This window comes from Mirounga leonina, unplaced genomic scaffold, assembly GCF_011800145.1.
Source record: "Mirounga leonina isolate KUSES-001 unplaced genomic scaffold, KU_Mleo_1.0 Mir_154, whole genome shotgun sequence".
In the NCBI taxonomy this organism is placed as follows: Eukaryota; Metazoa; Chordata; class Mammalia; order Carnivora; family Phocidae; genus Mirounga; species Mirounga leonina.
In genome coordinates, this window is record NW_023270389.1 from 28,329,762 (window position 1) to 28,400,173 (window position 70,412).

Sequence of the window (70,412 nt, forward strand, 5' to 3'; positions counted from 1 at the left end):
TGTAATGTATAGATTCAACAGGCTTAGCACACCCCAAGCATGATATAGTCAAAGAAAACCATGCTTAGGCACATTATAGTTAAATCACCCAAAGCCAAAGGTAAGAGAAAATCTGGATAGCAAGGCTGAGAAAAATGATATGATACATACAGGGAACAGTAATATGCGTGATGCTAGATTCTCGTCAGACATGATGGAGGCCAGAAAATAGTGGAACAGCATCTTTAAAGTGATGAGAGAAAAAAAGATACCATCAACCAGAATCCTATATCCAGAGAAATAATCCTTCAAGAATAAAGGTAATATAAAGACATTTAAAGATAAATGTAAAATAAGAGACTTCATCAGCAGGGCGCCTGGGTGGCTCAGTCATTAAGTATCTGCCTTCGGCTCAGGTCATGATCCCGGGGTCCTGGGATCGAGCCCCACTTCGGGCTCCCTGCTCAGCGGGAAGCCTGCTTCTCCCTCTTCCACTCCCCCTGCTTGTGTTCCCTCTCTCGCTGTCTCTCTCTCTCTCTGTCAAATAAATAAATAAAATCTTAAAAAAAAAAAAAAGAGAGAGACTCCATCGCCATCAGCCCTGCACAATAAATGCTAAAAGAAGTTCTTCAGACTGAAGGGAAATAATACCAGACGGAAACAGACATGAAAAGCATCAGAAATGATAAATATTAAAGACGATTTTTCTTTTAATTTCTTTCAAATACATGAGATGTTTTAGAGCAAAAATTATTACTTTTTTGTGGGATTTATAGTATATGGAGGTTTAACACATAGAACAAATATAGCATAAAGGAAGGATGTGGCAAATGGGCCTATGTGGTTGCAAGATTCTGACATTTTACTTGAAATGGCACAATATTAACTTGAAGCAGGTAAAGTTTAAGGATAAATACTGTCATCTCTAGAGCAGTCACAAAAAAATGCGAAAGGTATAGCCAAAAAGCCAATTGATAAAATGGAATTCTTAAACTATTTAATTAGCCAATAGAAGGAAAGAAAGGAAAAATAGAGGACCCAAAAGAGATTTGACAATCAGAAAACAAATAATAAAATGGTAGATTTAAATTCAACCGTATAAACAATGACGTTAAATGTAAATTGATTGAACACTCCATTTAAAATTCAGATTGTCAGAATGAATAAAAGTAAGAGTGAGTCCTAACTATTTGCTATTTACAATAGTTGCATATTAAAATAAAGACACAGAAGGGCGCCTGGCTGGCTCAGTCAGTAGAGTGTGGGACTCTTGATCTCAGGGTCTTGAGTTTAAGTCCCATATTGGGCATAGAGTTTACTTAAAAATAAAATAAAGTTAAATTAAAAATTAAGAAAGACACAGATAAAGTGAAAGTTAAAAAATGGAAAAAGGTATAGAATGCAAACAGTAACCATAGGAAGACTGTAGAGGCTATGTTGATATCAAATATAGTAGGTATAGAAACAAAAATTATTAACAAAAACAGAGAAGGACATGTCATAATGACAAAAGGGTCCATTTGTCAGGAAGATGTAATAAGCAAATATTATACCCAACAACTGCAGAATACACATCTTTCAAGTGCACATGGTACAGTCACTAAAACTATATGCTGGGCCATGAAACAAATCACAACAAATTTAAAAGGACTGAAATTATGCAGAATGTGTTCTCTGTGTATAATGGAATTAAATTAGAAATAAAAAGAAAATATGTAGCAACTTTCAAATATTTGAAATTAAATAACACATGGGTCAAAAAATTCACAAGAGAATTTAGAAAATATTTTTAACTAATGGATAATGAAACTACAGTATGTTAAAATTTGCAGCTGACACAGTTTTTAGAGGGAACTTTAAGTGCTTGAAAGGCATAAAATCAATGACCTAAATTTCCGCTTTATGAATCTAGAAAAGCAAAGCAAAATAAATTCCAAGGAAGTGGAAGAAAGGAAACAACAAAAGAGCAGAAACTAATGAAATAGAAAACAAACATTAAAGAAAGGTCAGAAAGTCCTGATCTCTGGGTTGTGAAGTCAGGGCTCTCTCTAAATAAATAAATTAATAAATCTTAAAAAAAAAAAAAAAAAGACCTGAGGTGAGATCAAGAGTCGGACGCTTAACCGATTGAGCCACCAGGTGCCCCACCTCTTCTCTTTTCTATCTACACTCATTCCCTTGGTCATCTCATCCAGTCTTTTTTAAATTTTTAAATTTTTTTAAAATATTTTATTTATTTATTTATTAGAGAGTGAGCAAGAGAGAAACAGCATGAGAGGGGAGAGGGTCAGAGGGAGAAGCAGGCTCCCCGCGGAGCTGGGAGCCCGACATGGGGCTCGACGTGGGGCTCGATCCCAGGACTCCGGGATCATGACCTGAGCCGAAGGCAGTCGCTTAACCAACTGAGCCACCCAGGCGCCCCATCTCATCTAGTCTTAATGGTTTAAAAGCTCTCACATCTTTGCTCAGAGATGTCTGGTGTCTGGCTCCAATTATTCTAGACCCTCTTTAGGATGTGGGGCTCTTGGCATCAATTTGTCCCCTGCTGCATCCTGGTCACCAATGCTGGGACTCTAAGAAAGGTCCTACTTAATCATACAGCGGCACTAACACCAAAGACTCTGCTCTATGCCAACATAGTGCCAGGTGCTCTGTGTGTGTGTGTGCGCGTGCCTGTGGGGGGGTGCTCTCTAGCCTCTTCTCTGTGCCAGGTACTGCGGGGATCACCGCCCTCAGGGAGCTCACAGTCACGTGAAGGTAGAGATGATGGGCTACAACAATTAGCCAGGGTGGTGAGTGTTATGCTGGGCTCCAGCAGAGCACCAGGGGGTGGGGGTGGGGAGCACCAGAACGTACGCCTGGTCCAGTGCAGGAGGCGAGGGCGGTGTAGGAGAAGGGATCTGGCCTGCCATTCAAGAAACCCGAGCTCTAGACCCTAGAGCTGCTGTGTGGCCCCGCCTGGGTCTCCGTTTCCTCACCTGCAAAACAAGGGGGCTGGACTAGACCGGAGATTTTCCAACTCCTTGGAACCTGGGGTTCTGAGGATCGCCCTCCTGGGAAGAAGGGGGTTGGGCAGTTGGAGCTCCTGCCCCTAAACTCTTTCAGCAAGGCTGCTTTGATCTTACCTATTGGTTTCAGGCTTCCATGTTAGATGCCATTCACCTAAAGGATTCTGTGGCTGAAAAAGTGTGAAAATCACCCGACAAGGGGAATCCTGAAGACCCTTCCAACTCTACAGCCTGAGACTGACACGGGCCAGTTCCAAAGGGTGGGTCCCGGCTGCTGGATGGTGAGGCCAGGGTGCCCCCTCAGTCCCGCTTCCTGCCAGCCCGCCTTCCGGCCCCTGGCTCGGGGTGGGGAGGCTACAGGTCCCCCTCTACAGCCTGCCGAACTGTCCAGCCATCCGGGAGCTCTGGTTTGTTGAGGCCAAGAGTAAAGGCTCTGCCCGCAGCGGGGACCCAAACTCAGGCAGGCACAGGGGCCAGGTGGGGCCAGCTCTGGGCTGGCAAAAGGAAAACGGAGAGGTTGGGCAAGAAGCGCTTCTTTCAGAGTCAGAACTGGCCCCTTGTCTGCGAAATGGCTTTTATCAGCTTGGAGAAGCCAGTGAGGTCGCAGGGCGGGGGAGGCGGGGTTTGACTCCTAGTTTTGTCTCAAGAGCCTTTTTGGAGGACAAGAATTTTTTACCCAGATGTTTCTTGAATTACAAAAAAACACCACAAAACCCAAAAAAACAACACCAAGCGAACAGTATGTGTCCAGGGCACCGGGTCTTGCTCTAGTCTCTGACCCAGGTTACAGGGGCTCCCAGGGGGCTCTACAGTCAAAGGGAGGTCCCGAGAGGGCAGCTGAGATGTCAGCCTAACTGTTGGCAGGGGCTGTCTAAAGGCAGTTCCAGCCAAACGGAGAGAAGAGCAGCCTTGGCTTCAGACTTGGTTCAGATTCTGAGTCCATCACTTACTAGCTGTGTGACCCTGCATAAATAATGAGGCCTCTCTGAACCAAAGTTTCATTATCTGTGAAATGGGAATGGTCAAACCTGCTTTGTGGCATCGATATGAAGACTAAACATAGGGCGCCTGGGTGGCTCAGTTGGTTAAGCGACTGCCTTCGACTCAGGTCATGATCCTGGAGTCCCGGGATCGAGTCCCACATCGGGCTCCCTGCTCAGCAGGGAGTCTGCCTCTCTCTCTGACCTTCCCCCCTCTCATGCTCTCTATCTCATTCCCTCTCTCAAATAAATAAATAAAATCTTTAAAAAAAAAAAAGAAAAAAAAAGACTAAACATAATTACATAATTAATACGTGGTTACTCCTCTCCAGGTCTACACCTGTGCCCACGGCCCAGCTGTCCTCCAGGAAAACTTTGGGCCCCAGAACGCAGGACTGTGAGCTTGGGAAGATCCAGAATGACACACCTGGGCCCCACTGGCCTTGGAGGCCTGGTTGAAGCTTCCTTTCTGAGTGAGGTGTAGAGAACAGGATTTTAATGGCTTTGTGTAGAGAGGGTTGGATTACGGCCTCGAGATTTGAACCACTTGATTAATATGGAAATGTTTTTTAATTTAATTCACCAGTCATGAAACTTCTTAATGGTCGACTGATGGGTCTGGAACATTGGGAGCATGCAGCCCTTTCTTATATGGAATATGTCTGCTGATCTGCCATCAGTGGGGCTCATCAGCTTTGACATACTCCCCTGAGCAGGCTGACACACTACTCAGTGACATTTGTACTCTGCCGACTCGTGGCAGGTGTCTGAAGGATGACCAGTTAGGGTGGGGCATGCCTGCTGGAGTCATTGGGGCTCTTGGGGGGTTCATTAGCCCCATATTCTGACCCACCAAACCAGGTGGCCCCGGACTAGATGATCTTCACGGTGGTTTCTGATATCCGATATTCCACAAATCATGACTTTCTACTCATCAGCATGTCTGCACAGCAACCCACGCTCATAAGATGTGCAATGTTAGCATGCCTCAAGGTAGTGTGAGCTTCTAAACCACTGGGTTGAATTGTGTACCTTACTGCCTTTGTATCAGGGCTGTCTTACCATGTTCTAGGGCCCCAACAGCTGGGAAGGCTCCTGTGAGTCGATCAGAGTATACTTGGGCTGGGACACAGCATGCTTGGGTCTCAGCCTTGGTTCTGCCACACACTTGCAATGTGAGTCTGGGAAAGGCAATTTCTCTTTTAATCTGTACACTGGAATGTAATACTCTGAGCTCTGCTTGTCTCACTAGAATGAGGTAAAGCTCAAAACAGAAAATGAATACCTTAAGGCTTTGAAAGGTAAAGGGGTTATTTTTTGGTCCCTCAAGTAAAAAGACTATTGTTTGTATTAACAACTTCTGTTCACTCTTTCTCTGACCGTGTTGGGCAACAGAATGCACTGCATTTTAAGAAGTGATGCACAAAGACTGCTTTGTCTCTAGAGTAGCTTGGACTACCGGCGGGATCCGGGTCCTGGGCCAGGCCAGCTGCAAAGGGGCAGGAGGAAATGGCTTCCAGGCTCAGGGACAGATAGACTTGAGCAGCCTGGCCGTGGGGGTCTGGGAGACTCTGCTTTGTGGGACCCTGGGACCTTTCCTTTGGTACCATCTAGGCTTCCAGCTGCTCCTGGTGCCTCCCACTTTGGTCCTGTCCTCTGCTCCTAGACCCCAAGGTCCTCCCATGCTCATACGCTAGTCGTCTGAGGGGCCAGAAAGGCCCACCACCCTCTTGGCCAGGGATGGCTGATTGAGGACCTTTGTAGCCCTTTGCCACTCCTACACATTAGATGCACCCACACTCACATCAAGTGACATTTCTTTGCTGTTAGTTTTAATTTCCCAGTGATCACACCACACGTGGGAACTCTGGGGGAAGTGAGACGGCTAATCCACCCATTGTTGCCGAATACTTAGAAATTCTAGCTGTAACCACGATGGTGGTGTCAGACCGCATTTTGCTTTGCAGCATTGTCCCACGTTGGACTACCACGTTCACGGCCGTGAAAGTGATATACACCGGTAACAAATGGATGTCACGCCCATGAGCTGGGGAAGCCAGACACAGCAAGCGACATCCTGACTCCATTTATATAAAGTGCCGAACAGGCAAAATTACTGTGTGGTGTTACCAGTTCGGATCGTGGTGACCCTTGGGGAGTGGGGCTATTTACAGGCACAGCCCTTCGGGCACTGGTAACATTTAGTTCTTGATCTGGGTGCTGGTTGCGTGGGGTGTTCGGTTAGCAAAGATTTATAGAGCAATACACATGTAAGTTGTGTGTTTGTCTGTCTGTCTGCGCTATTGTAAGGAAAGCTTAACCATCCGACATTTCTTGATTTTGAATTTGTAATCTGAGCTCGCATTTCAGAGCCAATACATGTTTTCAGGTCTCAAGACATTTTCAGGGGCCCCAGACGCAGTATATTAACAATCTGGGTCACAGACAGGCCACCTTCCTCCCCCTGGGCTGAGAGCCAGCCTGTCCTCCCTAGACACTCTGACCATTACCCAATCGAGAGATGACCCAGAAAGTCAGGGCCACGGCTCTGTAGAGAGGCCGTGCCAGGCACCACCCTCCCGAGCTGGGAAAAGTTCATCTTTAGGCTTTCCCTCAGCTTTCTCAACCTTCTCCACCCAGATGGCCCTGACATGCAGTGATGGCCTGTCCAGGCCACCACTTGGAATTTACCACCTGTGTCTTAGGAAGTTCCCCGTGTGCGTCTTGTCCTGTATGTCCCTCTTGTGGCTGGGGCCCATCACCTCCTCTGCTTTTGTGATGCTCTAAGTACCTCATACAGGACGCAGGTAAGATACACTTTCAGTAAACATGGGATCCCCTTATGTCCTTGACGTTTCTTTCCCTACAAGTGCTCTGCCTGGTGCATTCACACGTGGGGTGCCTTTTCCCTCTCCAAGCTCGGTGACATCGGGCACATTCGCTCTCTCCTTAAGTCTCACTTATTTGTCAGATGAGGGCATCAATGCTGGCGTCATCTAGTCACTGTGGGGCTCAGATGTGCGGACACGGAGCAGGTGCTTATGCGTGGTGGTGCCCGTCTCCCTCAGGTGGTGCTCAGTCCTAGCCTGGCGCAGGCTCAGTAAGAGGAGAGCCTGGAAGGGAGTGCGCAGCTCTGCTTTCCTCAGTGGTACCCCCAAATAATCCACTGCTCAAAAAAGTTCACAGAAATGCCAGCAATTTATTGATTTCCTATATTTCCACAAAAGCAAATACATAGTGCATCACACAGGGAAACTGGGCCTGGCCAGCACAAGGTTCTTATACAAACATGGGGCAAATGGAAGGCTGGGCTCCAGAGGGGCTCCAGGGTACCTCCAGCATCATCTCCCGGGCTTCCCTCGGCTCATCTCCCCCTGCCCATCCCATCCTCCAGCCTTCCTCATCCTGGCCATCCCACCTTTCAGCCAGGCTCTGGGGTGGACAAGAGAGAACATCACTGTCCCCACGTGTCTGGAGAAAACCCTTCACTGCATCACTAGGGGAAGCGTGGGGTCTGCGATGCTGATCTGGCCCCCACTGGACAGGCTGCTGGTGGCCAATGACCAGATCTGTCTGAAGCACAAGAGATCCTGGGGTCAGGGCAGGGAAAGGCAGAGACTGAGTGGTCTTTGTCCTTCCCCATTGGCCCCAAATTGGAATGTCTTGTTTGGGGTGTCAGCCCTGGTAGCATGAGGCCAGTGTGGGCCTCAGCAAACCCCTTCCTCCCTGTCTTTGGGAAATGCCTCCTCAGGACTCTCTCAGCGTTGCCTCTTCCAAAGGCCACGGGTCCGAGGCCCGGGTGACGGGCCCAGCTGGCGGGCTGAAGAAAGCACAAAAGAGGTTACAAAATCAGGCCTGGCCTAACTGTCCATCCAGCCCACCGTTCCCCAAGGCAGAGGGCTGGGCCCACCTGGCTCTTCACCCCGGCTGGTGACAGAAATCCAGCAGAGAAGTGGCAGGAAGTGAGGGCAGGGCTAAGGGAAGGGGCACCTCCCTGGGGGTGAGGGGCTGAAAGCCACAGCCTCACTGGTAGTGGGCTATTTCTCTCTTGTCCTGACTGGATTGGACAATCCTCTCACACTGGGGGGACCCCCAAAGCCAAGCATCCCGTGTCTCCTCCTTCTTCTCTGAGGATGTAAGCTGCATGAGGACGGGGCAGTGGTCTGTTTGGTTCACGGATGTATCCTTGTGCTTATAACACTGCCTGGCACATCCTGGTGCTCCATATGTATTTTTTTTAAGAAATGAATTCCTCTGAGCCCTGGTGATCGGCAGAGGAGTCATCCTGGAACCTACACCCAGGACAGCCTGGTGGGACCACGCTCCCACGTGGCCCCTGAGAGAGAGGGAGTCAGGAAGAGACCTTCCATCATGAGCAACAAGGGGGGAGGGCATCACGGACCCACAGCAGTGGGGGACACTGATTAAATGGCCCATCATCACAGGGCTGGCCCCAGTCTGTCACATGTCTTAACAGGCACATCCATCATCCAGAAGGGTACTTTTCTGTTCTGACTGCTGAGGTAAGAAGTGGGTTGGATGGGGGGGTAGAGCGGGGTGGGGGGCAGGGGGCCTGGGAGGAGGATGAGGACGAATGAAGAGTGAGGAGCTCCTCTTATTCTTCTAGAGAAGCCTGTGGACCAGGGAGCCAATTCCTAGCTGGCACCAACAATGTTGGTGCGGGTGGCAGAGGCAGACATCAGGAAGCCTTGGGAACCCACGTTCTGCTCTATCTTACAGTGTATACTAAGGGCTATTTACAGCGAGCTTTTCCATGAGGCTCTCCTGAGGTCCTCCTACTTCCTCTCCTCTGAAATGCACACGAGTCTGGGGTCTTGGGTGTGGCTGGTGCCCCTGACAAGCCTCTTATATCACATCCTCTGTGGTTTTCCCTAAGACAGAGTGGAGACAGGATGGCTGGTTTTCAGGGTAAGGTGGGGTTGGCCTCCGGCTGGGGCTGGAGCTGGAGCTTGTTGGTGCCCTGAAGTGACAGCTCCCTTTCCTGTTCTATCCAAATTCCCATCTTCCAAGTCTCCTGAGACCCAGAACCCTCCCTCTCTTGAGTCTTAGCAAGGAAGTATCCTCCTGGTTAATTTCCAAATGGCCACCGTCCTACCGGGGCCCCAGCTGTCCCCCTCACCACTGGGAATGTGAAGACCAAACAGCCATTCCCCAAACAGCTCTTTGGCTTTGAGCACCATTTTGCCTTCTTTCTCCTGAAATAAATAGATGACAAGCCCCTGAAGGCAGGGGCTTTCCAGGCTGAGCCTCCTCTGACGGGTATGCAGCCCAAGAGCATGGCCAGCCCCATCTCTCTGGCTCCTGCAGCCCAGAGCAGACTTCAGATAGCAAAGCAAGCATGACTGTCCTTGCCCGTCCCCTGGAGCCCCAACCCTGTCCAGCCCCAGGTCCTGTGGCCCTGCGGGAAGGGAGGCATGATCAGACAACTAAAGTTTCCCATGAGATACACTGAACCTCAGCAGCCCTGCCAGCCTCCCTTCCTGCAAAGCTGCCTCTTACGGGGGGTAGGTTGGCCCGAGCCCCAGTTACTCTCCCCTCCCACCTCCCCACTACCCTCGCCCGGGGGATGGTTCCCTCGCAAGGTTTCTTGTGGACTTGACCCTGGTACGGGTCCCCTGCCCTGGCATGACATATTTTGGGAACTACAGGCTGCTAAACAAAAAGCACAGGTCGTGTGGGAAACGTGGGAGAGTGAGAGTCCTTTTTACCACCTCACGAGCTGCAGAAACAGCTTATTTAGCTTTTTGCAGTTTGTGGTCACACTTTTAGGCACTCATGCACAAGCATGCGTGCGCGTGCGCTCACACACACACTTACCCTATACATATATATATACCATTTCTCAGCGAAAGAAGTATTGACATGAAACATAAGCCCCTTTAACTCAAGAAAAGTCCCCCCCCCACCCTTCCCAACCCCCCTTGCCTGCCAGTTCCCCCAAGGAAAAAAAAAATCTAAAAATATTTCCATCATCCACAGTTTTCAGGTTTGCTTTCAGTTGCATTTGAACTTTTCCAAACACTGCACAGGGTGGGCAGAATCACCCCTCCAGCAAGGCCTGAGGTCTTCTCAGCTGGATCACATCATTTCTGGAAAAGGAGAGGTCATCTGGTTAGCATTTCTGGGGAGACACCCCCACACCAGGAGGTCTAGCCAATACTGCCCCCCCTTTCCACCCATGTCCGCATAGATGTGCCCCCTGGCTGGCGAGGGCATTCCGAGTCGCCCCTGACACATTTGTAGGTCACTCTTGCTGAGCCAGAAGCTTGTCAGCTTTGTCCCTCCCCCTATGCCCACCCTGTTTGGTGAGCACGGTGCCCCGCACGGTGCTGAGGGTCCAGACTTCCCTCGTTGAGAAGCTATTGACTTTTGTCTTCTCTCTTTGTCCACACTCATGTTGTTGAAGCTTTTCTGTCAGGAGAAGGTGTCTGACGTTTTATCTATCTTCACCTGGACTGGAGTTTCAGCCTCTCCCCGACCAGGCCCCTCCTCAGGTATTGGCATGCCGGCAGATAACCAGGGTGCTAAGGAGCCCCCTTCAGCTCAGGAGACCCTGTCCTCACCCCTGGCTCTTTGCAGATGGCTCCACAGCAGGGCCACCTCTGGTGACCCGCTAGGGAAGGTTAATGATGTCACCTGCCTCAGAAACACTTGGGATGCTTGTTTAATAATGCACTTTCCACTCCAGTGCTCCGGAGTCAGATCTGCTGGGGTTGGGGCCAGGAGTGTGTGTTTTAGGAAGCAGCCCAGGTGATTCTACTGGAAGCTAAGGCTTGCAGGCCTTTGTCATAGATACTGGTTCTGAGTTTTCGGTCCCTGGAATCATCAGCTAGAAATAAGCTTAGCCACATTAGGCATGTGCAGACTGGAAAGTGAATTATAAAAAGGATAAGAAAGTGAGCTGTAGGTGTGCAAACCCAGAATGACATATTGTATCACTGCGGGGGCAGGGGGGGCATTCATACCATAGTCCATGTGAACGGCACCACCTAGGTTGTGCAGTGCATAACCTACACAGCTGTACCTGGAAGTTCTGCCCAGACCTCTGGCCTGCTGATGCTATCAGGACACTGCCCATCCCTAATGTCCTGTGGCCAAGTAGCCTATATGGCTGTCCTCACAGGCCTTGCGTCGGCCACGGTCAGGCCATCTGCCAGGTTGAAGGATGCTTCTGTGCCCTGCGGAACACAGGCCTGGCCTCTCCCTCTGAGACCAGCTGAGGCAGCTGCAGGGGTCCTGGACGTGCCTCTGCCCTGGGGGGGCCGATTCTTACCTGCAATCTGTACTTGCTTGGGCAGCCCCTTCTTAGAATCGGGAGGTGAAGTTCCTGAGGCTGTTGGGCCCGGCTAAGGTTCCCAGCATGTTCCTATCCAAGCCGTGCTGCAGGGGGAAGAAACAGCAGCTGCGTGAAATACTCTAGGACGAAACTGTGGGACTTCCCACAGGGCCAGACACTGGCTTCCCAGAGTGGCCTTGGGCTTGAACCAGACCCTGCCCTCCCAGAGTGGCCTCGGGCTTGAGCCATAGCCCTCTGGATTCATTATATATGTGTGTCAGGGCTAAACCTGGCCTGATTAAATGCGCAACCAAACATAAGGCCGTGGATATGCCCAGGTTAGTAAAGCGTGTCTGGCTTCCACCAGCGCTTCTGAATTTCCTATGTGGATCTGCAGAAATCTGAATTAAGGCATAAGGATTTAAGCTCGTAGTCATTACTCTTTAAACAGAACAATAACCAAAGTCAGATTAGAAAAGCTGTTTGTTTTTCTTCCTTCTGACTGTCCCTGTTTTTTTTTTTTTTTTTTCCCCAAACCTTGACAAGAGCTCTTGGCAGCGAGGAGGACACGTCCAGCGTTTCTCACATACCAGAGAGGCGCCTGGTGCTGGTACTGAGGAGCTGCCACGCTGTAGGCTCTGTTTACCTGTCTGCCCTCCCACCTGCAGCCCCACTAGCCCCTGAGCTCCTGCTGAGGAGTGACAGAATCTTGTTTCTGCTATTTCTCCCAGCATACCGCAGGTGCTCAATAAATGCTTTGGAGTGAATGAGGACAGCAGATGGGCCCTAGAGGCCCTTCAGAAGGGGCGCCTGGTGCCGGCTAAGAGCTCTGAGAATCTGTCAGCTCTCACTGGCCTGTGGGAACATGAGGGCTCCAGACACCAGGTGGTTCACAGCCCAAGGCCTGCTTGGTCTGGGCATGAATCACATGATGTTGGTTTTTCCACCACAGATTTGCTTGCTTGCTCCTGTTGAGCTTGGCTGGATTTGGTGGAAAGAGCCCAGGAGTGAGAATTCCTGGGTCCCAGCCCTGCTCTTGCCATGACTCACTGCATCAAGGCAAAGTCCTGTTCTTCAGGGTGGACACAAGCCCCATGGTCTGCCTCACGGTGGTTGTAAGGACCCAGTGGGCAGTGCGTGTGCGGGTGCTCTGGGGACAGAAACATGGCCCTCGTCAAGCAGGACTAGAGGGAGCAATGGGGACCGGATGGCGAAGCTGGTTCCCACGGGTGCTGTACAGAACAATGTTAACAAGGGGACTCTCTGGGTGCCTTAGGGGGGGTGTGGTGTCAGTATTCCCGGGTGAGCTGAACCTTCTGGACCACTTGAGGAAGTTGTCATGGAACAGCTTGAGGAAGTTGTCACCCAGTCTCTTCACCCACCTCCCTTCCACAGAGCCTCCCCTGCAGCTGCCCCGTGGCCAAGCCTACCCACACTGTGGTGTTACTGGGAAAGAGCACTGGACTGTCCACCAGAGGACATGGGCCACCACTGGCCATGGCCTTCAGCCTTCCCCAGTCGACCTTGACTGCCATGGTCCCTCCTATCTCCCTGCTGTGCTGGAGTTAGAATTGTTCCTCCTTCTTCCCCTTGGGCTGCTGTGGGAAGTCTCCTCTGCTACCCGATCAGGTCACTCCTGACCCCCTGCGCCCCCCTCTGTTCCGTGGTCTTCCTCATCCTCCCGCCCCTTCACTTTCCCCTGCTCTGCCCATTTCTCGTCTCACGACAGAGATGCTTGGGTCCCCTCTGTCATTAAACAGGGGTCTTTTTACCCATGCCTTTGTCTCCCTCCTTTCTGGACCACACTGGTTCTCCCCTCTGCCGCTCTCCGCCCCTCCCCGTCCCTCCTCGCCCACGGCAGGGGCCCCAAGGGCTCCCCTTGCTTTGCCAGCAGTGCTCTTGCAGGTGGCCTGGGACTTCCGGATCGCCTCATCCAGGGGCCTCCCTGGTTTCCATCCTCCCTGCTGCCTCAGTAGCCCCGGGGACCGCTGCCTACCCGCTCCCGTGCTTTGTCCTCTCGCACGGGCTGCAGCCCCCTCCTGGCTAGCTGGCACAGCGTCTTCTGGCTCCCTGGCCCTTTGCTCTCCTTGGCCCCCAGCTGAGGGTCTTCTCCATGCTTCTGCCTTTATCCTCCAAGACTCTCCCACACACCTGTGCCCCATGGTGGTCCTGCCTGCTCTCGGGGCTTCTACCTGCCCAATGTTCCCGTCTATGTGGCAGCCTGGCCTCTCTCCTCAGGTCCCACACCCGCACCCCAATCCAATCCCCTCAGACTTGACCTCCTGAAATCGGGACTGCTCTCCCTCTCCCTACAAGGCCTACCTGGCCTCTTCCCAACCGATCTATTTCTGCTAATGTGGCCACAGTGTCTCCAGGCTTGCACTCGAGCATGGTCAGTCTGACCAGTCTGTCTCTTCCGCGTCCTGTCCTTGGTCCGGCCTCATCACTGCCAACATCTCTGTCTAAAGAACGGCGGCCGCAGGAGCGGGAGAGGCCAGTGTGGAGAGGTTTGGTAAACTAAGACCTGGGGTAGGACTTTGTGTTTGACGAGGTTGGGAGGCACTGAGGACAGAGAGGAGCCAGGGTCGCCACTTGACAGATGCAGCTGCCCCAGCACCTCTCAGTTCCCTGGGCCCTGCCCCTGTATCCAAGTATTGCTTTAATCATGACACTCTCTACCTAAAGCCCTCAATGGCTCCCTGGGGCCAAGGGCAAACTCTCACAGAGATTAAAGGGGTTTGTAATCTAGCCCAAACCTACCTCTGAAGCCACAGAGCACATCACGCCCTCAAATGAATTCTGTGCCTTTTGCCCACCCCGTTTTTCAGTTTGTTCCTAAAGGATCCCCCCAGGCCTCTCACACATTACCTTGATTCCCTCTGCCCTCCATGCACTTGGCACCTCCCCAGAATTCTAGCCGAGAGATTTGCTCAGAGTGTGATCACATTCATCGTCACGCACATTGGTCTCTCAGCTCTGACTCTCTCTGTCTGGAGTGCGGCTCAGTCCCCGCCATGGGGTGGGGTGGGCCATTCTGCTTCTCTTTCCTTGCCCCACTCGGACTTGATTCTGTGCAGGGCAAGTACAGGAGAACCTCATGGGCAGGGGTCAACAGTGCGGGCCCTTACCTGTCTGAGGACGCCCTGCAGTTCCTTGCTGGACCACATGTCAGACAGGAGGAGGCGGGCAGCTTCTGCAGCCTTGGGTGAGGCACTGGGCAGGCAGGAAGTTCATTTGTGGGGTGAGACTCGGGGAGACATGAGAATGAGCACCCTCCTCCCTCCTCCCCTCACCTCAGGTCTTAGAGACGTGGGGAGGCCCCAGGGGTGCATGAGAGAGGAGCCCCATCGGGCTGGTCACTCTGCGCAGTGGGCATGACCCCACGGCCCTGCCCACTTAGAAGTGTCCTAGGATTCTCCTTGGGGGCTGTGAGGGCGAAGGTCGCCCAGCCCTTGTTCTGGGAGGAGAAAGCCCCATGGAGCAGAATAAAGTTCCCGCACAGCGGGGTCTGCTGCTCCATGCCTCCTGCTGACCCTCTAAGGACCCAGTGTCCCCTGGTGACCCACAGCGGAGAATGCACCACCTCTGCCCTGTTTGTGCAGCCCGAGGGCCTGGCTGCTGGATTCATCCCTACAGTGCTCTTGGCTTCGGGAACTTCTCTGCATCCAAGCCTCTCCTGCCCTGGCTCTCCTCTCTGTACCGGGTACTGCTTCTGCCGCACCTCTGAGACTTCGCAGGGAGTCGTGCTTAGCATGGGGCGGGGGTGAGGCGGTGTGGGGGTGAGGTGGGGAGGAGACCGCCCGCTTCCCCGCCCACCTGCTGCGGTACAGGTTGATGACGTTGTTGACCATGCTGCTGGTGAAGTACTGCTTGGCCATCTGAGGCTGGGAGGCCATCAGGTTCCTCACAGTGTAGCAGGCCGAGGACAGGATGTCTTCTGAGTTGCTGGTGTTCCCAGTGTGACTGGTGAGGAGCCTGGTCACCTCTGGGAACACTTGGTTCCCTGCGAGAGAAAGGAGTGGAGAGCACAGGCTCAGATGACCGAGGGAGAGAGGGGCTGAGGGGCTCCCTCTGGGGCCATAGTCCCGGACTGCCCTCAACCAGGTTCCTAGACAGGTGACCCCTCAAGGCTCCATTCTAGCTCCAACCCAGGGCTTGGGACCCAGATGGGACCTCTGCACACCTGCCCCCCACCTCCAGGGGACCTGCCCCTTCCTACCCCCAAGCTTCTCTTGGGCCAGCTTCCCCTCTTGGAATGCTCACCCTAGGGAAAGTTTAGAGGGGGACCTTCCAGCAGGCTCTGGAAAGTGGGGGGTCTGCCAAGTCCTAGCTGGAGGCCCGGGGCAGAGGGGTGGTCTGACGCTGCGGAGGGCGCTTACCCATGGCTCGGTGCAGTACTGGGTGGCGGGACATGTTGCTCAGGAGGGAGGCTCCGGACCGCACCACATCAGAGTTGCCAGATTGCAGGAGGCGAGCAATTTGTGGCAAGCCCTTTTCCTTGAGCCCGATCAACTGGCTCATGCCGCTGGACATCTGAGAAAGAAGGCCCAGTGAGGACCTAGCCTGTGGCTTCCCAGGCACCGGGGTGGAAGCGGGCCAGCTAATCCCAAATGAAGAATCCCAAATACCGTTTCTCTTTCATGTTGGAAGCACGGACGAAGAACGACACAAATTTGCTCATGCGCCAGCAACGAACCAAGCACCCAGGTGAAAATGCACCCCCAACTCTCCTGACCTTGATCTCTACTCCCGGATCAGCCTGGAGCCCCGATGGGTGATGAGAGGGAAGTCTCAGACCCCTCGCTCATGGGGGCCCTGAATCGACTCCTGGTCTAACAAAATGGTCAGATGGTGCTGCTCAGCTGTTGGTCTCAGCTCGGCCTTCCTTACACGTCCCCACAGTCGGCTCACATGAAACCACACGGTCAGCGATATTTGTCGATGCAAGAGGCATTGACCACCTTCCAACTTCTCTACCTCCAGAGTACTCAACACATATTTGTTGGGTACTTGCCCAGGACAAAGATGGGTAAGAGAGGGTCCGTGCCCACAAGGAGACACAGTAGGCCAGCTCTAGCAACAAAGCCATCCGAGCTGTAATCTGGTCCCAGGCTGGTCTGGAGTTCTTGAAGACCCCCAGCCTCATCCTCTCATGGTCAAGAAAGTTCCTTCCTTACCTCAATTCACCCTGGTCCTGCTTCCAGCTGATTCTCTTTTGTCCCAAGTAAAGATGAGGGATTGTTGGCTGCCTCCGCATCTAAATGCTCGTTGATTGCAACAGGCCTCCGATGGCTCAATGCCATTCCATCATGTCCCCCAAACTATATTTGGCCTCAAAATCTCTACTGATTCTGCCACATCTTCCCCTAGATCTGTCCACGCTCCAAACCCTCTATTTTTCCCTCCGTCAGTTCAACATGCAGGAGACTCCTCCTGCCACAAACATACCCTTCATCTCTGTCCCCCACCCCAGACAGGGCCAGCATGGGGCCAGGAATCACGAGGCAAAGGGGACTCTGTGGGCACAGACAGAATCCAGCAGGAGTGGGTTTGCCTAGCCGCCGCCTGGGAGTTCCCAGAGGGCTGGGCTAGTTCTCTCCCCTCACTGCTCCCCCATATCGCATAGGAAACTGCCTCTAGTCATGTCTGTAGAACCGAGCTCCGCAGGCCATAGGTGTTTGCTAGGACTCAGACTGTGGACACACTCGTGGGAGAACAGCGAAGGGAACAGAGCCTGGCTTCAAGTTGAAGAAATGGGGGTGGGGACGGGGGTGGGCACAGGGGAGGAGGCCACTCCTCACCAGCCCCTTGCTGGCGGTCAGGTTCTGCAGGGCACCAGCGCAGGCCTCCAAGGTGGCATCTTTCTTGCTCTTGCTCATGAGGTTCAGGTAGGTGCGGATGGCATCTGAATGGTACAGCCAGCCGCTGCCCTTGGGGTTGGTCTCTTCCTCCGGAAGGGGGCAGTCGTAGTTGTTGTTCTGAGGACAAAGGGCAGGTCAGCAGGAAGCCTTGGGAAGGGACCGAACCCAAGCCTTCTGCGTGCCCCCCAACTCCAGGGTCCTGGTTCCTGATGGGAGGGGCCTAGGAAGCACCTGCCCTGGTGCCCCTTTCCTCACTATGGCAGCTCTGCAGAATTGAGTGAGGACAGGGGCCATGGTCCTCCTCCATGGTCTCTGAGGGAGGCAGAGAACAATCTCGGGATCCCGGGAAGTGTGCTGAAGGCCAGCCTCTGCCCAAACCTTCCAGCGGCTTTTGAGTCTCACACCATGATGTGTCCCCTCCCAGAGTCAGACTCTGAGCTTGACCCACCCTGGGCCAACGGGCGTTTTACCCAGCGCGGGAGGCCCGGCCCTCCCTCCACAGCACCCTCCTGCTTCTGGGGGGACCTGGGAGGCTTGGGAGCTGGTGGGAACCAGGCCAAAGAGGGCTTAGAGTCCTGGCTACCCCCAGACCTTCCAGGGTAATGGAGAAGATAGGGCCGAGTTTATCAATCACGTAGAGAGGACAAGCTCTGCCAACGGAGGGCTGGAGCTTTTGACCTCTGGGTGGTCTGAAGAACACAGATGCCCTCTGTATGCAAGACAGAATGCCCTGGACTCAGCTCCCAGGGTGTGGCACCGGCCTGAGGCCGGGGCTTTGGCCCCTCGGGCTGGTTCAGGCTTCAGGGTGGTGGCGGCGGGGGGCGGGGGGAGGTGGGGTGGGCAGAGGGGAAAGGGTGAGCCAGGCCGCTGAGCCCAGCGGGGTGCCTGGGGGGGATCAGGCCCGGGCTCTGGGTCGGTGCTCACCATCATCTTGTCGCTCTTGTTGCTGAAGCAGCCCGTGGAGGACTTCTCGGTGTAGGCGTTGCGCGCGCCGTACTCCAGCTGGCGGTAGCGGGTGGGCACCTCGGCGTCCAGGCGGTAGGACAGGTTGTGCAGGATACACATGCAGTTCTCCACGGACTGGGGGCCAGACGGAAGCGTGGCACCTGAGCCCGGGCCCTGCCCTGACGGCGCCCCGGGCCCCCTCCCTGCCCTAGCTCCTGAGCAAGAGGCGGGCCCCTCCGGCTCCAGGACATTTGAACGCGCTCTCCCAGTCACGCCTCCCGGAGCCTGCGCTGGAATCCAGTTCTCTCAGTTCCTAGCTGCGTGACCTTGCGTGGCTTACTTTGCCTTTGGGGCCCCGGTTTTCTCAGTTGTAAAATGGGACTAAAGTCACCGTCTCTCTCCTGAGGCCCTGTTGTCACATCCGGTGGAGGAGGGGGAGACAAAATCTCTCCACGGGAAACTGTGTGCAGGACCCAGTACCCGTGGTGCCCAGACAGTCCCCTGGTCACCTGGGGACAGTGGGAACTCACTATTCTCCCGAATTGCTGTCCTGCCGTGATGGAAACATCTCAGCCTTCAGCTTCTCTGCCCTCCGTGATTTTTCCTTTCTGTCTGTGTGTGCTAGTGAGTCCTAAAGCCCAGAGGGGACAGGAGGCGGCTTGGCCAGTGGCCTCACTGGGACGCAGTGGGAAGCCAGTGCAGTAGAAGGAGCCTCGGTGCAGGGAGGATCCCCGGGGGCATCAGTGTGGCTCCTCAGGGCCGCAGGCGGGGCTTCGCACCGGCGACAGTGACTGCTCACGGAGAGCTCACTCGGTACCAGGCCTGCTTCGTGTCTTGCTTATGAACTAATTGAGCCCTTAAACTAACCCAGGAGGCAGATTAGGATTATGATCATTTCTGTTGGAGCAAAGTGCAAACTGAGGAACAGAGAAATCATGGACGTGTCCGCATTCACACAGCCTCTGCGTGAGGGACAGGGGACCTGCCTCTGTAACCACTGTCCCCGGCAAGCAGAGCACTCTGCAGACAGCTGTCCCCTTCACTGGCCGGTCTCTGGGCATCTGTCCTGTCACTGGACCATGCCTTAAAGGCCCCTCGAGTGCAGACCTGCCTCGTGGAGCCTGGGAGAGGAAAATGTCAGGACCTAGCGTCCAAGGAGCTGCCCTCACTGATTCTGGGGAGGCCCTGGGCCTTGGAGCCCTGGACAGAGAAGAGGACTGGGGTCCAGGGCCGGGGTGGGGTGCCGCCTGGGTGTGCTCACCTTGTCATCACAGCGGCTGGCGGCCACGCAGTTCTGGACATAGGCCATAAGGGAATCAATGAGCCCCGTGTAGTTTCGCATGGTCTGGCGGCCTGCATCGGCAGAGCTCAGGTTCCTGAGGGAGAAAACAGAGACGGGGTGAGGAGGCAGGGGAGGAGGGGTGGGGGTGGAGAAGAGAGTGGTTGGGGGGCACGCAGGGGAGAGAGCAGGTGGGGGAAGAGGGGGCGGAGGGGATGGGGGATGCGGTTGGAGGTTTGATAGGACGAGAGCAGGGCAAAAGAAATGAGGAAGAAGGAAGGAAAAGACCATTCAGCCAATTCCGCCCCATTCTGGCTGAGGTTGGATGGGCTCTCATTTGAACTCAGCTCTTTCCACCCCTCTTGCTGCCCACCTGTAACTTTTATGACGGTCAAGGCCTCCAGTGCAGCTAGCAGGCCAAGACACACGCCTTACCACTAGGGGGCACCTGTTGCACGGGGGCTGGAAGCTCGCCTGCCCAGTTTTTTTCTGTGGGACAGGAGAAGCTCTTTGGGGTGCTGGGGCCAGGGGCTGGATCTGAGAAAAGAGCTGACAGGTGCTCGGCTGGGAGCCAGATGCCCCCTCCCCGTGGAAGCTGTGTTCCACCTCAGCAGCGGGCTCCTTCCCAAGCATCCCGGGCCTATTTGCCTGGTGTAGGCCGAGTGTGGCCGCTGTTGTCCCCAACAGTCCTGCAGCCCTATCAAGTCCTTAACACCCCGGCTTTGCTCACTGGGGGCCACTGATGGAGGCTGAAAGGGAGGAGCACAAGCTGAGACAGAAGCTCACGCCACCTGCACCCCTCACTCTGGGGCTCCCAGGAATTGGGGAAGACAAACCCCATCAGAGCAAGGCGTGACCCTAAAGGGGATCCATTCCACTGCTTCACCTCCATACCAGCACCCACAACCCAGCTTGCAGCCTGTCTCCTAGAATGAGCATGCCCACGTCCCTCCTCCAAGAGCCCCCAGGGGCCTTGCTTCATGCTGGGGTAGGACTCGGGAGACTTTGGGCAGAGCTCTGCCATCTTCATGCCAATGAATATGGCAATTGGTGTTAGCATCATAGCTGGGAAGTGACTCATTAGGAGCCAATCAGCAAATTTTTGTCCAAAAGAACACGCTTCAAGATAGTCCAAGAAATGCATTTTTGGGAAATGGAGGAGAGGGAAATGGTTGAACCAGTTTGGATATTCAGATCTGGCATTTCCACTCAGATTTCTAACTAAGTCTGCTGTGGTCCCTTAAAGGAGGTCATGGAGTCCTGATCCTTATCTGGATCTGGGGACGTCAGGAGCGCCGGGGCCCCATTTCTTGGAGTCTACCCATGAAGACCAGTGCCAGCCAGACTGCATTTTATGTTCTGTGCCCTGGCTGAGTCCTGCCCGAGATGGGGCTGCCTGGGCAAAGGCCCAGGGCTGGGGCCAAAAGACCCCACGGGCAGGCTCTTCTCTCACCTCAAGCAGCCTGTGGCATTGAAGAAGACTTCAGGGTCCACCATTTCCCGGGTCATGTTGCTGTTGCCATCACACCAGCCGGAGAAGGGAATGATGACCCGGTCGGCCAGCACAGGCAGGGCGTCCGCGATGAGCTCCTCCTTCAGCTCATCAGTGGAGGACAGGTTCCAGAGCAGCCCTGGATGTTGGGGACCATCAACCCAACACATGCCAGGCTCAGGAAGACCCCAGGCGATGGCGTGTCACCCCCAGCCTGCTCTGGCAAACGAGCCCTACTGGAATGTCACTTTCCAATTACGCCTGGGTTATTCAGTCTAGTGTCTGATTGTTTCCTGAGCCCGCTTCCCAGTGTCTCAACGAGACTGCAGGTTCTTTGAGGGTGGGGAGCATCTAGGGTTCTTTATCTAGGCCAAAATTATGAATATGGAAGGCGATCAAGAAACATTTGATTGATCTGTGGGTTTTAATATAAATGTTAGCACTCAGAGTCTTCTAATGTTCTCTATTTTCCACCTGAAAGTCATTCCAGAAATACTGATCATGGTTACTCTGTGCATGGTCTCATCTTCCCAGTCCAGTCTGAAGGTTTCATAGTTCCTTCTGTCTCTTGTGTCCCCGGCCCGAGTGCTTAGCATACTGTTAGGGCACAGGGAGGTGCTTAAGACCTGTTAGTCCCTGCTCTCATCGACCTCCCTTCCTCCCTTTCACCTGTGGATCCTGCCTGTGAATATGAAACCTGCCTGGACACCAGCCTTCTACTCTTTGCCTTCTATCTTCAAAAAGACCTTGACTCAGGGGCCTTTGGGTGGTTCAGTCGCTTAAGCATCTCACTCTTGGTTTCAGCTCAGGTCATGATCTCAGGCTCATGAGATAGAGCCCCACATTGAGCCTGGAGTTGGGCTCTTTGATCAGTGGGGAGTCTGCCTGAGATTCTCTCTATCCCTCTGCTCCTCCCCCCTCTCATTCTCTCTCTCAAATAAATAAATTAATTAAAAAAAAAAAGACTTAGACCCCTTGTGGGTATGCACCATCTGGACACCACTAATCTGGCCAAGGCCAGTGCCATGGGGGCTCCCAAGATATTAGCCTGAGGTCAAATCTGCACGGTTGTGCTTTGACCCAGCCTGGAGGGGCTGCCCCACACCCCATCTTGGGACTGCAGCCAGCAGTCCCGCCCACCCCGGACCCCTAGCTCTCCATGGCTGGCGCTCCCTACCGGTTAGTTGTTTCTGGATCTCAGTGCTCCCAGTTCTCCTCAGGAGGTTGACAGCCTCTCGGATCCCATTCTGCCTCCGCGTCTCTAGCTTGTTGGTGACGCTCCGGAACACCAGGTTACGCAGGGCCCCAGCCGCAGCCTGCTGGACGTTCTGGTTGGGGCTCCGGAGGAGGTCCACCAGCTTGCAGATGCCTCCCAGCTGATAGACCTGTTGGGATAGGGGGGCCGCCTTGCCCAGTCAGGGAGGTGAGGCTGATCTAGTGTCTCTACTCAAAGCGATTTTTCTCAGACCCAAAAGTCTACTGCCAGTTCTGAAATATTCAAGCAAACCAAAATAAATAAGCAATGTGGAGTCACAGCAACCAGATCAGGAACCAAGATGGATTCAGATGTTAGCTCCCCCATGTCCTCTCCAGGAGAGTCACCCCTCTGTTCTGAGCCCCACTTTGCTCCTCTGGAATACGGCAGTGAGGACTGGAGGAGGAAATGGATATAAATACACTTCAAAATCCTAAAGCAAGACAGACGTAAGGGAGACCCTCCCACAGGAACTCTTTCTCCTGTGGCAGGAACTTTGATGCTTATGGATCATGGAATCTCTAGGAAACCTGTTTAGGGCATCACACCCTAGGGCTGAGCTGTTGAGCCCTATAGGCATCCTTCCCAACAGCCTAGGGGGGCATGAACAAGCCCTGTTTCCCACCATGGATGCCTGGTGAGAAAGAGGATCAAGAGACAGAGAGGCCGAGAGGCCGAGACAGACAGACAGAGGGAAAGGGGCTGGGGAAGGGAATTGAAGGGTGGAAAGGAGTCACATTCTCTAGTGGCATCTGAGAAAGGGGATTTCTGTTGAACTCATGGCTGTTTCTTCCATGTGATCAGTGGGGGAGACACGCCTAACTAATGTCCACTCAACTAGAGGGTTAAGATGCCCAGCTGTGATCTTAGGCAATGCCAAGCACACTCCTCGCCTCAGGCCACCAGGCAGGGTGAGAAGGAGCAAATGCAAATGCCCCCACCCATCTCTAAATGGGGTCAGGCTGACACACACGCAGTCCCTGCCCAGGCCTCCAGGGGGAGGAAGGTGTGCAGCCAGTTACCTGTTGTTTGGCCGATTCATCCTGGAAGCAGGTATGCTGGATGTAATAGGCCCCAATGGCCTGGTACTTCTCATCCTGGGAGCTCAGGTACTGCACAGCCTTGGGGATGGTCAGCCCACTGCACTCAATATCCTCGCTGCAGATCCTGTGGGCAATGGGCAGTGGGGTGGGTTCCAGGGTAGGCTAGGAGCCCCGGGGCCAGGGGCTCAGAAACCCCCCTGTATGCCCAAGCTGCCACAGCCTGTCTATCCATCCATCCACCCATCCATCCATCCATCCATCCATCCATCCATCCATCCATCCATCCATCCTCCCTCCCTCCTGTCTCTATACAACCATCAATGCCTCCATCTCTCCCAAAGTCCAGCTAATTCTTCTTACATAAATATTCTCACATCTGCTCCTTCTTCCCAACCTCATGGGCACTGCCTTCCTTCTGACCATGATCACTCTCACTGGGACTACAGCAAGAGACCTCCACAACTGGGTCTCTTCTCCAGGCTCCCCTATTCAAATTTTTCCTCCCTTTTACCAGACTAGCAGTCCTGACACCTGGTTCACTGTGTTGTTCCCATCAGTGGCTTCTCCATCCTGCAGGTTCAAGTGCAGACTGCTTACACTAATATCCAAGGGCACATGTTAAGTTGGACCATATGAAATGCTGATAGTCAAATTTTGAGCCACAAAACGAAACATTTTATGTTTCAACCTAATCGTTTGGCTCTGCTATGCCCTCTTGCACACTCCCCAGCTCCTCACAAGGTCCGCTCCTGCAAGACTCTTCTGTCCACTGAGCATCCATGTGGCTCTCATATGTGGCTGTGTCCCCTCCCGTCACAACACAGGTGCCTTGATGAAGCCCCGCTTCCCTGAACATTCCAGCGAAAGGATACCTGTGTCCTGGTTCCCAACAGACATGGAGAGTTCCTGGGGGCAGAGGCAGCCCCTTCTGTGGCACCCAGCCCCACCCCACTAGGAATCTCCTCAGCACTTGTACTGGCCTCAGTTTTCTTCTCCTCATGTGTCTTGGCCTCAGTCCTGCCATAAGTATTCATGGGTTTAGTGAGGCATCCTAACTCCATTTCAGGAAAAATCACCCAATGGGCAGAACTCTCTGGTCTTATATCAGTAGCACTCCTGCCCTGCATAGAGCAAATGTCACATTTGCCAGTCAAACATCATCTCTAAATGGCTTGTCATACATCCCCTTCCCTGTCTTGCCTAGACCTTGTCCTCTTAGGGCCTCCGGTTTGGGGCAACGAGCCAGGGCTAGATGCTGCCCCAATCCCTGCTCCACGGGAGAGGGTTTCTTAGTCCTTCTCCAAATCATCCTAAATACACCTTATGGCCTTTGAATAATTAGGAGAGGTCCAGCTTTACAGTGGGGTTCAGCTTATTATCGAAACAGTACGACAGAGTGGGGACGAGCACAGGATGCTGCATCAGCTGTGTGGCCTTGGGCAAGTGAGTTAACATCTCCGTGCCTTGTCTCCTCCTCAGGAGTTCTAGCACCTGCCTAGAAGGGGCTATGAGGTTTAGAGATGAAGACTGCAGAGCTCCTGGAGCTCTAGGAAAAGCAGTTTATCAGTTAATTGTGTGGCTCTAAGATGGCTCTGCGCTGTTCTGTTTCTGGCTGTATTCCCTCCACTTACCATACATCCTGGAACATAGTAGATGCTTAGTAAATGCTTGTCAAATCAATGAATAAATGATCATTAGGTGGCGATAAGGAACAGTCTGGAGGTCCAAGGAGCTCTGAGTCCTGGAGGGCAGGCCCAATGTCCCCTAGGACACTGTCCCATCCCCAAGCCACCCTGTGCCTGTGGCTCTTTACAGGACACCCCACTTCATCTCCTTCATTCTCACTGGGCCTTCAGTGTCGAGGGACAAGAGATGTACTCTGTTCTTCAGCACTAGATCCAGTTCCTCAATTTTGATGTCTGACCGTCCTGGTCGTCTGTTGTCCTATCAGGTGGAACATGGCCCCCTTGCCCATCATCCACATCAGGACACACTCCTTTGCTCTTTCAGAACATGGATAGAGATTTGCATGCCTAAGATCACAGACTCTCGGTCCCCTGGAGGGCCTGTTAAAACACACGTTGCCCGGCCTCTCCCTGAGTTTCTGAGTCAGTAGGTCTGGGTGCAGCCTGAAAGTGTTCCCAGGTGATGCAGCCGCCACTGTTTGGAGGCACACGGTTGGAGCTCCACTGGCCTCTAGTTAGCCTCCTCTGTTCATCACCTGTGACCCTTTAGAACCTACATACCCCATGCGTTTGTGTTAATGTCTGGGTTCTGTCTCCCCCTTCACACTGAGGACCGCCCGAGGTCAGGAACGCTCCCCCTGCAGGGACAAGGAACCCCTGGGGACCGAGGTGGTCCTTCCAATCATCAGCAACTCCCTCGCAGCGTGCAGCCCCGCTGACAGTCTGCCTCCACCTTGGCCCCTGCCCTGGCCCCCTGCCCAGCCTGGCGGCACTTACTTGGAACTGGCCCTCGAGTGGCCAAAGGACAGGTCCTTGTTGCAGGACATGGGCGGGACGTACACGGGGTCCTGCTTGGAGGTGCAGGAGGGCGGGCGCACAGGGCACTTCTTGACCGCCTTCTGGCCGCTGCAGGTGCTGTAGAAGCTATAGCGGTTCTGGGTGGTCTTCTGGCCCCTGTTGCTCAGCGTGCCCTTGCGCAGGGTGCCCCGAGGGTCGCAGTAGAGGTCAGGCTCGCTGCGGCTTGCCTTGATCTTCTGCATGAAGCAGATGTCACTGCCTGCGCCGGTCGTGGGACAGGGGCCCCGTGGGTAGTGCCGGCTCCAGTTGTCCATCTGGCTGTAGGAACTGAAGCGCCTGTTGTCATTCTCCCGCTTGAGGGTCCCGTTGTAGATCTGGGCAGAGGAAGGAAGGAAGGCTCAGTGGAGGTTCCTGACCAGGGATTCTGGATCCAGCTGGCCAAGAGACCCCGACCTCCCCCGGCCTCTGTAATAACTAGCTCATGGAATCCCAGAATGTTTGGAGTGGAAGGCATCTTAGCCATCATCTGATATATTATCTTTTTCAAACTGCAGGTTGTGACCCAATTTGGATTATGAAATCCATTGAGCTGATTTGTGACTCTCGTTTAAAAAAATAGGACAGCATGGTAGAGGCTGGACCGTAAGCCGTCAGAGTGCAAGGTTGGCTGTTGAGACACATGTTGTGTTGTGGGCTGGGCTGCGATGGAGAACACGTTTCTTACTGTGGTGGTGGTGGGGGGTAGCCACTCATCCAGTCCTACGTGAATGGCCTTGGCCGGGTGGGGAGTCGGAGGCCCAGAGAAGACAGGGAACCTCCAACTCAGGAGGGAAGGGCGACGCTGGACCTGTGCCCATGTCCCCAAGTCGTTGCCCCGTCGCCCCGTGAAATTCTCAGACACCGGCAGCTTCCAACACAGCCAGCCTTCCTTGGCCACTTGTACTCAGCGTGGGCAAAATGTCTCCTTTTCTGGCCAGGACTGTCTTCCACTGTTATTTCTCTGCTGAACTCCTCATGTTGCCTCCCCTCTGCCAGGGTAAGAAGCAAATGGTAACATCGCCCTCCGGGGGAACCCCTCACAGGCCAAAGGGAGAAAATACTTCTGCTCCTGGGCCTTCTTTGAGCACCGACACACATGAAGGCAGGCCCAGGGGCTTAGGGTGGGGTGCAAGGGGAGCCTCCTGGGCTTTTTGTCAGGCTTGCAGGAGGGACAGGTTGGGCAGAGGCTCAGTCTGACAAGAAAACATACCGTAATGAGGCGCCCCCCGCCGGGGCTCCGTGTGAGCTCACCTGGGGATGCGGCCTCCCTGGTTAAGAGCCTACAAAGCTGGAGATTTGGTGGGAATGAGCTCGGAACAGATCTGTTGAAGGGGGACTTTCCCAGGAGCTCACAGTCTGGTGGCAGGTCTGCTTGCTCTGACTTGTCCTCAGACTAGAGGGTAACACTGAGCCTGTGGAGATAAAGTGTCTCCACACAGGGGCTGACTTGGATCTCACCTTTGCTGGGATGAGCCAGGGCCAAGCCTAGCAGCCCAGAGCCTGCCCGCCCCACCCCATGAGTGTGTGTGTGTGTGTGTGTGTGTGTGTGTGTGTGTGTGTAGGGGAGGTGGTTAGACAACTGGGCTATTCTCCTCTACACCGGATCTAGCCACACAAGTCTGGGGAGGGGCCTTCTCTTGGCCAGTTCCCTTTCATCTTAGCAGGAAGCCACCGTGGGTCAAGGTTCCAGTCAGAAGTGGCATCCAAAAGTCAGAAGCCACAAACTGTTAACCTTGACAATGGTGCTCTCATCTCCTCCACCCACATGCTCAGCTGGGCACTCAGGTGGGCATAATTTTCTTCCCCAAACTGGGTCAAACCAACCTACCCCAAAGGGAACAGGTGTGTGGGTGTCTGGGGAGGCATAAATGAGCAATAGGAGGCAGAGGGAATCTGGAATGTGCACTTTGCACAAAATATGCAATTAGGCCACCCCTGCTTTAGGCCAGTGGCCACACCCCTCACCCCTCCAGCCTCCCAGGGCAGGGAAGGTGACGATAGCACTTCGGAGGGCCAGCTGAGCACTCCCCATGTGGCAGGCTAAGCCTTAAATGGAAATGCAGCAAGGAACTCTCTTGTTCTCAGTAAATGACAATCCCGGACGTCAGCTCAGGCACCTGATGAGGAGTCCAACCGCTCATCTTGGACCAAACCCAGCAAAAATGTGATCATGCTGATTAAGCCTGACAGAGGCTTTGGGCTTTGCTCTCCTGTGCTGGGAAAGGAACAATGGGCAGCCCTGCCAAATCTCAGCGAGGGTGGGCTGCCTAGGGGAAGGGTGCTGGCTGTGCCCTCGGGGGACCAGGCGTGGTGGAGAAGGCAGGGCTGACCCTGTGGGACTGCATTTCCTACCCCCCCCATCAGCCACATCCCAGTGGCGTCACCCATTCCCGGGAGCCCCACCCCAGCTCCTTGTGTTATGGCTGCTGGTGGCTGAGGCCAGCCGTGGGTGACTCCCGTCATCATGACTCTTTGCTGTTACTTTGACAAGTGGGAGCGCCAAGCTTCCTCTTTGCCAGGCCCTTTCCTGTCCTAGTATCACAGGGGGTCTGGGTTTCCCTCCAAGGCTCAGACAAAGCAGGTTGTCACCGGCCTTCCCTGTGACCTTTCCCCTTTGCTGTCCATCAGGCTGAAATCTTGGGACTCCAGGTACATTCCTCCAGCTCCCTGGGCAGAGGGAGACTCAGTGGTCAAGAACATGGACTCTGGAGCCACACTGCCTAGGCCGAGCCCTGGCCATGTCAACTGCCCGATGGGGGGCCTTGGCAAACTTGCTTGAACACAGCACACCTCAGTTCTTTTTTTTTTTTAAATTTGTAAAACTGGGATTATAATTGTACCCAGTGTGGGGAGAATTCAGTGAATGAATGTTTGTAAAGTGCTTAGGACAGTGCATGACATAAATGTTTGTTTAGTAGGGACATCTGTATCCCTCTGGTGCTCAGACCGGAGGCAGACTGGGGGCCTCTAGGACCTGGCTGAGGGTTGTACATCACCCAAGTCATACCTAAAGGGGCCACCAGGTTGGCACTTGAGGGGGACGGACCCAGGAAGGTAGGCCAGTCCAGGAAAGGGGAATACACTAGTATTCAGAGCCTCATGCTAGTCTCACGCACTGGCCACAGAACAGGCCTCACTAGGTTTCAGAAAAACAGAGGAGTGTGGTCTGCCTGTAAGGCTTTATGACGGAATGGAATGACGCGGTGTTTCTTTACGTGGGTGCCGTCGGCATTTGGGGCAGGACAATTCTTCATTGTGTAGGTTGCCCCAAGCACTGCAGGATGTTTAGTTGCCTCTGGCCCCCAGGTCCTAAATGCCAGCATGCCTTGCTGTCATTGTGACTAGCAAGAATGCCCCCACACATTCCAGGTCCTGAGCAAGCAGCTGCAGCTGGAGCGGAATACGTGGGTAGTGTGCACCCAGGTGCCCACAGCAGGTGGGAGAGCTTCACTGCCAATGTCGGGTCTCCCAGGCACACCCCCACACCCAGATAGTGATCTGCTGGCAGCGTCTTCTGCTTTGAATACAAAGGACAGTGAGACACAGACACACAGCCCTCGTCTGGTTATCTCACGCTTCCTTGGGAAACTCCAGCCTTGTGTGGTATGGGCCGTGCATCAGAACATAGCAGAGGCTAGAAACTCGACTTTCTGGGGGCAGAGATGACCCTCAACCAGGAGTAGGCCAGAGAGGGCTGCCCTTAGCAAAGAGCCTCTCCTAACCAGGCCCTGCTCTGTTTCCCTTTCTGCTAATGACTTAGGTCTTATAATTCATCCACCTTTCTCCCCTCCTCCCCTTCCTTCTTGGAAAATTGTGCCATTTTATGTCCTGCTGAATGCTCCCAGCCCCTCTTCCTGTTCCTCCTCACGTCAGGAAGTGCTCAGAGGTCAACCTCCTCGTTTTGCGGGCAAGGAAACTGAGTCCTGGAGGGTGACTAGACTAACACAGCCCAAGAAGAAGGGCCTCAAAGAACTGAATATAGTCAGTTTCCCCTTGAGAGTCCCATTCAGTCTGAAGAGACCCCCAAACTGGAAGAGCTCCTGTCGGCCCAAGTTCATCGGACATGACAGTGTCCAACCATTCAGGACGAGATGGCATCCTTCTGTCCTTCCAACTGAGAATCCTTTCTGACTCCTCCTTTCCCATTCCCACTCCCCAGACTGTGGCCCTGGTGAGCCTCAGCTCGCTGCTGGACAATTCCAGTGCCTCCTGCCAACCTCTAACCCAGCCCTTGGGGTCCTGGTACCTTCCTGGTGGTGCCATCCGCCTGACCTTCCTCAGACAAAGCTTTCCTTGCTTGACAAACCCACAGTGTCTCTCTGCTTATTGCAAGAAGAACTCACCAGCCTGACCCCCTTGCCTGTCTGGTCACCTCTTGCCTCCCCAACACACCCCTTTATGCTATCTGGTGACATCAACCACATCCTGCTTCTGCCCAACCTCTTCTCCATCCTGCATAGCTTTCCTTGCCCCTCCTCCCAAATCCTGTGTTTCTCCAAGGCCTCTTCCCCAGTCATCTGCACAAGGCCTGCTCTGACCCACCCAAGGCCCCCTCTCCGGATCTCTCTCGTGTCCAGAGCTGGGCTTCTTCATCTGCACACCCCCGCTGGCCGTGACCTTATGTGTTCTTTAGTTGCTAATGGTTTCTGTCATTTTCCCCAAGCTCTCCAGGGCAAAGATGCCCTTTACTGTGCCTAGAACAGGGCTGGCCTCACCGCAATTGCCCAAAGGAGTGCCTTGACTTGCCATGGGAATGTGTGCCCGGGATGGAAATCTGGGCTGTCGGTTGGCACTGGGGTTCCCACAGCCTCCATGGGCCACAGGGGATCCTTGTCAATGAAAAGAGCTGCCAGGAAGGCAGAGGGGTTCCAGATGAGGCAAGCCAGTCTGTGAAGGTGGCCCAGCGTGGCTTCAGGCTATAGGGGTCCAGGATTCTTCCCTTTACCCCTTGACCTGGGCTTTATTAGTGGGTTGGCTGAACCTAGAGAGTTCTATTCCAGCTCTGGCTGATCAGACAGAAGGAGCCAGGCATGTGCTGGGCAGACCGAGATGAAAAGAGTGTCTGTGTCCCCAGCTATTAGTCCATTTTGAAACCAAGCTTCTGCCAGCAAGGTGGGGCTGGCCAAACCGGCTCTCCTGCAGGACACACCCTGCTCTTCCCTACGAGTCCCACACCCAGCACAGTGCCCAACAGGACCACCTGCAGCAATGTACTCCCCAACGCCCTTCTCACGAGACTATGTGCACACCCACAACTTCATGGGGTCCCTGTGCCTCCCGGGCCGGGCGAAGCCCCTCCTGAGAAAGGACTTGCATTGAAAATGCCTTGAGGACAAATACCATTTGCCACTTCCCTTGTACCGACTACTCCCCCCGCTCAGTGCCCATTTGCGGGCCCTGGTGCAGTAGGCATGTTCTCTTTCACCTTCCTGGGATTTCAGTCAGGACTGGGCATAGCTAGCCAGTCACAGGGTGGCCAGGGTGGTGCAGAGGGGGCTTCACAATGGGGCAGCTCTGCTCCACTTCTGGGGGGTCTGGAGAGCCCAGGTCCTCTCTCAGCAAGGGCTGCCCAGGACGGGGCAATCAGGGCCCCAGGCGTGGGGAATTCTCTGCGCAGGAGGTTGGGGGCGGGGTGTGGGCAGAGGCAGCTGCTTACTCAGCAGCTGGAGTCACTGAGAGCAGAGAGCTGCTGGGCCTGAGTCACCAAAGGTGGGACTTGGGCAGGAGGAGTGCCAATCCCTGTCTCCTCCTGGGCTCCGCTCCCTCTCTGGCCAGGAGCAGGGGGTCCCACCCTGGGCTGGTCCTCCTTTCTTTCTCTGGCACGTGGCTTTGTGTGGTGTGTGGAGAGCACAGCCACCCCAACACTCAGAAGCCCTGACAACTGGGCAAAGAGCAAGCCTGTTCTGTTTGGAGGCGGCTGTGGTGGGTGGGCCCCTGCTGGGGAGTCCTTCAGGGCGGGGAGGGGCTACCCCACGATTCCATTCCCGGCACCCTGAGACCCGCAGTGCCTACTCAGGAGGGAACCCCAGTTTGCGAGTTGAAGGACAGGGGCTGGTGGGTGTCTAGTCAGTTAGACAAGGCACGACAGGAATTGGAAATAGCCTGATGTCAGGAGTTGGGCATCTTCTATCACCTGAATTTTTTAAATGTAAAAAAACCCCCTAAACCCACGAAAATTTTGATGCCCATCTTGGATGTGCAGAGTTCATCAGAGATCTGGTTAATAGTGGTTAGTGTCCCTTGTCACCTTTAAGAGGTGGAAACTGGGAGCCTGCATTGTTCAGGGGAGTAGTAAGAAACAAGGGTGATTTGGCACAAGTTTTCTAAAGTATCTGGATAACGGCAACCCAACTAGAAAAGATCCTAAATATCTCAGACTCCAGGCTGTGGCTTGTGGGTCTTTCAAGATGGTGCTGCTCTCTCCAGGGAGCTCACAATTTCGGTGAAAGAGGCATCCTGCCCTGATGGGCTCCAGGCTCCAAGTCTGCATCCAGGCTCATGGGAGGGTCAGGCCCAGTGAGGCTCCTGGCACTATCGGGCACCAGGACCCAACATATACTTGGGCACCTGGCACCTTGCCATGAGCTTGAGCTCCATGACATCTGTCGTCTCAACAGATCACTGTGGCAGCCCCGCACCCAACTCTGTCTCCACGCCCTGCTCCCTGCTTCACTGTTAACCTGTGGGAAAATGTGGATTTTCTGAAAATCTTCTCCGGAACCTCTCCCCCTTCACATCTGAGCAGTGGTTTTTTCTTAGCCCCTGGAACTCCCAGGATGGGTTTGGGGAGCAAGGACCTAAAGTTTCATGTGTACACATCTCTGTTACATTTGAGAAAGGAAATCTCCAGCAGGTGTTTACCACCTGTGAGAACAGGCCCCGTGGCAAAGGACCTCCAGACCTCGGCCACCTCTCTTTCATGGGTTCATGCTCAGGCAAGTCTGAGGCAAGACTATCCTGTCCTCCAAGAGCCCTCTGTTCCGGGGTCCTATCTTCTGCCTTTTGAACCCAGAGGCTGACCCCACTGACCCAGTAACTGTTCATCCTGGGGAGGAGCCCTATAAGGTTTCAACATGAAATAACTCCTGGACTCTCAAAGGATACACCGGTTCCTGGAAGAGCATAGTCGAGAGGCAGGAGGATCCCATTAAGCCAGGCACCCCACCCCCCACCCCATGACAGGAAGTCTGGGGGAGGCTCAGCGGCTCCTTAACCACCCCCCCCACATGGGGCCAGGAGGTGCTTCCAGACATAAGAAGAAGAGGGCCAAAGGCCATGAGGTGGGAGCATCCTCAGGAGCAGATGCTTACTTGGCCCCAAACACAGCTCTTTGGAGTCGCCACTAGTGGAAGGAAACTGCTCCCACTGATGAGAAAGCCAAGAATCTCACATGAAAGGAGGAAGAGGTGGCTGCATCCCCCAGGGCTCCGGTGATGGATCTCCTCTCTGGAAGATGAGCCGGGGTGCCCGTACACGCTCCCATATGCACACCCACCTACATGGGACACACATCGCTTTGCTGGCAGCGGACCGTGCTAGGGAAGGTCTTTGGAAGTTCCTGAACATATTGTAAGAACAACTTAGCAGGCATGCACTTTACAGTTTGCAAAGAGCTTCCTTGCCTTCATCGTCTTATTGGAGATTCCTGTGGGCCAGCGCTTGCCAGTGAAGTGTCAGGGCAGATGGCAGCATGGTCATGCTCTCTGTGAGCATTTATTAAGCGCATAGAGCTTGAAGCGTGGCTAAGGCCACACAGCTAAGATGTGGCAGACCGTGACCCAGGACTCAGGTCTCCAACCTCCCTCCTGTGTTTGTCCTCCAGCCACTCTGCCGCCAGAGTCTGGTGACATGAAGGAAGACTAAATGGCAAAGAGCCCCTGCAGCTAGGGGATGCTCTGCAGGAACACCACCTGCATCTCTGGCTAGTTGCTGGCCCTGACTCCTAGGAAGCTCCTTGCCCAGGGGCTGCAGATGTAGGAGGTATTTGCTCCCTGCTTTTGGCCTATTGTGGGAGATCCTTAGAGACATTTAGGAAGAGTGTAGCTCCTCAGCTGTGTGACACAAACTTACTGCCCAAAGACCTGGGCTAGAAGACCCTCTGCTCCAAGGGACACCAGTGGGCAAGGAGACCTTGTGGTCATGACAACTGGTCTGTCTTGGCCAGGACCACAAGAGTGAAGGTGCAGAAAAGTGACTGTTTGGTACCCTTTCAACCACGCCTTGCTCCAAATGCACCACTGAACGCACACAGATTGGGCTGGGAAAGCAGGGAGTCATGTCAAGACCGCTGACCGACGCTGGGCCTGGAGTTCCTGGAATTAGCCAAGTCTAGCTGAGCTTCTTCATGCTCAGGGAGTTGGGCCACTCTGCTTCAAGCCTCGGGGGCAGTCAGGAGGGAGAAGAAGGGAGGGCTGGGCCACTGGCTGGCCCTGAGCTCCCCAACTCTCCCAGGTTTCTTTTCACAGCACCCCCACTCTGCTCCCAGCACCATGGGGCCTCCAAGGGCTGCAGGCAGATGTGGAAGAAGCCCAGGATTTCCTCTGGACCTTCTCCTAGTTGGCCTCGGGGAGAAATCCCACAGAGCTCAGCACTCAGCAGGCCATCGATTAGTTCAGAGAACTGTAGACACTCAGTCAGAAATATCATTTTGGGGCACCTGGTGGCTCAGTTGGTTAAGCATCTGACTCTTGATTTCGGCTCAGGTCATGATCTCAGGGTCCTGGGATTGAGCCCCATGTCAGGCTCTACACTCAGCATGTAGTCTGCTTGGGATTCTCTCCCTCTGCCCCTCCCCCCCCACTTGTGCACACTCTCTCTCTCCGTCTCTCCGTTTAAAATTTTAAAATAAAAAAAGAGGGTGCCTGGGTGGTTCAGTCGTTAAGCATCTGCCTTCGGCTCGGGTCATGATCTCAGGGTCCTGGGATTGAGCCCCGCATCGGGCTCCCTGCTCAGTGGGAAGCCTGCTTCTCCCTCTCCCACTCCCCCTGTTTGTGTTCCCTCTCTCGTTGTGTCTCTCTCTGTCAAATAAATAAATAAAATCTTTAAAAAAATAAAAAAAGAAACATCATCTTTACCTGAAACCATAAAACTCCTAGAAGAAAACATAGTAAGCTCCTTGACTAGATCTTGGTGATGGTTTTTTGAATCTGACACCAAAGCAAAAGAAACAAAAGCAAAAATAAATAAGTGGGATTACATTATTCTAAGCCCTTCTGCATAGCAAAGGAAACCATCAACAAAATGAAAAGGCAACCTACTGAATGGGAGAAAATATTTGCAAATCATACATCTGATAAGGTGTTAGTACCCAAAATATATAAAGAACTCATACAAATCAACAGGAAAAAACAAACAAAAATCTGATTTAAAAATGGGCAGATCTGAATAGACATTTTTCCAAAGAAGACAAGCAAATGGCCAACAGGTACATGAAAAGGTGCTGAACATCATTAGTTGTCAGGGAAATACAAATCAAACCACAACAAGATATCACCTCACACCTGTTAGAATGGCTAGAAAGACAAGAAATAGCAAATGTTGGCGAGAATGTGGAGAGAAGGAGACCCTTGCGCACTGTTGGTGGGAATGCAAACTGGTGGAAAACAGGATGGAGTTTCCTTAAATAATTAAAAATAGGACTACTCTGTCATCCAGCAATTCTACTCTGGGGCATTTATCCGAAGAAAATGAAAATACTAACTTGAAAAGATATGTGCATTCCCTGTGTTCGCTGAAGCATTATTTACAATGGCCAAGACATGGGAACGACCTAACATCCATCAATGGATAAATGGATAAAGAAATTGTGGCGTATATGGGGCGCCTGGGTGGCTCAGTCGTTAAGCGTCTGCCTTCGGCTCAGGTCATGATCCCAGGGTCCTGGGATCGAGCCCCGCATCGGGCTCCCTGCTCAGCGGGGGAGCCTGCTTCTCCCTCTCCCTCTGCCTGCTGCTCCCCCTGCTTGTGCTCTCTCTATCTCTCTGTCAAATAAATAAAAAAATCTAAAAAAAAAAAGAAATTGTGGCGTATATATACGTACAATGGAGTATTATGAAGCCATAAAAAGAATGAAATCTTGTCGTTCCCAACACCATGGATGGACGTTCAGGGTATTATGTTAAGTGAAATAAGTCAGACAGGGAAAGACAATTATCATATGACCTCTACTTATATGTAGAATCTGAAACCCATCCCCCCAAACCCAAAAACCTAAGAACAAATACACAAAAATCAAGCTTATAGATGCAGAGAACAGACTGTTGGCTGCCAGAAGTTGGGGGGTGGGTGGGAGGCTGGGGAAATGAGTGAAGGGGGTCAAAAGGTTAAAAAAAATATCATTTTAAAATGCTCCCTAAAAAAAAAACAAAACTATTCAGTCGGGCATGTGGCTGGTCACCTTGGAGAGGGGGCTGCACTCTGTCACTCTACCTGACCTGCTGGACCAGCTTTAGGAAAATTATCCTGCATGATGAGTTTGTGACCCAGAATCTCCCCAAGGGTGGGACAGGCACCGCTGGTGTTTGTGAGGTGACATCAGAGCATTTAAGGCACCACAATAACCATCACTGGCACACATGGAAAGTGCTTCCTTTTTCCATTTGATCACCACAAGGAGAAAGTCTAGGTTGGTGCCAACATGTTTCTTTAACACTGTCAGCCTCTCTTTCTGAGCAGAAAGAAAAAAAAAAAGCTTTATCTAGCAGGAATTAAATAATGATTTGTTTTTATTCTATTTATTATTATTGGTTTTAAGTTACAGTTAGCCTTCATCTATGGCAAAGAATACTGGGGTTTTTTTTTTTTTCACTTTTGAGTTAGTGATATAAATTTTCCTTTGAAAATTTCTCTTGAAATTTAAAAGTAAGTACATCAGAAATAAATCATAGTTGGTTGATGATTTCATAAAAATTGTGACAGCAGACTGGAAATGACCCAGGTTTGGGAAACACTGGGGCCCACAGTGGCAAGGGTGCCCAGATGCAACAGTGTGACAAGGTGCTCTGGGCAAGGCGTCAGGGAGATCAGGCGCGAGGAGTCCGGAGTTCGGGGTCCCAGTCCTGGTGCTTCCCTGTCTGGCTGTGCAGCCTTGGGCAGTCACCTCACCTTTCTGATCCTGTTTCCCCAGCTACGGAGTGCCCTACAAGGCTTCTTCGGACTTTGGCATTCTAGGATTCAGCCACCACTGAAGTCACAACCTCCTTCCCAACCTAGCTCAGTGCTTCTGAACAAACCCCACAAACCCCACCTTCATCCCCTTCAGGCCACACCCTTGTGCGCTCTGCAGGGGAGTAGGAGGGGAGTGCTGGGGGTCTAGAGCCCCAGAGCTGCTTCTCTTCCCAGCCATGCCTCTACTACCCCTCCCCGCCACCCCCCACCTGATTTGATTTTGTTTTTCTGCTGAGTTTGCTCTCCTGGGGCAGGAAGGCCTCCGTAGAGACTTGTCAGGGCCCTGGGGGAGAATGCTGAGCCTCACCCTAGCGAAGGGTGGGGATGGCTCTTCCACCCACTTGGGAAATGCTGCAGCAGTTGTCTGGCTGAGCTCTGTGACAAAAGGAAAACTCTCAAACCAGAAAAGAGGCATCAGAAGATCTACTCGGGGCTGTGTTTTCGTGGACCTCCTTTATGTCCCCTTCTCCGTTTCCTGGCTTTGGAGCATTTGCAGCTTGCCTGGCAGGAGAGGAGATCGTGACTCACTCCAGCCCACTGGGCTCTGGACTCAGTTCTGCCAAGTCTACCTGTGAGGTACCGGGCAAGTCCCTGCACTTTTCTGCAGCTTGATTTCCCAGCACAGAACATCAGAAGAAGAAGGAGAACACCTACCGATCTCACGAAGACGGAGCAATCAAGTGGGGAAATAAAAACATGAACACTTTGGGTAAATTCAAAATGCCGCACCAATTCAAGGGATTATTAAATGACAGGGATGCTGAAGATGGGAGTTCTTCCCCTGTGAGAGCCAGCTGCAGATGAAGGCGGTGGGGCTGTGGCCGCCTGGCGAGCTGCCACCTGCCTGCTCACCCCAGAACCTGGGCGGGGGTGGGGGGGGCTGCCCAGACCTTCTGCTCCTTCTGGGGCCTGGGGCTGGAGCTGGGGAAGGAGGCCTCCCCCCCCTGCCACTTATAGCTGAGGGAACAGAGGCCTGCAGAGGTTTAGGTTAGCTTTGAATGACATCCTCTCTGATGCTCTTGTTTCCTCCTTTAGTTGCTTTTAACTATAGTGTTAGGACTTTAAAGACTTGTTGGTTGAGTAGATTCGTTCTTGTCAGGACCAAAAAAAAAAAAAAAAAACCAAACCAACCAACCAACCAACCAACCAACCAACCAAACACACAAAACATCAGGCCCCAAACAAAACTCGACCAGTTTCTTTTCTGGAGCAGAATAAAGTTTACAATTGTCCTTGATTCTTCCAATCTTCCCTGTAAACGTTTCAGAGGCTCTACTTTGAATATGTGTGTGAGAAGGAAGGTGAGAATAGTGACCAACTCAGGCCACCTTCCTTCTCGGACGAAGGCCTAATTCCATTCCACGGGGCCAGACGGTCAGTCGCCTCACACTATCCACCCCGGCCTTGCCCTAAACTCAGAGCTCTCTGCAAACCGAGTGAAGTATTTGTGGAGACTTGCTGACAGATTAAGCTGAAGGAAGATGTAAAAGAAGCTCTGTCACCTCTCCTGAGGAGAGACGTGCCGTCTGAGAAGGACCAGCTGCTGAGTGACTGTGCCCAGGGCCGGCAAAGCCCGATGCGGCCCACCAGCTCTATCGCTGGCCCCCGGAGCCCCTGACTCTAACCTCTGTCCCTGAGCATTCCGGCCAAATCGTCTGGCCTCCCGTCCCCCATGAGGGTCCCCACTGCCTTCTCCTGGGTCCTGTGCTCCTCAGGGGCAGAAGGCTGGGGTGGGCGGCAGGCTCGCTGAGCTCAGAGGGCATCACCGGTCCTGCGGCCCCAGGAATTGGTGGCAGGAGGCCAGGGAGGCTTACGAGGCCTCTGGAGCTGGCAACAGGCAAACAGCCGCCCTCCTTGGTGGGGGATCAGTCAGAAAAGAGGGCCCAGGAGCTACTGTCAGACCGAGCCCCAGGCCTAGGAGCGTTTCTCCTCTGCGCACATCCTCTCCTTTCATACCCGTTCCAAGCTCAGCTCTTCCAGGAGCCTGGCCTGGTTTCCTCCACCCTTGGATGCCACTGGCACGTACTTGCTGGAACCACGTTCCCCTCCCTTTGCAAGCCCATGGTGCGGACACGGGAGGCATTCCCCGATTCCTCGCCCTCGAGGAAGGCCACAGGATCTGAAGAGATGGCCTGAGCCACTGTCTCGTCTGCTGATGGGCCCAAGGCCCGGCTGGGAGGGGAGTCCCAGCAGCAGTCACCGAGGCAGTGATGTTCTGAGAAGCCCACGGCCAAGCCAGCGCTTCTTCCTTTCCTCCGCCTTATCTCTGGCCTCTGAAGAGTCCTCCCTGGCCTGCCCGAGCCTCAGCCAGGAGGAGGTAGTCTCGGGCCTCCCCGAGGGGCTGGAGTCAGCCATGCAGGGAAGTCAAGCACTAAAGGAAGCCCGTCCCTTCTGGCTCCAGTTCGAAGGCAGTGGAACTTCTCACGTGGAAAGCCGAGCCCCTCCAGGGGCTTACAGCTTATGAAGGAGGGCTCCTCCCAAGGGACACCCCAGATCCAGTTGTTGGCCACAGCTTCTTCCCTAGGCGTGTCTGTAGCCTCAGCAAGGTGTCTGTGAAAACACGCCACAAGGCAAGCGACGGCTTTCCACAGGGAGGGGTGCCCCAGAGCCGGCCGGGCCAGCTCTCACTCCCGCGCCTCACGCTCTCGGGCACATTCTGTCCTTCAGCAAGCAGGATCATTGTCTCTTCTTGTCGGGTGAGAGCCTGGGGGCCTCATGGGACCCTCCTATCTCCCAGGCCGAGTGGGAGTGAGTCACGGCCTGGCAGTGGGGATACTGACTTGGCAAACACATCAATCACTCCCTCTTGGAGAAGAAGCCTGTACCCACTCTATCTTTCCTTCCCCTGCACTTTTCTCTCTCTTTTTTTTTTAAGATTTTATTTATTTATTTGACAGAGTGACAGCGAGAGAGGGAACACAGGCAGGGGGAGTGGGAGAGGGAGAAGCAGGCTTCCCGTGGAGCAGGGAGCCCGATGCGGGGCTCGATCCCAGGACCCTGGGACCGTGACCTGAGCCGAAGGCAGACGCTTAACCGACTGAGCCACCCAGGTGCCCCTCCCCTGGACTTTTCAAGAACAGAGGCCCGGCCGGTGCTGCCAAAGGAACCCAGGGGCCCCAAGTGACCTTCAGAGCTGAGAAATGGGAGCAAGGGAGGAGGTGGAGCCCGAGTTTTAAGTCGGGATAGTTACGAGGTGGAGCCATTTGCCATGTCTATTTCCTCTCTGTAAAGCCAAAGTAAATGAGGTCCTACCACCTTTCTAGCCTGTTGCAAGGGTTAATTAACTGCTGTTTTCCTGGTGCTTGGAGATGCTCAGATGAAAGCAGGGAGGAAGTGCAGAAGCCATTATCCCTCCGGAGGCCTGAGGTGAGAGGTCTTAGCAGGAAGACCTGCCCCTGCCCCTGCTCCCAGGGAGACCTCCATGTAGGCTTTGGCTACAGAGTCCTGTAGCTATTCAGACTCAGCTTTCAAGTCACACAGAACCCTGAGAAGCTAGAGCTGAATGGGTCCTTGTCTCAGATCTAATCCCCCTGCCTTGCTCCCTGGATGGGAGAGCCAAGGTCTGGAGAGGTGAAGACCACCCCAGATCCCTCAGTTTGTGGTAGCCCAGCTAAGACAAGAATTCAGGCCTCCCACTACTGAGCTGACATGTCAGAGCCACAACCCCTTACTGCTTTGGAATAGGAATTCTCACCCATTTTAGAGATGGGCAAGCTGAGTCTCAGTCAGATTAAGAACTTGCCTGGGTCATATAGCCAGTAAAGGAGCAAAGCGAGGATTTGGATCCAAAGTTCCTGGCTGAAGTTCAAGGTTTATTCCTCTACACCAGGCTGTTTTTGGGAATAGACTGTGTTAACTGTGCATTGGTAAAGATGGTCTCTTTCTCTGCTTCAAGGGCAAGGATCATGTCATGTTTCTCTCTGGCCCCTCCTCTGTAGTCCCTGGCCCAAGGCCCACCCAGCCTTTGTGGACACTCCAACCACACAGCTAACTGGAGAACACTGTGCTTGGGTTTCCCATCCCCTATGGGAGCTTCATGCAACCCCAGCCCTCTCATCTGTAAAAATGGGCCACCCAGGTGGCTTCAGGTTTCGACTGGGCAGGATCACTTCTTCTCACGGTCAGGGTCCCTAGCACGTTGTCTACAAAACTCTGTCATGGGTGGATCATCAAATACTGACATATCTGTTAGGCGAGTTCAGCTAAGAAGGGTTTGGGGAAAAGATTTACCAGTGAATCCTGGACTAAAGAAGAGAAATGGGGTCAATAAACAGGACAAAGGCAGAGTTTTCCCTGGTTATACTCCTGGGGATTCTCACCCTCAGGAGCACGGGGCTGGATTTAACTGAGCACGGTTGAGGGATTCAATATGGCGGCACCCCAGGTGTGCCCTAGCCCAGACCTCTTGGCTGACGATGCCCACATGGCTTCTCTCTCCTAGAAATCAACTCCTGGGCAGGAGGATCTAGTTCAATCCATAACCAAAGAATATCTCACTTGACGTGACTCCTAGAAGACCTGAATGCTCAAGATGTGCTTCCTGATTTGTGAGTAGGAAAATCTGTTCGAGCTGGAGATGATAGAAAAGGAGTAACTGTCTTAATCCAGAAACATTCCCTGGAAATCAAAATTGTCCACTTGCCTCAGCTTCATCTTGACAAACCCTGCGATAAGAACCCACTTCCAGCTTTGGAATGGAAGGGCTGTGCCTTCCAGTGCCTTGAGCTCTCTACTCCCCTCATCTTGGTCTCAGCTGACCCAGAGGAAGGTATCTGAGGGACCCATTACAAGGTCCCCTAACAGGAGTCAAACAGCTTCCACTTCCTCACCAGAAGTGGCTATGGCCTGAAGTAATTCTGTTTGTGTCCCTGGCCTAGGAGAGGAGCACTTAAGGGATTCCTGTTTTTATTACAGGGAATATGTAGGAAGATACCCTGACCTAGGGATGCCAGACTTGGCAAATAAAAATCCCATATCTGAATTTCAGGTAAACAACAAATAACATTTTAGTGTAAATATGTCCCAAGTACTGTATTTTATTGCATTTTATTGGCACCTCTGTCCTGACCCCCATTAATCCTTAGGGCTGAGTGAATCCAGCTTGAGTTTAGGAAGGAAAAAATGGCTGCTCTCTGCTTCTTTTGAGGGAGGCTGGCTCCTCAAGGAAAGAGTAGGCTTGGTTGGGGGACAGGAGGAGGGAGGAAATTAAGGGATCCACACTCTCTTGCAGGTCCCTAAAACACAGTTGTGGTGTTAAAAGATTGAGATGCAAAAACAAAAACCAAAACAAAACAAAAACCCCACATAAAAGGACCACCAAAAGTCTGGAGTAATGAGAACAAAACTCCATTAGACTAGGAGTTAGGAGGCCGGGGGTCCAGTCTGCTGTCCTATTAAGCAGCTGTGTGACCCTTGCTGAGTAATTTACCCTCTCTGGACCTGGATATCCTCAGCTGTAAAGTGTCAGCCTCCCGGGGGCCCTAATATTTCACCAGTCTGGTCTTGAGAACTGGAGCAGAACAGCAGAGTCTGTTTATCTGAGAAATTGAGCAGGGAGGCTAAAAACGGACCCATCCTGCCCCACCTCCCCCCGGTTCCTCCCTCTCCCTGAGGTCTGTGCCACCCTGGGGCTCCTGCTGTGTCTCTGAAGGAGGAGGAGGGTGGAATGGCTGGCAGAGAGTTGACTGGATCAATCAACTTTGGATTGATCAATCTTTGGATCAATCTCCCCTTGTCCTTAAGCCCCTTGATGCTTTTTGTGTGTCAAATTAAATGTAAGTTTTATGTTATGATAAGACTCTGTTGGTTCAATTTTCTTAATTTGTGATATAAGTGATCATAGACTATAAATGGTACAGTTTTACATCTATGGTTCAATTTTCTTAATTTGTGATATAAGTGATCATAGACTATAAATGGTACAGTTTTACATCTATTTAAATTAGAAGACTATTGCTAATATAGAATATAAGATCAAATTGTAAGGTAACACCACTGCTTTTTAAAGATTTTTAGAACTTTCATTTTGGAACTGCGTGCAGATCCTTTGCATATTTAAATAACATATATACTTCATGGGGACCGATCTTTGTTATTTGAAGTTCATTTGATATTTGGAACTGGAGGTAAATCGGAAAAGTGAGGTGCTCAAAGTGGCTAATATTGTTTCTGCTCAAATACAGGTCACGACAGTAAAGAAATAAGGCTGGTTTTCTTACATTTCTTAAACACACTGATAGTTGTGTTTAAAAGAAAAATTTTTTTAGAGGGTCTGGAAATATTTTGAGCAATGGCAGAACTGATGCAGTAGTCCAGAAGAGCAAATAATGGCTGCATTTGACTTGTCCTTTGACCTCCATGCTCCTCCCAACTCGACTGCAAGTTCACTGAGGGCAAAGACCGAATCTCCTCATCTGGGAGTCTGCAGTGTGCCTCTCTCCCTGCCCTGCCCCGGAGTTGCTCAATAGAAGTTGGCTGACGGTGTGAACGTGAAGTATCTGCAGGAAATGGTCCTTCAGCAGCTTTCAGCAACTGCTGAAACCCATTGACGAGTCTCGTGCAGATGAACCACATCCTGCTCCCCTCACTCCCTGCCTTCTGCCGCCATATTGGTTTCACCAGAAGGGAGGAGAGGAAATGGTCCTCTGTCAGTTGTGCCAGCCTTGGGAAAATCCCACGGGCATAGATTATCTCACTGCCACCGAGCTCTATTAGCTTTTGTCCCTCTCTCCTTCTCCCTAAGTGCTGGCCCTGCTTGGGTTTGCCCCGTCCTTGGCTGATTATATGCCTGGCTCCTGTATCAATTATTCCATTTCCTCCCTACCTTGCTGCCTCCCTCTGCCAAATCCTCATGTGTGCTCAGCTCTTCACCGTTCCCATAGCCCCTCCTGAGCTGAGAGGAGACAGGACGTGCCTCAGCAGCTACCCTATCATGAGTCATGTCTGAAGTCCCGCCAGCGAAGAAGGAGCAAGGAGGGTTGGGCCTTAGGGCACGGGAAAGGGAGGGCATTTTCATGGATTGTCAGAAAACAGGCGCAGGGACGGGTGGGGGCAGTTTGGGAGCATCAGGAGCTGCTGAGATGACTGAAGACTAAGTTGATTAACCAGAAGAAATGCCCAACATGGGCCAGGTGGAGATTTTTTTTTAAAGTAAGACCTCTGAAAGAGTTCCTTTGCAGTTCTTGGTTACAAATTTCCATGTGTAATGACCCCACACTGCCCATCTGATAACACTTCACTGTTAATGTAACATCAACCTGTGGGTGAAGTACACACACAGATATCCTCATTCCCATTTTACAGATGAGAAGACTGATACCCAGAGAAGTTAAGAGGTTTATCTAGTCACAGAGCCATGGAGTGGTAGAACCTGGGCTAGAACCTAGCTAAGCTTTCGAGGTTCTGATTTGTAACAAAATATATGTAAAGACTTGTAACATCCACCCAGTCAGCACGATTATTCATTCTGACTGCTGGTCCAGTCCAGTGATCTGCCTTCCCTGGGTCTCATATAAGCCTTTGTACGGCATTACTAAGTCATTTTCTCTAAGTCAGATTTTTGTCTGGTCATCACTCTCGATGTCAAAGCACTTTATCCACATCTGTGCCTGATCTGTCAGCTTATGGGCTCAGTCAGCTGTCTATATGTTGCCCTTATGGTATCAATTGACATAAAAAATCAGAAATATGGGAGGGGAATAAATTTGCAGGAAACCCAGTTAATTCTACCCTCTGGTCCCTAACCCGGAACATGCAAGAAAGATAAATACTCCCCAGTTAGCCCCAACAAGAACTTAGGAAGGAAGGATCAAACTGACAACAAAAAGAACACCTGATTCATAAACCACCCACCCTTTCCCTTGTCCAGAACCCCAAAACTTAGGGGTGACATCTGTAAACAATGTGGATTCGAAGCAAATGCCACTGAAACCTGGAGCCCCAAGAAGACCGCACCCCAGATTCTCATGGAAAAAGCAGCCTCTCGCTCCATCCGCATAATGTCCCACAAAAGAATTCCCAAGAGCCATTCAGGCTAATGCTGGAATTAGCAAAAATAAATGAAAGTCACAGAATTTGGAGACAGGGAGAAAACCTGGGTGTCATTTAGCCCAATACCCCTGATATTCAAGTAGAGGAAAACTCCTACAGTGTTTTATATGGTTGAACCATAGCATTTACCACAGACCTTGGTGCAGGGGCAGGGATAAATAAATATTTGTTCAGTAATGGATGGATGGGCATAGTGGTTTGAAATCACACAGAAAGACAGTGACAGGGCTAGGATTAAAGGATCTAGAATATCTCTACATTTGTTAGTTAAAAAAGAAACCCTTAAGACTGATGATCACCAGTTTTTTTTTTTTTTTAATGCTCATTATTTCATTTAATCCTGACAATAACCCCACGAGGTAGACTTTGTTATACCCATTTTATATGTGAGGAGACTGAGGCCCAGAGGTAGATATATCTTGCCCAGGGTCACATGCTTAGTGAGTAGCAGAGCTAGAATTTGGATCCAGGTTTGTCCAACTTATAGACACTTACAGATACTCCAAGCCCAATGTAGGGCTTAAACTCAGGACCCTGAGATCAAGAGTCGCATGCTTTACCAACTGAGCCAGTCAGGAGCCCCTGTCCAACTTATAAACTCAACACTCCACTCCAGCGTGTACACTCTTATCCAAGAGTCACTGCAGGGAACATGCTCTCCCAGCCCTAGGGGACTTCTAGAGCACCCTCCTTGGTCATCGGCACATACGGAGCCAAGAGGTCTCTTTACGATTTTCCTCGAAATATCTAAGTTAATCTACAAATGGAACTTAAGCATTCAAGCTCCTCTCAAATCCATGATCATAGCAGACATTTTAGAACATGGACTTAAAACACATGTTCTTTTCTTTATGCTTTTGCTAAAACGTTCTCATTTGAGACATCCAGAAATATCCCATCAGCCTAAATAGGAGACTGCACTATTTATAGCCATCCATAAAGTAATGGCCAAGCAAATGGACCGGGTCAGGGCTGCTGGGCCTCACGTCAGGGACCAAAGCAGCCCCTTCCCACCCTGTATCACTCTTCTCAGCAGCCAATGCAGGTTTGCTCTCCCACAAACCCTAAACCATCCCGACCACCATTCCGGGTCTTTTTGAATGGGAGCAGCTCCTTACCGGATATCCCCACGAGCCATTCCCCGCCTGGAACTTGGAGTAGTAGCTGCTCCGGCTGGTGGTCCCATAGTTGTTGTAATTGTCGGCCAAGCCATCATACATGGAACCTTGAGGACAAAGGCAGGGGGTTAGGACAGGGATGGCCGTGCTCTTCACTCACCTCTCCTCCCCACAGCACCCAGGTCCACCATGCCCCGTGGAGGAGACCAGGGCTGAGCTCTTGAAGGAGGAGGATAGCAAATACATCATCTGCTTGCCATCCCTGTCTCTCTACTCTACCTCCTCCACAGTCAGGGCCAAGGAAGGACCCAGGCCGACTGCTGTAGGGACAGCTCTGAAAATCCTGGTTGAGCCCTTCCTGGGCTGACTGAATGTCTCCCTGTTACTTGGGGTCAGTTGACACCTACAAGCCAGGAGTTGGCCTGGAGGGCCATGGAGCATCGCCATTCCATTCCAGGGAATCATGACTCCACATTCCACAAGGATAAGCTCCCCACTGGGGGAGGACTGGCAGGATCTCAGCATTCCAGGTCCAGGGCCCCGAGGTCAGAGCCACAGAGCAGTGAGGGCTGATCAGAGTCCAGTTCGGGGCAAGACTCTGGTTTCAAACCTCAGCGTCCGGCCCCCACTAGTGACGGCGCGGTCTTTTGTCCCTTCCTTCATCTGCTAGGTGCTCCAGATGGTGAAGGGGGGGTGGCCACCAACCTCAAAGGCCCCAGTGAGGATTAATTAATGTTTTCAGAGTGCTTGGAGACCCACAAATGACAGGCTCCACAAGAGGACAGAGTGTCATTAGGGTTATTAGCGGCAGAATGGCTTTGAATCACACAAATCCGAACTGGGTTTTGGGCTCCTGGTGGGGCTGCCTTCCCTTCTCCCCTTCACCAGTGGCAGGTGGGCCCTAAAGGACAGTCCCCCAACTCTGCCAAAGCTGGTCTGTTGGCTGCCTTACTGTCCTTGGAACACGGCTGACCGGGACATGGCCATGACTTTGCTCACACCGTGCCCCTTGCCGAGTCTGCCTTCCCTTCTTGGCCACAACATTCAGATCTCACCTATCTTTCAAGGCCAAGTTTGGAATCTCATCCCTTTGGGGAAGCCTCTTCTGTCCAGCCCTGCCCAGGGCGATCTCTCCTACATCTAAACACATCCTTCCCTGCTGTCTGGACCCTGAGTCACATCCTGCCTGTGGTCCCATTCCCTACACTGGGATCTGCATGAGGGGGGAAGCCAGGGCTCTATGGCCTGGACACCCAGAGCAAGGCTTGCTCCACACTCATTTTATGTGATGAGCCCTCTGGGGAAAAAAAGAAAAGTGGGATCCAGTGAGAGCCTCCTAAGGGGGATGAGCACTTCTTTTCTCTGAAGTGATGGCCAGACTCCAGCATCAGAAACCCTATCTAGGGGGAAGGGTTTGACAGTGATCTTACCTGGCCAAATTAACTCCTTCCCATCTGCCACATCACACCCACTCAGATTCCTAAGCCTTTTTAGGGTAGTGGGTGTGGGGGGGTAGCATTTGAGCTGAGCAAAGTGCGGCGGGGCGGCAGCTTTGGAATGTGCCAGGTATCTCTGCCCGGTGCCATTTCCTCTGTCTGAAGCCAGCCAGAGGGCCGCCCCATTGCACACAGGAGGGGCCACTGCCCCGATTCCCATTCCCACCCCTCCCCTGCCACCATGGAGGATCAACAGGCCATTAGGGTTATCAGCTGTGGCAGGGATAACTTGCCCTGAAAGCCTAGAGGTGTTGACATTGGTCTTGGCTCTGACATTTGGGCAAGTCACTTGCTCTCTCTGGGCTTCAGCTTCTTCTGTAAAAGGAAGGGGCTGGCCTCTATATACCCCAAAGGCCCCACACAGCTCCAGCGTCCCATGGCCATGCGATTATAGTAACCCATGCATGCCCTGTGGCATTCAGAGAAGCTTGCAAGGAAGATGGGGAGACATCAAAGGCTACAGCACCATCTCCTTTGCTGCCTGCCTCGGGGTCCTTCCAGAGGTGTCCTGCGGGCCCAGGCCTGACTCCTAAGGGGACTCTCCCGAGCCTCTGACTTAATCCAAGCTCCCCTACTGAGTGCAGACAGCTGGTTCCTCTTCCTTTCTCAGGAAGCTGCCCCCCTGGAAAGGCTGCCTTTGTCAGGAGGAGTCTGGAAGCCATCTCATGGGCTCAGCCACCCCGAACCAGCTCACACCAGGGAAGGGGCTGTAGCCAGGACCGCATGCACGGTCAGGCCCTGAGGCAGCTGACAGCCAGGTCTCGTCTGACTCCCCTCTGTCCAGCCTACTTCTATCATCCCTTCCAGGGTTTGACGGGCCAGAGTTCACTTGGCTGTTGCCCCGTGAGCAGCGATGTCTCACCCAAGGGCAGCTGTGGGTCAGCCAGCTGCTTTTAGATGGAAAATCTGGGGTGGTGGCAGACAAAGAGTTCTGTGGAGCCCCAGGGAGGCCTTCTGCTAGGGGAGCCATCCCCGGGAGGCTCAGTGGAGGGCAGGCTCCCATGGGGCCTGCACTTCTTCTCAAAAGGGAATCTGTCAGCTGTGACATCACTCACCCTCTTGGTCATCAGATGAAGCATCTCCTCTCTCCATGCCCTGCACCTGCCTGCCTCCCTCTCACATAATCTCCATGTGGGAGGTAGGGAGTTCTCTGCCATGGAGGCAGGGGTGAATAAGACCTCTGGAATGCCCTATCCTTCCAAAAGCCAGTCCCTGTGTCCCAGTGGTGACTTTAGTGATGACAGGTGTGGGCTATAACACTCACTTCTGGTGGGGCCAAGGCCTCCAGGCCCTTCCAGGTGGCTCCTAAAGGCACTCTCTAAGATCCATCTGCAATTGGGAATCAGATCACCTGACTCCCACCTTAAGATGCTTTGCTTGGCTTCCTTGTGAGAATGAGGCTGCCATCACACCAGCCAGTGCTGCTTCTCTGGCAGTAGGGTAGCTGCACTTGGGGCCAAGTTTCTGAGGTAGAGGAGGAGTCCAGAGAAGTTACCTACCTGAGGTCACACTTTGCATTGTGCCCGATGACCAAAGACATGCAGGTAGGAGGTGAGGTGAGCTCTATTAATAAGAGTGCTGCTCCCTTCTCCTGACCCTAGGGTGTCTGGCTGGTACACATGACCCCTGGAAAGTCAGGTTCAACAGCAAGAACATGGGGGTTCTCAGTGAGAGTGATGGTAATAGCTCTGACAGCTTTCCCTTCTCTATCGAGACCCCTGACTTCTTCACAACTCATTTCTAGGGAGCCTTTCCTGATTAACTCCACCTGGTCCCATCACCCCTGGCTGACTGCCTCCTCAGAACAGGGGCACGGGCAGGTGCAGTCGGTTCTCCAACTCATGACTGTGCTAGTGTCCACCATCATGTACTTCGGGCACTCACTGAAGCAAGCATCGTGTCTCTTCTTTCCCTGGGGTCTTGGGCACAGGGCATGGCTCTGGCTGGAGTGGGCCAAACCTGGACTGAGTGGGCCCTTTTTGTCAACCAATTCACCCCTCATGGTGAGGTGCTTAGGTGCCTGGAGGCTCCACATCCTCCAAACTGCAGTATGGGACCAGGGTCCTGGAAGGCTACTCAACCAGGCCCTCCTCCCACCCAAAAATGTCCCTGGTGGGTGGGGTAATCCAGGGACACAGAGGATCTGAGAGCAGCTTGAGAACAGGCACAGTCACCTCCTTGAGGAGGATCCTTGGTGTCGGAGGTGGTAAGGGGAGGTGATCCCAGCCAGCACCCAGCTCACCCCACAGAATCACCCCTACTCTCGTCGCTGAGCACCTGCATTCCCACTGTTTCCTCCAGAAGGGTGCACATGCCAGAAGCAAAGCGTGGGCTTCTCAGTGGAGCTGGCTGATAGTCCAACTTGGGCATTGTCCCCAGGAGGCACATGCCCACCCACAGAACCCCGAGGTCAAAGAGCAAATGTCTCCGAGAACGTATTGCTTCCTCCAGCGTACGATCCATTCCAGCAGCTCTGTCTGCACAGCTGGTCTCATCTGTGTCAGGGTTTCAGGGTGTAAACCCATCTCAAAAAATCCACCACTCAGATCATCAGCATCCCTGGATGCTGCTTCCCTTCGCTGCCTGAGATGATTATCGGATTCTCTCTTGTGTCACAGGGGCAGCGAAGCTTTCTCGCCCACCAAAGCTTTGAAAAGGGAAGCAGCTTTTTTGTTAGGATACACGGACTTCTCTCTCCAAGGGGGACAGGCAAACCTTGGCAGGGATGACTCATCCTTTTCCACCTTCCAAGCTTTCAAATCAGTCACACCCACCGCACCTGAAACATTCTTTCTCTTCTTCTCAGCCAAACCCTTTCCCGGCATTCAAAACCTTGCACAAAAATCAGCTTCTTCTAGAGGCGACCCCACCCAGCTCTGGGCACTCCAAGCCCTGTAGCGTAACCATGTCAGCTTTCTGGCCAGCTGCTCTACCCACTCCTTGCTGGCTTGTGTGTTCCACGGAGTGCGGCTTCTGTACATGGGTGTGTGTGTGTGTGTATGTGTGTGTACATGCACATGTACTTACGGGCCTTTCTCCCAGAAAGCAAGGAGGCTGGGAACTCCCTGAAGCAAAGGATCTTCTGCTTGCACTAGATCCCCACCCCACTCCTGATCCCAGGACCAGGGTCTACCTGGACAAGGCACTCATGACTTCCGCCTGCCTGATGAACAGGCTGCCCGCAGGGACAGAGGTCACCTGAAACCCCTCCCCTCCACTCCCTCCTTCCCCCAGATCCCTCTCCTTTGCTAGTCAGGAGGGCTGTCGCAGGGCATGCTGCACTGGATGTGTATCTATTGCTTGATCTGTGTCCCATAAGGCCCATGTCTCTTCTGGCTTCTACACTGAAGTAAAGCCCATCTGCTCCTCAACACAAAACACTTGGGGAAGGAAGCTCATTATCTTTTGGCCCTGACGATACTTTTATTTCACCCCCTGAAATTACTTCCACCCATGGTGCTCAGTAAGGCTAGGCCCATAGCAAGAAGAATTTAAATGAGGTACTAGGAAGAACTGCCTGAAGATACTTCTGGGATGATGTCCCCCCGAGATGGTCAAGATTGGGCAGGAGCGGTGCCCGTGGGAACGTTCAGGTGCCCAAGGGAGGGGAATGGCCAGATGTCCTCCCATTTCCTTCTGCCAGGCCAGCTGGGAGCACTGTGGACATTCCTATCTGGAAGCTTCCATGCCTGAGGAGGGCAAGGAGTTCAGCACACCCTCACCTGGCACTTTGGCGTGGTTCTCGCCCTTCTCCTGGGCATGTGTACAGAACAGAGATGCTGCTACAGCCTGTGTTCACTCCTCTCCCTCCCAGCTCTGCTGGGACGTGTTCAAGCCCGCTCTGCGGCAGCCCCGCTTCTCTTCCTGATCGTCTGTTCCTGGCCACCGCTAAACTCAAGGACTGGATAGAGGGTGGGAGCATCTTGTGGGAACAGGGCCAGCACGGGGGCAGGGTGGTGGATTTGTGCGGACAAAGGTCAGAACAGGACACAGCCACCTGGCTGGGGATCCAGACTAAAACACTGTCATCAGCAGTTACCGATGTCTATCCGTCTTCGTGCATGTGTGTGTATGTTTGTGTGTGTGTGGACATGTGCGTGCATCTCATGAGGGTGATCCTCATGCCGGGTCTAAGTGTGAGTGAAAGATGGGGACCAGAGCAATGATTCCTTAACTTAGTTGCACATCAGAACTGCCTAGGAGATTTTAAGGGTCCTGATGCCTGCACCATCCCCCATAACTCACTAAATCAGAATCTCTGGGGGTGGGACGCAGGCATTCGCATTTTTTATTTTTTATTTTTTTATTTTATTTATTTTTTTAATTCTTTTTTTTTTTTTAAAGATTTTATTTATTTATTTGAGAGAGAGAGAATGAGAGACAGAGAGCATGAGAAGGAGGAAGGTCAGAGGGAGAAGCAGACTCCCCGCCGAGCAGGGAGCCCGATGCGGGACTTGATCCCGGGACTCCAGGATCATGACCTGAGCCGAAGGCAGTCGCTTAACCAACTGAGCCACCCAGGCGCCCATTCGCATTTTTTAAAATTCCCAGATGATTTCAAAGTGCAGCCAGGTTTGAGAGCAGCAGAGTGGATGGCTTTTGGTATGTTAGGATGTTTACAAGAGGGAAACCTTGATGGACACTCATTGAGGGGAGGAGTCTTTTCGTAGGACAGCTACAGACAGTTTGGGGAATGGTCTGCAGAGGTAGGGAGTGATGTGATCTATTTCCAGAGATGGTTACCATCACAGCACACTTTGGAGATGACCTAATCTGATCTCGTACAGTTGCAGAGGCCCAGAGAGAAGCCATGACTTACCCAAGATCACACACCAGCCAGGAATCAATCCAGGTAGAACCCAGGTCTCCTGACACCAGGCTGGGCTCCTGCACCAGCGCAAACTGCAAGGTTGGGTGTGTGTGTGCAAGCATGCCTACAGGTGTGTACGTGCATGGGTGTGGCTACACATGTGTGTATGTGTGTGCGCCCATGCGCAGTGCACGCCTGCAAAGAACTTCACATGAGGATATCTAACATTCTTCCATCTTATTTTGTCCAAATATCACACATCTTCTAGGGGTCACACCCCATGGCAGAAGTAGTTTCCAGATTTTTAGACCTGGAACGATTGGCTTATTGATATTTATAATTTGGTGTGTGGGGAGAAAAATTTGTTTCTTTTTCGTTTTTCTTTTTTAAACCTCTGCCAATGAACTTAGCAAAGAAGCAGGGTCCAAGGAAACAGCATTTGCTGTGAAACATTCTGGAATACTTGGCATTTTTGTATGTGTTGTAACAGGCAAACGGAAATTCTGGTAAAACCTCAGCTTCAAGCCAAGATACATTGTAAAGAAACAGGAATTGGTTCATTTGAAGTTTAATTAGGATGTTTTGCTGCTGGAAAAAGTTAAAGCTCAGACATCCTTTACCTTCTCCCATGCCAGCTTTGGTCCCGAGAAAACAATGCCAGGAGTGATGTCTGTTCGTGGACTGTGGTCAGGAACGGACAACTTTCAAGAGACTAGAATGAGCAGAACCTCACACGGGCCGAGGTTCATGCTGAGACACAGCCAAATGCAAATATAGAAATGCCAACAAAGGCGGGGTCCCGAGGCAGGGACCTTCACCTGTGCGTGCCATGGCCACCAAGCCAATACAAGGCTGCCCCCTAGGACGGCCTCAAGTAGTAACTGCCCTGCGAGGGATAGATGCAGGATGACGAAGTGGGGAACAGGCACCTTCCCTAGCCCAGCGTGGCCCCAAACCTATCTCCGACCAGGGAGAAATCCAGGTTTGGCCATGTTAGATAGGAAATGGTAGTTCTGAAAAGAAAGGAGAAGGTTGAAACTAAAAAAATCACAGATGTCTAAGCAGGTAGTGAGACAAACAAGGACAATGACACTGTTAGTGCTGGGATTTCTCTGGAACGAGAAGTGATACGAAAAAGAAAGTTGGTGTCATTAGACTTTGTGTGGGATGTATATTCATGGTGATATTGATTGCTCAAGTTGGACCAAATGGGATTCGAGTTAAGCTTTAGGAAGAGGTTCCAAATGAAGTTCTAAAGAACCTGAATGTGGAAAAGCATTCCCTTTGGGCTGCCTAACTGATGCACTAGCCCTTGACCCCCCAACAGGGCAGCTCATGATGAGCACCTGCAGGGACCTTCCCTCCTCAGGCAGCTCAAGTCTCCCTAGCAAAGATCTTTGGCTGAGCAGCCCCATCCCCTGGGTTTCCTCCTGCTTCCCACACAGTCTGAGAAGACACCCTGCCACACACACACAAGGACACTCTGGAAGCACAGGAGAGCAATACTTAATGGCCAGTTCAGAAAAAGACCCAGATGGGCAGGCAGGTTCAGAGCAGCCTCCTTCTGCAGGGTCTCCAGACCCCAGAGCCCCCTCCTCCCTCCCTGGGGACATCCTGACCAGGGCGAAGCATCTATCTCATCTGCTGTGTTTGGGGGAAGGCATGGGTGGAAATAGGTATGGAGTGTCAGGCTCCTTCCACAGGGCTCCCCTCCAAGCCCTTGGTGGCTCAATGCCCCCTCACCGACAAGACAGAGGAGAACCTTCTTGGGGGCGGACTCTGGAGAAAAGCCGATTCTATTGCTGGGATCACCCGTGGCCGATTCCTGACTGTCCTTCACGGGGTATGAGGAGTGGTGGCTGCCTGCCAGGCAACCCGTGAGTTGTGGTTGGCCTTCTCTGGGGCGGGTGTTCTTAACCCGGGGAGCCCTGGTGGGATTCAGGGGCCCCAAGAGAACCAAACACCCTAGAGAATTCGACTCTTCCCTCTTGAAGGAGGATTTCAGGGTGTCCCGGGGGGGCGGTTAAGGCAATGACCCAGGGTATGGTCCTTCCACAACTGCCGGCTCGCTCCTCCCAGCAACCAGAGCAGGTGTATGGGGTATAAACCAACACAAAAAGAGAGAGCAAATTTAGTAGGAATGGCCACTGAGCAAATAGGGAATGCTTGGGCGGTTCTGATGAAGAGAAGGGGGAAATCTGATGAAAACAAAGCCAGATAAACCAGAAACACCAGCTCCAAGTGACCCAACTGCCTCTTCCACCTAGGATGCCTCTGGGGAAACTGCCCCTGTGGGAACCTCACCAGAGCTGAGGGGAGAAGGGACACACCTACAGGGTCAGTCCTTGGAGAAGCCTGTTTCTGGAGAGGGTATGCATTAGCCAAGGAAGTCAACCCTCACCTGGCTGAAGTCCCCTGGAGGACCTTGGGATGGAGAGAAGGAGATCCCACGGAGTAGATGTTACCCACAAGGGGCAAGGTCAGAAACAGAGCACTGCATGATGACAGACACTCGCCCGCATCCCCATAGCTGGGAAGGAGAAGGGGTGTTTGGGACACCAGGGATTTTTGAGATTTTTCTGGAGCTGTGAGCCTGGAGCTCAGGCCAGGGATGGCATGGGAGTGGGAGAGGGACAACTAAGTCTTGTGCCGAGAGTAGGTTGCCTTGAGGTGTGACTGGGCTGTGCCCAGAAATGGGGACTTTTTTTTTTTTTTAATTATCCCAAATCTACTTCCAAAAAAGGCTAGTAAGCAGCTACCAAAGCACCAAATAAAAGAGGAAGCAAATGCTCTGGAGTCTGTATGACCTTGAGTGGAAGTCTGGCAGGAGAGGAACCAGGAGTCCAGGCCAGGGCAAAGGGCACACACAGCAGCAAAGACCTTTAGGTTTGGGGTGCAGGGAAGTCCTCGGCCAGCCATTTTCTCTCCCTCAGCTCTACACAGGGGCCACTCAGGAATGAGAGGGAGAGGGAAAGAGACCAAGCTGGAGTAGGAAATGTGAGCCGGTGTGTGTGTGTGTGTGTGTGTGTGTGTATGGTGGGAGATGGGCAGGGGTCTATCTGGGCAGGGGTCTATCTGTCTCCTTTGCCTCCTTCCTCTTTACTACTCCCCACTCCCCTTACTCTCTCTTCGAGGCCTGACTCCATAAATCAGTCTTGGTTGACCAGTACTGGTTTACAGTCTGAAGAATCTTTATTAGCATTTACTAAGTTTAACTAAACCAGTAAACAGAGAGTTTGCTGGTTTGCGTGTAATTCTTACTGGGAATCTTCTCTATTAAAGCATGTGGTCTAAAAATTCTCCACAAATGCCCCTGTCAGATATTGTACCTTCCTCCTTGAGTTTCAGGGGTCCTAGCCCTTTCTCCTAGGCTCCCGGCTTGGGGGACCTCAGCACCGCGAGTGGGGACAGCCGGCTGATGGCCGGTCAGGCTGAGCACCTGAACTGGACAAGTGCTCACCATGAGGGCTCAGCCCTGGGCGCCTTCTGGGATTTCCAGCCTTGCCAACCTCATTTCCTACCCTCCTCCTGACACTTGTTCCTTCCTACTTAAGCCAGGTGAAGTAGGGAGAATCCGGTGGGAAAGAAAGCTTCTGCATTAGCTACTGAGCGAAGAGGACATCCGCAGCCGCCCTTCCCGGGCCTCGGGGAGCCTCTGGGCGCGCACTGGTCCTGGGTTGACCTTCCAACCAGACTTGCCTCTTCCAGGTGTGAGGCTCCCGCTAAGGCGCTGCGGCGTTCCAAGGCCTGGTCCCCGGTCCCGCAGTGCCTGTCCCGAGCCCCAACTCCGGTCACAGTGACTCCCTCGCCCGGCCCGGCGGCCACGCACTGGTCCCACCTGGATAGGGAACCTGCCGGCCTGGGCGCCGGCCACCTGGCTACCTGGCGTTGGCGCCACCGCGGGGAGTGAGCGGGACCCACAGCCTTGGGGAGACCGAGAGGCGGGGGCTGTTCCGGGGGCAGTTTGGGGAAGAAAGCCTCCCGGGCTCTGGGTGCCGGGTCCACGGGCGCGCGGGCGAGGCTCAACCTCGGCGCGCCGGAGCGACGCCCCTGGCCGTGGCCCCGTCGCCCCGCCGCGCGAGCCCGCCTTCGCGTCCCCAGCCTGGGGCTCGCGCCAGCCGCTCGCCCGCCGCCGCCGCACCCGGTCGGACCGGCCGCGCAGACCCCGCGCTCCCTCGCCTCCCCGCAGCCTCGGGAGGCGCGCCAGCTTCGGTCCCCGCCGCGCGGCCGAGGGGCGCGGGGCCGAGGCGCACGGGTGGCGCGGGGCGCCGAACCTTTACCTCGGTTGGAGTGGCTCAGGGTGGACGACTGGGAAGACTTGGGCTTCTGCCGCTTGACGGTCATCATCACCTGCTCCTGCACGCGCTGCCTGCCCGACGTGCCCGTCTTCATCTTCTGGTCCGAAGGCAAAGCCAGCGTCGAGCTGTCCTGGCCCGGGAAGCATTCGTACGCCAAGGCGGTCTTGAGCGGCGAGTGGTTCATGGCGGCGGGAGGCGCGGGCCGGGCCGGCGAGGGGCGGCGAGGGGCGGCGGGCGGGCGGCTGCGGCTCTGCTGTGCTCAGCGACTCCCGAGGGCCATAGAGTGAGTGGTCCTGGTGAGGCTCCCGGCGCGGCTCCTGGCGCCTCCGCCCCGGCTCGTCCCCGTGCTGGCACTGGCGAGGCCCGCCCTCGGTCGGACTGGATATACCACCCCTGCCCTGCACCACCCACTCCACCGGCCGCGCGCCGCCGCCGCCGCCGCGGGTGCCGAGCTGCAGGGCGCTGCCGCTGCGGGAGCGAGCGCTCCTGGGGGGCAGGGCTGCGAGGCCTGAGTGTGGGACCTCGGCGTCTCCCGGCCCTCCGCTCCTTTCTCTCGCTTCCCAGCCCCGTGACGTGCAGGAGGTGAGGCCCCAGGGAGACGCCCCTCTGTCCTGGCCCTGCTCCCTCACGGAGAAAGTATGTGCTCAGCTCAGGAACCCAGGGAGACTTCTCTCGAGGAAAAAGGAGTCTTTCTTGACCAGCCCCCGCCCCCCGGAGAGCCAGAAATCCACCTTCTTCTGTCCCGAGGTCATGGCAGAGACCAGCCCTGGGGGGGGGGCTCCCAGGCCGCGGGCTGAGACACAGCCCCTGTCCAAAGGGAGTACTCATTCCTATGGGGACAGCCATTCTACTCGAAGGCAGCTTCCACCTCAGAGGACCAGGGTGGGGGCATGAAGTCCCAAGGACCAGACTGGAGATACAAGACGGCACACTGTGTGGGCATGCCGGAGGAAAACGCCATGTGAACAGGGGATCCTCTCTGAAACTCCAGACTTAGCCTGTGAAGTGGTGCTGGCGCATATTAGGGGCTCAATAAAAAAACATTTTTGAATGGACGAATGAATGAAAGCTAGCCAACTTAAGGTAAATTAAGTCTATTTCGTATCCTACTCAGATCCTTCCTGGAAACCTGGAAGGCTGCCTGCCCCATAAAACTACCCCACCAGGGACTTACTCTTCTGGGACTTCTGTGTGCATTCTCCTAGACACACAAACCCCTGGGGACACATGTATAGTGATGTCCATGGAGCATGGTCCCAGGCACGAAGGTAGCTCACACCAGGAGCGGAGAATTTTAAAAACCATGTTGATGGAACTCTTTCTAAAAGACATCACACCCTGCCTTTCCTCCTTAAGCAAAAGATGGTCACAGAATTCACGCATTTCTTGATGACTCAGGATTCTCCTTCTGGACACCATTTCTGAACTGTGTAGCAGTGCAGTCCATCAGCTCCTTAGTTTTGGGGAGTCCTCCAGCGGTGTTATACTCTCACAGCTGTCCCTTTAGCTGTCCTTTGTATTTGACGCTCACAGCTCACATACTTCATTTTTAGTTTGCCCTTCTGATCTGCAGAGGAAGGGGCCATCAGAGTCTATGCTTGTTAGGAATTATAGGACGAAGGATTGCAAAACTTGAGTGACAGTCTCAGCGACCTCATGACGGTCACTTGCTCATTTCCTGAGAAGTGGGTGTTATAAGCAGGGAGCCCCACCTTCTCCCCATAATGCATGGGGTAGCCACGTGCAGAGCAGAATATTGTAAAGCAGATCATAGTTTCCAATAGAAATAGTTTTATAATTGAGGGTTGTGTTCCTAAGAACTTAGCGTCAAATAAATCAGAGATGTGACCAACAATATGTCATAGGTACAAAGGCTCAACACCCATACACCTTTATCATCACTTAAAATTGTAAGATTCTGCTTCCAGCCATAGGCTGTCAGGGCTGGATGGATCCTTAGACATCATCCAGCCCAGTGTCCGAATTTTTCGGATGAAGAGAGGGGGTAGCTTGCCCACGGTCACCCAGTTACTATGTGGCAAAGCCTTCATTCTAATCAGGCCTGGTAACTCCTGGGCCACTGCTCTTCCCTCCACACTATCTGACCTCCCTTATAAAAATCCTATAAAACGGGCATTAAAGTGCAGTGCTCACGGATTATATAAGGGCCCCAATGTACTATAAAGTATACATGACAGCACATAAAAATACAACTCCATTGTATCACGCATTTGGCCTATCTAAAACCTAATATGCTAGCTATAATAAATGTTAATTATGTCTTTAAATAATGATAAGTTTGCTACCTCTGGCATGTGGAAGGGCCTGGCAGGAGGTGATTGGCACAGCCTATGTTGCTATGAAAGGCCATACTTATCCTCTGGAAGTTGAAACTGATCACCTTTAAAATTCACCAGATATGAAGTTCAGTTTTTTCTAGATACTTCTCTATTATTCTGATATTGACATTATTTTGATATATTGATAGCAATATCTGACATTTGCTGTGCTCCTACAAGCAGCAAGCCTATAAGCCAGGCACGGTTCTGGGCCCTTTGCGTGGACCATCTCATCTGAATCCTTACAGTGATCCTACATGGTGGGTATCAGTATCAGGGCCATCATCCGTCTTTTTCAGGTGAGGAAACTGAGGCTCGGTGGGGCCCCCTAGCTGGTAATAGGCAGAGACGGGGCCAAATACAGGCACCGAGGGTCCAGAGTCTGGGCACCCCATTGCAGTGCCGGGCTGCCCGCTCGTGATTTCCCTGTGACAAGGAAGAGGGCTCAAAAGCCTTCCATGGATCAGTCTTTTAACAGGATCTATTTCCATCATGTGGCATGAAAGTCAGGCCTCCTGGCCACTGGTTCCAGCTGGGTCACTAACTAGCTTCATGATGCCAGACAAGTCCCTGCCTCTGGCCTGGCACCAAATCTGTAAAGAGTGCAGGTAGATTGATAGCTCATCCAATCCGCCCTCGCCCTAACACTCCGGGATTCTGATGTCAATCATGGGGCTATGTAAGGCAGGAGAATCTTGAACCAGCTCCTCTGGACAAAGTTTTCTTTGTCTCTCCCACTCCATGTCAGAGTGAAGGGAAGCCTGGCAGTGGACAGAGAGACTGCTAATATCTGCAGAGCTGAGAGCAGGTCCACTTGGCATATATTATCTGATGTAATCCTCCCGGTAACCCCCAAGAAGGTATTATTTTGCAGAAGTGGAAACACACTCAGAAAGGTTAAGTCAATGGTGAAGACTTGCTTTGGACCCAGGTCTGACTTCCCACCTGGGAGAAGGAAAGGAAGAGGGTCAGTCACACATTCTGGCCCAAGATGCAAGAGGTATATTCAGGCTGGAAAGATTGGTTTGGGGCTCAAGTGCATGGTTTTGAGTCAACAGGACAGAGCTTTTTCCATCACCTCTCTCTTCTGCCTGCCTGAACCCCACCCCATGTGGGGTCCTGCCTAAAACCAGGCCAGAGATGAAGGTGAAGGACAGATGTCAGTGAGACTCTGTCATGTGAGCTCTGAGCTCTGAAATGCTTTCAGGTGACCTTCAGAACATATTTTTAGATGATGAAAAAATTCTAAGGGGTAGGGGTTAATTTGAGTTTAGAAGGTGTGGGGTGGTTTGGGAAAAGCATCTTGAAGGAAGTTAATTTTGATTTGATTCTGAAACAAGATGAGGAAATTTCCATCCTCAAAGGTGTTAGAATGAATGAGCACGAATGGGGTTCTAATTCTCTTTGCTGCCTTCCCTCTAGCACTACCTGTGATCCAGATTTCACTCCTGACACTCAGGGCTTCCGGTGCCCTTGGAAGTAAAACACCCTGTGACCTCAAGTTTCATTCATTAAAAAAATAGAATACAGATTTATTTATTCAACAAGTATGTATGCATATATGTATGTATGTATTTATTTTTAAGTAGGCTCCAGGCCCAGCCTGGCTTGAACTCACGACTCTGAGATCTAGACTTGAGCTGATATCAAGGGTCAGACACTTGACCGCCTGAACCCACCTGGTGCCCCTAAACAAGTCTTTACTGAACATCTACTATGTGACAGGCCTTGTCCCAGGCATGGAGGCTCCTGTGGTGAAGAAGACAAAGTCCTGCCTTTGTAGAACTTACAATCTAGAGATGGGAGGAGGGGGGGTTGGCTGAGCCAGCTGAAGGCTAAGAGGAGCCTCTGGGGTTCCTACTGCTTCCAGCCCACTCCGCCGCCCAGGTGACTGGACCGCTTCCCCCTCTATCCCAAACTAATGCAGATACCCCTAGGGAGTTGGAAGAGTTAACCTTCCTTTATGGACCCGTAAGCTTGCCATCATGGTGCCACCTGAAGAGGTGGCCCTGTTCTTCTGTAACGGACCCCTGTTCCACGCACCTTCGGACTTCATGGACAGTGACGGTGCCCAAGGGACCCGTTCTCTGCTGTCTAGCCTTTCCGAGCTGAGTTCCTTTGGTCAGCTAGCAGGCTCCTCAGTGGCTACCTAACTCAGGCACCTTATAACCTCCCCTGATGAACCACACTGCCGCCTCCCCAATCTTTAAATCGTCTCCCTTATCACTTCGTTTCCCTACCAGCCCTCCACCGACTTGCCCTGTGCAGACACCTGCCTCTGCCTTTGCACACATGCTACTTCCTCGGCGTGGGGCCCTCTCAGCCAGTCACTTACATAGGGGCTGAGTGGCCAAATGGGCTACGCGCCATGCCCGTCCCTGGGAACACAACCAGGAAAAAAGTCTGGGTCCTGCTCTCTTTGGGCTTCCGTTCTAAGGGATTAGACAAAGAGTAAACTCGTGAATGAGCTGGCAAATTATGACAAATGATACTAAGTATTGTGAGGGACACGAAGGAGAGGCTGGTGCAGAATAGAGAGGGGTACTTGGGTTGAGCCCTGAAGCATGAGAGAACCTGCCCATCTCAGGAGTGGGGGGATGGTGCTCCAGGCAGAGGGAACCATGGGTGTAAAGGCCATAAGCCTGGCATGTTCTCGGATCCGACAGACCAGTGTGGCCCAGTATGGGGAGGGAAAGGAGGTGCTCACAAGAGGGACACGGAGGCAGGTGGGCTATGCTGTCCCTTACAACTTGCTGGGATGAGGGAAACGTTCTCTATCTGCGCAGGCTATTTAAATCCGTTAAAATGAAATGAAATGAGAAATTCAGTTCTTCAGACACACCAGCCATGTTTCAAATGACTGATAGCCACGTGTCCCTAGAGGCCACTGTGTGGGACAGCACAGGATCATGCTGGAGCTTCCAGACCTCTGTCTGGGTTTGAGTTTTATTCTGAGAGGGATAAGAGGCCATTGAGAGGCCTTAACCAAGGAGGTGACAAGACACTCCCACCTCCTGCCTTCCTGCCGCTTGTCAACATGTCCATCCTATTGATCCCCACTGAGGACTTCTCAAATTAAATCCAATACCCTCCCCTGGGACCCTTTGTACCTGGTGCCTACTTGTGCTAAAACTCTTGTCCCTCGTCACCGTTTTCATCTGCCTGTGTGACTCTGGGCAGCCTGTGTGCTATTCGTCTCTCTCTCCCCACTGTCCACATTGCTGGTACACGTGGGTACTCAGTGGATGTTCGTCTCCTTGAACTGAATTTCCCTTCTTGCTCCGGAGCAAGTTCTTCACTGGGTCTCTTGGATAACTTAGACTCAGTGCACCCAGGTCAAGCCTTTGCTTTTTTCTAAAGGCCAGTTTCTCTTACGACCTTTTGTCCTCATCTTCCGCGGGGAGGGATACTCTGGGGAATGCACGCGCAGCCCCTGCGCCATGGCGCTGAGCTCTGAGAGAGCACAGGAAACTGCCTTTCTCACCGCCTAAGGGAAGTTTACTTCGGGAAGTCAGAATGTGTTCACCCCTTTGCCCTGTCCTGGTCATCTCGGGAGAACCCCATCCAGGAAGCCATCTTCCCAAGCATCTGAATGGATGAAACTCTGTAGTGAACTCATCAGGAACGGGCCAGACTCTCTGCCTGCCCCCTGGTGTGACCTTAGGACACCCTCGCCGTGGGTGCCTGCAGCACGTCCGTTGCACAGGACCATTGTGCCTGGAAGGTACAGAGGGTGCCCAGAGAGCCTCCCGGCCCTGAACAAGGATACAGGGAAAATGGAGGGATGGGCGCAGAGGCCACGCCCCAAGCCCTTTGGTAAGCACCCTGATTGGAAGAGCAGAGCACGTGACTCTGGATCTTCCCACCCATGAAGGCCCGGACCGGAGGGGTGGCCTGTGCCCATTCATAGCAATGCTGCTCTGCTCTGGAGGAAGATGAGCAGGAAGGGCTTGGCAACAGGAGATGAGAGAGCAGAGGGATCTGGTGCGGAGGCCGGCAGAGCTGGGCCTGGATGAGTCCAAGGCGGGCGGGGCTGGCCAGCTAGGGGGCGAGGCCAGGGTGTGCACCCAGGGCTCCCCGACAGGCCAGACCCACTGTCTCAGAGCTGCCTTTCTAGTCTCTCTGGGCGCGGTGGGTGGAGCCGCGGTGAGAGCGGGAGGAAAGGTGATGAATAACACGGCGGTGTCCCAACTGTTGGCTGTCAGCACTAGATGGCCTCTGCATTCCCCCGCACCCGCCCCCTGCCAACCCAAAATTCTAGTTGTGCGCTCCCGATACCAGCATCCGCGGGACCTGCCTTCCCATCTGTCCTCTCCCTCCAGGCCAGCAATGCCGTTGTGCAAACCCTTGGCAGGACTCCGGCTCTGGGCTTGAGCGCCAGCCTCAGGACGCCGGGAAGCGCTCGGATCTCTGCCCTGGCAGAAGCCACTTGAGCACAGACCCCAGGGCCTTCCCGGGGAGGCACCCTGGGGCAACAGGAGCGGGGCTGCGGAGTGCGCAGAGCAAGTTTTGCACGCCGCATTGCTACCGCTCCTGTGTGAGCTTGAACAAGCCGCTTCGCCTCTCTCGCTCGGTACCTCGGTTTCTTCATTTGTAATGTTAGGTTAGTCACACCGACCCGCCAGAGTTCCAGGGTCCATAAACCTATATAAGCTATCTAACACAGCCTTCCTTCCTCCCTTAGCGCCTCTGACTGCCCTCTTTTCTGCTCTCCACTTGACCCTGTTACCCACTTCCCAGCGTGGGCCTCTCCTCCTCAACCTCAGAGCCTCACACATTCCTCCCTCTCCTGGGAGCTGGGCCATGCCCCCTGCCAGGCGCTGTCGACCTCTCTCCCATCATCCCCGTCTCTCCTGCCCTCCTGGCCCAGTACTGCTGTCTACAACGGGCCCTGTCATGATTGCCCCTGGAAACGTCAGAACCTCAGAGGTGGAGGGGACCGCGGAGACCATCTGGTCTAGCTCCTTGATTTGTCGGAAGAGGCAGCCGAGTGCAGAGAGGCACGGTAACATGGCCCTGTGAAGGCCTGGGTGTCTGGGTCGGGGGCACGGTGCCCTCCTCCCTTTGGGGGAGGATGGCGGTAGGGGATTGGGGGATAGGCTTGGGGTTTGAAGGGAAGCCAAGGCAGGAGAGGAGCCCAGGAGGTGGCGGTTCCTGGAGGTGCCACACCTGCGGCTCAGCTGGAAGAAGCGCTAGCATATGGGGGCGGGGGGGAAAGGCTGTGGGAGCCACGAAGCAGGCAGCCTCGTGGGGTGTGTGCCCAAAGAGCTGGGCAGCCGTGCTCTCCCCGTCTCTGCCTCACAGTCACCGGCCCAGCCCCAACCCCAGCCCGCACAGCCTCGATGGTAATTTGATGAGTCACACGCCCTCGCCTGCAGACAGGGCAGCCACACCCAGGGCAGGTGGCATCCCGACAGTGTTTCTGTTCCGAGCTGCTGGGCCAGCAGCCTGCCAGGCTGTGGACGGGCACTGAGGGGAGCCATGACGCTCCGGGGCCCTGGGCCAGGCTAAGGATCTGCTGAGTGGCAGAGCCTCCTGTCTGCATTGCCCCATTGCCATGGCCAAGGCCTCCTGAGAACACCCCAGCCCAGCTGCCTTCTTATTAGGAGCACCAATCACAAGCAGTGGGCCAGGCGCCTCCCAGATCGGTGCTCAGTAGGGCCCTGGGCTTCGGGCGGCTCCCAGATCTGTAGGCTGCCACCAACCGGATCTGAGTTTGGAGCCAGGACGAAATCACTATGATGCTAGCTCCCTCTGCCTGGCAGGCTGTTCTTTCATCTCTGCCCATTCAGTCCCCTTGTCATCCTGCCCACCTAGCCCATCTCAGATGTTCCCACCTTCCCCCCACTGGCTCCCCAGATGTTCTGAGCTGAAAGTCCTCCTGTCCCTCCCCCAACTTTTGGTATAATTTGTACCTCTCTTGAGCCACTTAGCGCAGCATGCTTTCCCCCATGGGAACACTGTAAGCTCTTTGCATCACCAGCAAGCCTCCCGCAGGGCCCTGAACATTGCAATGGCTCAGCAAACATTTGTCCTGTTGATCTACATTCCATCTGTGTGCTCTGTTACCACATCCCTGTGACCAGACGCCCCTTTCGGCACTTTTCTGCTCCCACCTACCCCTTCCCTCTTTCCAGGTCCTATCATACCAGAGGCCTTGACTTTGGGCCCTGCTGGAGTTGGGGCTGGGCCTGGGCCCATTTTGGCAGAGCGCTCTTGAGTAATTGTGGGGTCGGTCACATGGCACCTGGACCCTCCAACTGTCTCTAGTCTTAGCTGTCCACTGGCTGCCACAGTTGCCGAAGGTGATGGGGCAGGGTGGCCAGACCAGGGGAATCTGCTCCCCTCACTCCTTTCCAAGGGGCCTGTAGACATGCTTTGCACCTGCCAGTCTTGGACCTTGACGGGCTGCCCTGTGAGGCCCTTCTGCCCCAAGAAAGACCCCGAGGGGCCTCTAGGACAGAGGATTCTTTTGTCCACTCCCCACCCCTTCATGGTCTTGGAAATTGGTCAGCCAAGCAGGAATCACTGGGGTTGGGTTGGCACGAGGGGTCAGTGTAGGACTCCCCTGGTGACTTCCGAACTCCTGTTCATGCTCCAGCACTGGGGCTAGGGATGAGGTTGGGCCTGGGGAGGGTGGGCAATGTGACAGCAGAGACAGAATTTGGAGACCTTCTGGAAAACAGGCAATAATGGACAGCACAGAACTGTGGAAGCCAACTTTGTAGTCCAAGACAAAGAGTTTTTGCTTTTAGTGTGGCAAAGGGAAATCATGCGATGACTCAAAAAGAGTGAATACTTCTGATTACTTGCTGGTGTGGCTGGGTTTTGCATCTGCTCTCCTCTGTTTGCGAGTGGAATTACAATAATGCTTCACATCTATCTAGTTCTCTACAAAGTGGTTTTCTGTCTTTTGCCTCTTGGCATCTGCCTGTCCACTCGTTGAGAGGAATATTCAGCCCTGTTTTTGCCCCATTGTAAGGATGACAAGACTGAGGCTCATTGAGGACTTGCCCAGAGCTGCTGCTGGTGAGTGGCAGAGCTGAGTCTCAGAGGTCCTTCCTACAACCCCAGGCCAGTGCTTTTCCTCCACACCACACCACACATACCACAAGACCCTTCTGGGGTGGAGAAAAGCTGCTGAAGTATAGTCTTTGCGGGACACTGTAGTAGGTTGAATGGTGGCCTCCCCCAAGAAGATATGTCCATGTTCTACATCCTAGGACCCGTGAATGTGACCTTATTTGGAAAAAGGGTCCTTGCAGATGTCATTAGGTAAAGAATCTTGAGATGAGATCATCCTAGATGTAGATGAAGCCCTAAATCCAATGACAAGTGTCCTTCTAAGAGAAAGGCAGGGGAGGTTTGAGACACAGAGGAGAAGGCCATGTGAAGACAGAGGCAGAGCCTGGAGTGACGTTGCCACAGCCAAGGAACGCCAGAAGTTGGAATAAGTGTGGAATGGACTTTCTCTCAGAGCCTCCGGAAGAAACCACCTTGATTCTGGATTTCTGGCTTCCAGAACAGTGGGTGATAAATTTCTGTTGTTTGCGGTGATTTGTGTGGCTGCCCTAAGAAACAGACACTAACTCAAAATTCTGTCAGTCCCCTGACATGAGCTGTCAGCCCCTCTCAGCAAACCCACTCAGCACGTGGCTCGGTGGGTATGTGAGACCCAGGACCAGCCCTGGGCCATGAGGTGGGGTGGGGGACACACTGGAATGACACAGTCCCTCAGCAATGGTACCGGGCAAGGACCGGCTGGCTCCCAGTCAGCACTGGACAGCCAACCTCTCACCCCTCTGCTCCGTCCGCCGTGCTGCCGACTTTTTGTTTGGTTTCACTCCATGCCAAGGACAGACTGATACACCAGCGGCTCTGGGAAAAGAGAAGCGACCTCGGACGACGTCACCTCTCCCCCAGGAGGAATTTATGAAACCAGTTACGCCTCTGCCAGGAAGTCAGAAGGGCCCAGCCTCTAATAACTGCCAACCTCTCGGCACTGGCGGCCCATCATTTTCATACTTCCCACTTAATGGGGTGTCTTTAGGCAGTCAATGCAACACAGCCACAATTAAACGCAAGAAGGCATAATGGGACTTTGTCTTTCCACAGGGCTTTCATTCTGAAAGCTCGGGCAGTTTTATGAGCCTGGGGAGGCCCCCGATACTCCCTTTTGAGATGGGTAAACTGAGGTCCTGCTGAGGAAGAGCCAGCACAGGGTTCCTGGGCAAGACCTTGTTTCTGAAGGTCCATCTGGCTCCCACCTTTGGTTATGTCTACCAGGCTTCAACAAGAAGCTTAGCTTTTTTTTTTTTCCTTCCAGAAAAGTCCTCAGGATTCACTGTACCTTCTTTGAGATGGTCAGAGTGGGGCTAGGCCAGTCTCCCCAGCTTTGTGAGCAGTGGGAACTGAGTGGGGCCTGACAAGATGGATGGTGAGGTAGAAAGAGCATGCACTGCCCTTCTTCACTACCTCACTCTACCTGGTACAAGGCAGAGTTCTGGGCCTGGATTGGCCACCAACTTGCTGTGTGACTTTGGACAAGCCATTTGCCCTCGCTGGGTTGCAGGTTCCCTGCTTGTAAAATGAGGGGGTTGGAGTAGATGCTCACAGTCAGTACTTCTCAAATCTTAATGTGCACTGAATCACCTAGGGATCTTGTTAAAATGCAGATTCTGATTCAGCAGGTCTGGGGTGGGGCCTGACGTCCTGCATTGCTAGCAAGTAACCAGGTGATGTCGATGCTGTGGGGGCTCAGACCACACTCAAAGTAACAAGTCTCAGGACAGCTCACCTAACCATGATCTGTCAAATGCCACCGTCTCTGTTACTGCCCTCCCTAGGGTGCTGTTTGAAGAACAAGACTCCCTGTTTGGTACAAGAGCACTTGATAGGCTCTAAAGTGATGTACAAATAAATGTTTTTTAAAAGATCACCAAAACTATGATTAAGACTTGATATTTGGAGCCAAGCGACTTGGCTCAAGACCAGCACTTGTCCCAGCTAAGGACCTCTTAGGTGAACACTTCATTTATCTGAGCCTGTGAAATGGGGGGAAGCACCTACCTCACAGGCTTGTTACAAAGATGAAATAAAAGAAAATCGTTGAGAGAAGTAACAGCATGGAAGAGCTGCACAAAGAAGGCACTGGGCCATCCTTCCTCCTCTTGACCCTGCTCCCATTTACAGGATGGGAATAGTCAGGGGGAGTCTGCTGCTTCCGCCCTGTTCTTTCCCCTCCTATCCTGGAGTCCAACCTGCCAGGTCATGATAAAATGTCCAGTTAGTCCCCAAAGTCCCCCCAGGTCCCACCCAACCTCCTCTGCTTCCCTACTGCCCTGAGGTGGGACCACCTGCTCTTCCAGATCCCCAGACAGTGCATGTGTCTCCACTTGGAACTGCTGGGGTACCTGAATGAGGCCTGGAGGTCAGGGGTTTGGGCGGGAGGGAGGCCAGTTGGCTCAGATCAGGGGGATCTGCATATCATTTCCCTTGGGAAATTGCCTGCTGCCTGAAGGTGAGTGGATTTGGCCAGAGCAGCGGTCGGTCTCCTTGATGATGTGGTTTGTGGGTGTAAGCAGGCAGCAGGGACCCCAGTGCCACTGGATGCTGGGGGCGTGCTCAGGGCTTCTACCCCCGCCTTCCAGGCCTAGATAACGGGACTTCCCCCAGCAGCAGCTTTTCCTCTCTGCACCCCACCTCTGCATCCCCCCTCCCCTAGCACAAGCACCTTGCAAGTGGGCGCCGTGACAAGCCAGAAGCAGCAGTATGTAGCCCTTGGAGAGGCTGCCAGGTGTCGACTCTCTCCTGAACCCATGCAGTGAAGTCTGGTTATGTCTAAACAGAACAATTACCCTAATTGCTGTTTGCGCTGATTATACCGTCATCATTGGTCTGACAATAGGAGAGGCATTACTCACCCCAACTGGCCATGGAATAGCAGCCCGCTGTGAGCCAGAGCCGGGGCCATGGAAGATCCCTGACTGAGCCGGGATGCCCAGCCCAGTCCTGTACGAAGCCAGAGCCACTCTGCACCGTGCTCCAGGCCTTTGGGGTCTCTGACCCTGAGGAGGAGAGTTCTTAGTTTCTAGGTGTGAAGGTGTAGGTTTGCCAATGTGTAACGTGTACAAAATATACTCAAATGTGCAAAAAGGGGAAAAAAGTAAATTAGCTTATTGTTTTATACTTGATCCTATGGAATTCCCGGGCCCCCTTTCGGATTTTGATGATGGTGGGAAATCTCTAACAGAAAACAAACCGAACTGCCCATTTAAGGTAACTGGGGTGCTTATTTAGAATAAGGTCTTTTGTATTCATTCACAGTTATTTGGGGGAGTGAGCCATTCAAAATCAAAATTCCCCATCAGGGCTGATCCTGTCCATTTCAAGCGTGCCCCAGAGACACCTTTGAGATCCTGGAGAGTGAGGTGTGCACACTGCCCTCTGCCTTCAGTTTGCAGCTCCATCTGCCCTGTCTGAGGCCAAGCTCTGGGGTTGCTCCCGAGGAGCGTGGCCATCTCCCTTGCCAGCCAGATCCCATCCTATGCCAGCTCCCACTGGCCCTGAAGATGCCCTGAGTCCTGGCCATGACAAAAACTCCATCCCAGCCTGGGTGCACCACCCTGCTGCCTTTTGGCTGCTTTGTCCACTGCAGCCGTGACTCCTTGGCATGTCTTTCGGTCCAGACTCTCAGATCCTTTGGCAGGACCTTCTGGGTGTCCCACATGCCTCATAAAGGAGGTGGGGGGCCAGGGGGCAAGAGCACAGGACCATCTCTCTAGATAACCCCCTTGGTCATTCAGATCTGCTGCCCTGTCCCTTTTCATATGTGGCCTCATGGGGACTAGCTTTCCCGACGGGCTTGCCATTTTCAGGCCTATATGCTAAGAAGCTAAGAGCAAGACTCCTGCATGGGGATCCCCACCAAACCTCTCTGCGTGTTCACAGCCCCAACTTGCACTTCTTCCCTCCCTTGTCTGGAACCTGAAGGTGGGGGGAGGGCAGGACTTTCATGTCTCCCTGCCCTGCTCCCTCTCCCAGGCCACAGAAGGGGTTTCTCATATCTCCTCCTGTTGGGTGGAAGCTCCTTTACATCATCCCCTTTTCTATACTCTTCCCTGGGCAAAAAGCCTTCTGGATTTTCCTAATCACAGAAGAACTACAGGGAAAGGAAGAAAAAAAAACCAACTCTGGATTACATTAGGAGAGATTTGAAACACTGCAACAACATTATCCACAAAACTCATGGCACCCAGGGATAGAGGAACGCCTGAGGCTGGGAGCCAGAAGGACTGGTTTGGGACCCAGCAAGGCTTCTTCCTTCCTCTGCTTTTTGTAGGCAGGAAGAGCACAGAAAGACAGGGATGTGCGAGCAGTGTGGAGAAACGGGGGGTTGGGGTGGAGCTGGGACAGCCCCTGGGAGTTCTTATGTCCCACGCATAGGTACCCAGGAGCCATGGGAGAGTATTGGGA

General features: G+C 53.1%; 1 protein-coding gene across 1 annotated transcript; it reads right to left on the reverse strand.

The window, feature by feature from the left end:
* Nucleotides 1–9,894: 9,894 nt before the first annotated feature.
* PKP1 (plakophilin 1) lies at nucleotides 9,895–56,827 on the reverse strand. Its single transcript, XM_035010356.1, has 14 exons — nucleotides 56,581–56,827; nucleotides 45,995–46,101; nucleotides 25,602–25,996; nucleotides 23,119–23,263; nucleotides 22,019–22,226; nucleotides 20,803–20,980; nucleotides 19,332–19,446; nucleotides 18,050–18,205; nucleotides 17,066–17,242; nucleotides 15,644–15,797; nucleotides 15,081–15,267; nucleotides 14,393–14,477; nucleotides 11,262–11,368; nucleotides 9,895–10,077 (listed from the first exon to the last, which is right to left on the reverse strand). The coding sequence occupies exons 1-13, from the start codon at nucleotides 56,780–56,782 to the stop codon at nucleotides 11,294–11,296; spliced, it is 2,184 nt and encodes a 727-aa protein (XP_034866247.1). The 5' UTR covers nucleotides 56,783–56,827; the 3' UTR covers nucleotides 9,895–10,077; nucleotides 11,262–11,293.
* Nucleotides 56,828–70,412: the final 13,585 nt, after the last annotated feature.

Bases quoted from the DNA above. Each gene is read 5' to 3' on its own strand.
- PKP1 (XM_035010356.1), bottom strand. From the start codon at position 56,782: ATGAACCACTCGCCGCTCAAGACCGCCTTGGCGTACGAATGCTTCCCG. The intron at 22,227-23,118 runs GTAACTGGCTGC...CTATCCCAACAG, and splicing joins ATGAATCGGCCAAACAACAG to GTCTATCAGCTGGGAGGCAT. The intron at 11,369-14,392 runs GTAAGGGCCCGC...TTCCCCCTGCAG, and splicing joins TGCAGGGCGTCCTCAGACAG to CACGGCTTGGATAGGAACAT.